Raw genomic sequence first — 72,089 nt, forward strand, 5'->3', positions numbered from 1 at the left:
AGCATAAGATCATGATTTTTGGAAAGCTTTTGATACAGTACCAAGGGCCAGATTGATGCGCAAGATGCAAGAGTTAAGGGTTCCCAAAGAGATTATTTGGGGGATCATGGCCTTATACGGGTCAGTAACTGGTTATGTACGTACCCCATAAGGGGATTCTGACATTGTTCATTCCACCGTTGGAGTAAAGCAGGGATGCCCACTGTCCCCTACTTTATTTGGTATGTACATAGATGAGGTATCAGATTACATTGATAGAGAAGGGGACAGAGGCAGCTAGATACATTACATAAATTCGCGGAGGACAGTGGACTGTCGGTAAACTTGGGTAAAACCAAAGTTATGGTGTTTAACACCACACCGCAGTGGGTTAGGAGATCGGCACCTACATTTGCATATGGCCAGGATACAGTAGAGTACACAGATGCATACACATACCTTGGTGTGGTATTTGCAGGACTGAAGTTTACTCTTAAGAAAGCAGCGGATGCTAGATTGTCCAGAGCCAGCTTGCGGCCTTGGGAGGGTTGGAGAGGATGTGTTCACAAGTGCAGTTTCAGTAATCACGAACAAAACTTTGGCTCTTTGATACTGTGGTGGCTTCGGCTATGCTTTATGGGGTCCAGATTTGGGGACCATCTGTGGATCAGGATAATTGGAAGTCAATGGAGAGACCTTTGGTATCTATGATTTCCGGAATGATTAGAGCCAAGGCCTAGCTCCGTATCACACGCGATTACCCGAGCGGAACTAGCTACCCCTCCGATAGAAATTGAAGCTCTTACCAGATCAGTGTCCTTTATACATGGTTTGTGGGATACAAATAATTGCCGATATACTAGATTGGCCCTCGAATCCTCTCGACAATTAGCAATGAAAGGGGATACATCATGATGGTATGCGCAACTGTCCTCGTGGTTTCAGAGACACGGGTTCAGTATGGAAAGATTACCCCCCTTCCAATACTCAAGAGGTAGACCCTACACAAGAATTGGGCACGAAGATGGCCGACTACAAAGAAAACTTCCTACAGCTATCTGAAGATGGATTTGTGATTCGCCCGAGCTACATGGATACCCACCTGTCTCATGGTTTGAGATGTGGTATTGGTCAGATTCGTACATCCTCACACCAGCTGAAAATTGAATTTGGCAGATTTAGGGGAATCCCACCTGAGAGCAGAATTTGCAAGTTATGCGGAATGGAGCCAGAGACAGAATTACACTACATATGCCATTGCACCGTATTCTATGAGATACGTGGGCATTTCCATTGCCTATTTAAAGAAGGCTTTGGACCTCTAGAAAGAGTCATGCAATACCAAGATCAAAGATGCTTAGGCTTGTACCTACTGGAACTACATCGGCACAGGGATAATCTAATGAGAAGCCAAAGAGCACTATAGCCTCAGAGGCAGATCACAGATTTCTTCGGATCAAGAGAAGCAGGAGTGGAAGGAGAAGCAAGAGGCCAACAACCAGCACAAAGGAGTACCCACATTCATACCAAAGGCACCCTCATTGACAGGGCAATTGAGCTTAGGAAATCGAGACGACCACGACCGAGATGCAGAAGCACACTTCGCCGGAGGAGACTACAACAAAGGATTAGAAGCATTCTAGCCAGACACCCAGAATGCTCCTAAGAAGTTTATTTAATACTTTGTTTGGTTTTTCACATTTATTTTCACACTTAGTACTTTAGTACTAAGGTACCCAGACATTGTAACAGATCCACCACTTTTGTATCAGTTTGGTCTCATACGTCATTCTGGCCTTTTGAAGACGTTAATATAACATTTCATTTCTCTCTCTCTCTCTCTCTCTCTCTCTCTCTCTCCATCCAAGATTCTCTTCAACGCCTGGTGTAGCCGTGAGGACTGCAGTGCCGTGGCCGTGGCCGTCATGACCTGGCCGGGACGCTCGCCAAGGACGTCAGTGCCTGGCCGTGGCCGTGAGAGAGTTGCGGGAGGACTGCAGCGCCTCGCAGTGGCCGTGGCCATCATGACCTGGCCGGGACTCTAGCCAAGGACGTCAGCGTGGCGCTGGCAAGCAAATGCAGGCAAGTAAACCCATGCAAGCAAATGCAAGCAAGGCGGGGGGCCGGGGAGAGAGAGAGAGAGAGCTGGACTCCGATGCAGCATGAGCATGACAAAGCAAGCATGAGCAAACTCTTCTGGTTTTGCTGCTGCAGGTGGTCGGCTGTAGTAGAGCGACGGCAAAGAAGCAGGAAAAAAGGATGACGCAAAGAGAAATTAGCGCAGCGGCTCCCTTCAGTCCAGAAAGTGAGAGAGAGAGAGAGAGAGAGAGGGCTTTGGCCTAGCTGCGGGCGCCACCCCCTTCTCGTTCACTCCACGGCCTATCCTGCGTAGTCCTTGGCTTGCGGTATCGTTCTCACGCCAAGGTCTTATTAGTCGGGCTTGTTAGTACACTCAGTCCCCTCCTCTCTCTTTCATGCATGTCCCTTGACGCGTCCTCGAATCTGTGCCGGGGAGAGAGAGAGAGAGAGAGAGCTGGACTCCCACGCAGCATGAGCATGACGAAGCAAGCATGAGCATGACAAAGCAAACGTACCAAGCTGGCTTCGACCTCCTCCTACGTCTTCTTCTTCGTCTTCTCTCTCTCTCTCTCTCTTCACGAAGAGCAAGGAACGACTGAGCTAATGAGGTGCTAATGACGTTGTAGACTTGTAGTATGTACTTCACTAAGCAGAGAATATGGGTTCCTTGCAATCCGATAGCTGTCGTACTTGAAAGCTACGCAGAGCCGCCACCAGCGCTATGATGAAAAGCGAGTTAATTCGTAATTTTGCAACCAGTAACAGTTTTTTTATCCTACGCCTTCAGGTCGCAAAAGTTGACATAGAACCCTTCCGCCATTTTATACAATTTTCTTTACCACTTAAGGGTCCCCACTCCCCACCAAAGGGAGGAAATGGATGCCTCTCTGTAGTTTATGTGATAGTCTTATGAAGTTATTCTAAATGAGTAAAGAAGGAGCCTTCCGAGTGGGTGTTGACCAACAAGCTAGGTAGGGGTATTGGACCGAGTATCGGCAAGTGGGGGACATCACATACAATATCATAAAATCTATTATCTACATATCTCAAATGATTTTCTCATATTGAAATGATCATTTAACGTGGGAAGAATAATGGGAACAAGAGTTAGGATATGGATATGTGTTGCTAAACTCATTCTTCAGCAGGGGACCAAGAGGAGAGATAAGCTTATCTATACTATAATAAAAGAGGGAGGGATTTCGACTCCCCCCCTTGCCACATGGCAGCTTCTGCTTCATCCGGCAACTCTAAGAGTGTTCCGATTTGTGCGCCCTACAGTCCCCGGCCACACAACGACATAGCCTGCCGACTGCGAACGCACAGAGAGAGAGAGAGAGAGAGAGAGAGAGAGAGAGAGAGAGCTTCCAACGTTGATCTGCCACGACTATAGCGTTGAGGGGATCAGGCCTCTGCCAGCATTTAGGGAATCAATACCGTTGAGTTCCTAGAACTCTAGCGTTTGGGGGTACAACACCTACCAATAGCGATTACAGCACCTGGGCACCATGACCCAGCATCGTAGAACCTTCTGCACCCTTTCCAGTACCCACATTACCTACCTCCGCTGCCAACGCAAAATATCCCTCTGATTTGTGGAAATTCCTACCCCGAACACGTGGCGACTTTTGTTTCACCCGAGCAGGCGACACAAGAGACTGCACAATGCACGCGCAAGCTCGCAAGCTCTGTGTGTGTGAGAGAGTAGCTACCTCAAGCTCTTGCATTGGTGAGGGGGACATGGCCTCTGTGTGTGAGAAATTTAGGCGCGAGGCGCATTGAGGAATGGCTATCTCTTATTTTATTTTCTTTTTGTTGCAGTTGTCCTCGCGCTATTCGTATTTAATCCGTCGGGTGCAGTACGGGATGACCGTCCAGCTGACCTCGCACTGGCATGCCGACACAGACATGTTGTATGTCCACACACACACACCTATCGGTGCTCCAAGCTGAAGGCTACACACACACACACACTTTTGCTGCTGCGCACACACATTAAACCGCATGTACGAAGAAAGCAAGGGAAGGTTGTGCTACAGCCGACGCAAGAGACTTCTCTCTCTCTCTCTCTCTCTCTCTCTCTCTCTCTCTCTCTATATATATATATATATATATATATATATATATATATATATATATATATATATATATATACATATTAAACCGCATGTACGGAGAAAGCAAGGGAAGGTTGTGCTACAGCCGACGCAAGAGACTTCTCTCTCTCTCTCTCTCTCTCTCTCTCATATATGCTATCGTGTGTAGTGATAGTAGGACCTGGAGGGTCTGCGGGAGCACGACGGCAAAAATAGAGAGAGGGAGACGTTCTGCGCCAAGGCGATGGCGAAGACGGAGAGAGGGAGATGCTATGCATGTAGGAGAGGTGATAAAGTGGGGTATGATGGTGGCAATGGCAAAGGAGCCGAAATTAGGACTGCGCATGTGGTGGAGCCGTTTGGGGTGTTGGCATTTTTTTTGCACAAGAAAAGCTTAGGTTTAGTACGATCTCACCCACATATTTTGAAATTTACCTCTGGATTTTAAATTTAACGGTGAAAAGATCTACAAAATTCAGAAGATTTTAGTGTACAGCTCTTCAAGTATAGTCAATTTACCTCTCTATGCCTAGGTAATCCAAGATCTTCGGAAAAAAGTTTATTTGAGCATTCAATCGGAGAGGCGATGGAAACTAGAGATGTGTAGGGATGTATGGACCAATTTAGGTGGTGGCTACACTAGGCGTGGTTAGTAATTATCCCCAATTGCCATGTCACAATCATGGTTGCACACAAGGAACCTGGATTGATTGGAAATGTTTCTTTTTCACCTTGCAGACCCTCGTCCATAAAAGACACGGGGTCAAGTCGAGGGATCGACGGTTCAGCTTTAATCCACCGTTGATTAAAGATCAACGAGCATAAAATATTAGGGTTCCCAGCCGAGCGTTGGGCCTTGAACCCCGGACCTCCCTGGCCGCACTCCTCATCTCTATCCAACCCGCCTATCGCACGCCACTTCAAGTAAAGCGATTCTGGCAGTACATAAATCCTACCCCCTGCTGCGGAGATCCGACGGCCTAAAAGCCATGCCCCGCCGATCGTGCACCCCTACCGTAGATCCCATGAGCTCGACCCCGTGTCACTTGTAAACGAGGCTGGCAGACCTCCCATGTCATGGGAACCCTATCCTCTAGATTGAAGAGAACCAGTGTTCGGAAAAAATCATTTTTCCAAACCTACAAAATTCATTTCCTTGAATTTGCCAGAAGAATTTTAGAAAATTAGGCTACGTTTTCAGGTTTTTACACTATTTTTCTCTATTTTGGGGTGGAATTTCTCCTTTTCCCCTTGCCCTCAACCGGCTTTTTGGAAATTGAAAACAACACGATATTAAACTGAGACACATTTTTTCAAGAACGCTGAAGAGATCTTACATGAGAGAGAGAGAGAGAGAGAGAGAGAGAGAGAGAGAGAGAGAGAGAGACGCCCAGCAAGTGTTTTCTATTCGGACCCCACTATTCGAGATTAGACGAGCTCGATCACAACACCATCTTGGCAAGTGCGGGACATGTGCAGGTCAATGAGGTCCTTGGTTAAGAAGTGAATGAAGCCATTCCCCAAGGGTAGATAATGCGGGGGCAAGAGGAGGTGACCTTGGACCGGGAGGTAGCCTTGCGTGTTGCTCAGCGCTTGGTATAGCCTATGGAGAGAGAGAGATATATGTGGCAGTAGAATGAACTTCCCTTGCGCCTTAGTCAACCGAAGCCGTGGTCATCGGCCACGCCTTGATCACCTCTCCCCAGGAGCTCGGCCTCAAGCTACGGCCACGGACCATCCAGTTGTTGTTTGCTTCAAGATGCGACAAACGCAACTACAAATCATCAATAACTTTCATCGCATGGTTGCGCCCTTATTGGCCCAAGCTGTGTTCGCCATATAAGGGCAAAGAAATTTTGCGGCTGCCAACTGTCACCACAATAGGCGCCCCCGGTTGCTCATTGTGTGAAACCATGCTTTCACAGGTATGAAGCACCCAGGGAGAGGGCATGTTGGTGCAGCGCATGGGGGAGGAGGCACTGTGTGTGTGTGTGTGTGTGTGAGAGAGAGAGAGAGAGAGAGAGAGAGAGAGAGAGAGAGAGAGAGAGAGAGAGAGAGAGAGCGTGCATGACTCCCTCTATCCCCCTCTCATGAAGGAAGAGTCTACGTCGATGAGGTTGTTATTGAGAGAGTTGACGATTGCAGACAAGGGTTGCGATGTGTGTGTGTGTGTGTGTGTGTGTGTGAGAGAGAGAGAGAGAGAGAGAGAGAGAGAGAGAGAGAGAGCGTGCATGACTCCCTCTATCCCCCTCTCATGAAGGAAGAATCTACATCGATGAGGTTGTTATTGAGAGAGTTGACGACTGCAAACAAGGGTTGCGATGAGAGAGAGAGAGAGAGTAACACCATCGGGAGTGGATGGTCGAGCTCAGAGTACTCCTCTTTCAACACAAGCTTGGTGGGCTCCCTACCAAGCTTAGCATGAACTTCCCTTGCGCCTTGGTCGACCCAAGCCGTGGTCATCGCCCACTCCTTGGTCACATAGGTTTTTAGAGAGAGAGAGAGAAAGAGAGAGAGAGAGAGAAGTGGCCAACCACCTTGCATGGTTCCTCTCTCACATGCTTTGATGTGGGTAGAGATCTTGGAAGGCGGGGAGGGAGGTGGGGTGGGGGCAAGTGAGGGAAAGAGGGTCCATGCCGCCGCCGGAGGCGGCGTCGCTTTACTAGTCTCAATAAGGGTCCAAATGGAGAGAGGTCTACCAAAGAGAAATGTACACCTAATGGAGCTTTAAAAGACCTTAGGTTAAGCTTTATTAAAGCCTCCAAAGGTTAGTGTTGAAAGTCCTTAGGCATGGAACCTTTAGGTAAAACTTTGGCCAACTTGAGGTGCTTGAACCAAAAAGTCAACACAAGTCCTACAAAGGAAGGGGCGAGCCCTACATCTAGGAGCATGAGAGAGAACACACACACACACCCCAAGAGTCACCCTTCCACATGAGGCATAAAGGACACATGTCAGGCCCCTAGTCAAGTTGCCCCCAATTAAGCTGGAATGCTATTGGATGGCTTATGGAAAGGACCAATGAGAATTAAGCAAACCATGTGCAAGTTTAATTCGTATTGGCCAGTTGACCTCGAGAGCCAATAAGAATTTAGCTTCAATTAATTAATAAATCAAGCTCTCGCTCAAAGGGGAAAAGAAGGACACTTGTCTAAATGCTACACTCCTTGCTTGATTTGACCTAGGCCTTTCATTGGTTAGCCCCAAGCTCGGGCCAATGGGCTTTTAGCTAGAGTAAGGAAGGAAGGTCAATTTCTCTCTCTCTCTCTCTCTCTCTCTCTCTCTCTCTCTCTCTCTCTCTCTCTCTCTCTCTCTCGTAGCCCACGAGCCCTCACACACACACGCACTCTCATTGTGTGTTAAGCAAAAAGTCATCTCCTTCTCCAAGCTTGAGAAGTAGAGGGTCTACACCAACATCTCTTGGCTATGGAATGAAAATCCAAACAAGGTCAAGCTTCAAAGCATGCTTCATTATCTTCTCAATCTTCATTACTATGCTCGAAGAGTGATGATATGTAAGGAAAATACTTCTTTTTCGTATACATCTTCTTCCTCTTCACTTTCCTCACTCCATGCCAGCTCTCTTCACCTTTGAAGGTGTTTGAGGTCTTGGGATTGAGGCCAGGGACAATTGAGAATCCACATTGTCTTTGGGAGAGGAATATGTGCAAGGAACATGGCTAAAACTATGGGGAAAGCAAGTTCTAATGTGATCAAAAGTTCAGCACTCAAGTAGGGTGTGATACTCAAACTCATGTGATCAAAAGCTGAGCACTAAAGGAGGGTGTGAGACTCGCAAACTATTGGGGGGTATAAAGTGCAGAGAGAGAGAGAGAGAGAGAGAGAGAGAGAGAGAGAGAGAGAGAGAGAGTTGCAGTGGACCTTTCCCCTCACCCCACCCTTGGCCCCCCTTATAGCTTGTCATGCTTGCAATGCTTTTTCTTGACTTTTTTCCCCCTCTTTTTTATGCAAGTTTTCATTTTGGCAGTTTGTTTGTTTGGTGCATGCTTGTCTGTTTATGATTTTTTGCATTTGTCTGTGGTGTATGGTGCTTGCCTGCTTTGTGCATTTCTTGTGTCTGGTTTTTGATTGTATCATTGCTTATATTGGGTGTGTAGTTGTTGTGTCTAAATGTTTGCTTGCTTGTGCATGTTTCCTGTATTCCCTTATTTGTGGAGCTGCTAGTAGGTGGTGGATTGATGGTTTAAGTAATCTCATTTGCAAAATGTTCTACAATTGGCCTTTCATTTGGAAGCTGTGGAAGATGATAGCCCTGATAATGGCTGCTAAAGATGGTTTTGATGTTTCTCTCCTTCTTTTCAAATTATTAGGTCTTTGATGCAGAGTTCCTATGTGGTGGAGACAAAGTCCCTTGATGAAGTGCACCTTTAATTTGGAGATCCGAAGTTTGATTTTGGAGATTCTATGGTAGAGTTTTTGACTACTTGTTTGCAGTTGTGTGGCGTGTTTTTGTTGGAGCTCTCTTCTAAAATTGTCCATTACTCCCTTGCCTCGAGCTCTTGGTGTATCTCCATTATTATTCTTCACTAGCATTGGCGGTTTTTCCCCTATGACTTTGTAAACCTATCATATCTTAGGGTTTTTTTCACTGTCAGCTTGCTATACATATTGTTTATTTGTACTAGTTTTTTCACTGTCAGCTTGCTATACAAACTGTTTATGAGCTATTTGTACTAGTTGAACATGTAATACAAAGTGTGCAAGCCCACTTTGTGTGTGTTGTGTGTGTGTGTGTGAGTGAGTGAGAGAGAGAGAGAGAGAGAGAGAGAGAGAGAGAGTTTGAACTTGATCTTAATTCCTTTGTGACGAGTGATGACCATTGGAGTTTGTTGTGCTACAACAAATAGTGAATGCAACTAATTTTCTCATTTGGGACAAAGTAAGGGCTTTGTTGCACTTAGAGGTAGTGCGTAGGGGAAAGAGATTGTTTGCAAAAGTTTAGCTATGTACGATTAGAGAAAAGGGTGTCGAAAAGCAAGAAATCCAATCAAAATGAAGGCAAGGACTAAAAAATTAATATTGCAATTTTGCAAAACAATTTCAACTAGAGTGCTTCGTTAGTTGCATATGAAATGAGTTAATGAGATAACGTGGAGGAGTAAAAGTAGAGGGAGAGAATCAAAGATAATGGAAGTAAGAGCAATTAGAGCTAGCAGCAAGAGAGAGGAAGGAAAACAATATCATAAACCTTAATCATACAATATAAATTGCATAATGAAGGAAATATTTCATTGTTAGTTGATTTGTAATTGAGTTATGTAGATGAATAAGTGTCTAGGAGCAAAAGTAGACAGAGCAGAAGTAAGTGATAGAAATTGACACCTATCTAATTTAGATAACATCGAGATATTATTGAAAACTAGAAATTAATTTGGAAGAAAAAAGTGTCTCTTCTAGTCTTCATGTGTACACAAAACTCTCGGGGAAAATAGCTTGAGCTTTTTGAGCAACAATAAGGCTTGTAAATAGAAATTCTACTTATAAGCATGTCAAAGAATTATTTACCTTGTGTTTTGTCGCATTGTTCTTGTGACAATGTGATTGTTGCTTGATGGGAGCCGCATGGTCAACATTCATTTTGTGAGATCGTTGCTTGACGGGAGCTGCACGGTCAACATCCCATTTTTTGTACCTTGCAAAGGTTCATTGATCCCCTCACCCCCCCCTCTTAAATGATCCGTGTCATTTAGTCCTGAGGAAGACCCGGAGCAAATGGTTAGAGCTATATCTAGGTTAGGACTGCATGATTCTTTTAATAAAATATTATTGTTGTGTGTGATTCCATTCTTATGTTAAAAAAAAAGAGGAAAACGTGCAGGGTTCCTCGCAAGGAAATGTTTGCAATGTTCTTCCCAATTTGCTGCAAATTTTGGCACGTTCATTCACTGTGTTTAATGGAAAAGTGAGGTAGTGGTTACTTATCATACATTCAAATGTGTAATGTCACTAACGAACATAACGTATCAAACAAAAAAAAGAAAAGTTGAGTGGCGGGCGTTTTTAATACATCATGCATGATTTTGCGAACGCGCACATTTGTTGGTGAATTTGTTTGATGTCAGGAGAACACTCCACAAGGCTAGGGTTAGGGTTGGCATGCACAAAGTGCTTCACTCCTACAGGTTGATTACATCAAGGGCATCTCACAACAAGAGAAGCACTTCTATGAAGTGATCACCACTCTTGCAGCAGACATTAATGACATCATCTAGGCTACGACTTCTACAGCCTGCCAGTTTATGGACAATGGTTCCTTAGACTAGATACTCTTTGTAAAGGGCAATAATATTGCCCACATTGATGGGCATGCTTGGGGCACAAGGCTACAAATTTTTTTAGTTGTTGCGTGAGCAATACATTAGTTGCATGAGAATGTTCATACTGTATATTTCATTGTGCTAGCAAGCCTCAAAACATACCTCCGGTTGGCAGCTTTGCTGCTAAAGTAGCATATATTAGGTCTTGCAAAATCGTACAACCGTGACCCACACTCGAAAGATGATTGCCATCAAAGGCTCTAACAGAGACATGGCCCACAAATCCAAGAGACCTGAGTGACTACATGCACTGAGCACACTAAGAAAAGTGATTGCAGTTGGTGAGTTGCCCTTGCATTGCATCCAACAAAACAAATCAGAGCTTCCTCAACTGCCCCTTGTTGGACATATCCTCCTATAACAGCACACCCAAGAGACTTCATTTGGCATGAAATTCACTTAGCATCTGGTTATAAATAGCCCAAAGCTTCCTTGCAACAACCATGTTGGGCATATCTTGCAAACAACTCCCTCCAAGGGAAGACATTTTGCATTGAAAATCATCAAGAACTTTTTGAGTTTTTGTTAGGGCACCACTTTCGACGTACATATCGATTAAAGCATAGCCAAGCACAACATATTTCTCTAACAACCCGTTGTGACCATGTGAAGATCTTGCATAAGGCCATAGGCTTTTGCGGCGCAAGCATAGGCCTTCCCTTCGTATTTGGTTAAAATATCCCAGAGCTTCCTTGCCACTGTCATGTTAAGCAAATCCTCCAAACAATGCTTTCCAAGAGACCAGAGTTGAAAGGTCATCGCTAATTTATAAACAGGTCGGTCGATAAAAAAAAAGCCGACGAAAAAGAGGTGCGCCATGTGGGAGAAGGAGGGGCCAAATTTTTGAAGGGAGAAGGATAGCTAAGTAAGTAATCATGCTTTACGCGTGACCTGGCTCCAATGCACTCCATGGGGCAGTGACTAGCAGAATCAAACTAGAAATCTGACATTCAAAGGAAAAAATCATGGCGGGAGAAGAAGTGATGGCGAGCGAGGGAGCTGTCGTGACTTATGGTCGGCGAAAGAGAAGGTGAGACTGCGAGTGGCCCCTTCGCCTTTCAATCGCTTGTACCTCATTCTCTGCTTTCACTCGCAGAGCTCCCGAAAGCGACTGGGACGACAATGAGAATGAGCAAGCTTCACCTCCGCTCCCTCCTCCTTCAGCCCCCACCCAAACAGGAGTTCCCAAGTGCAGGCAAGTTTTCCTTGACTTTGGCCAAACGGACTTTACTTGCTCCACCTGCAAGATCTGTGGCCTTCTTTATGCGCGTGGCCACAGTGAGGATGAGAGATTGCATGCCTGCTTTCACAAATGCTATCTCCGTGGAAGATCTTTCAAGGTAAGAGCTCCAGTGCTCTTTCAAAGGAACCACAATGCACCATATAGTGCTTATCTTCGTGGCCCCTCTTCTGAGGGGGTTTAGAGCCCACTAGTTCTACTGGTGTTTTTGCTACTTACGTGTCCTGCCCCACATCGTATACAGGGCTGGCAAAAAGAAAGAATTGTTGCAAAAGATGGCGGGGATGACGGGCGTGTCATCCTTGTTTTGGATTCGGATCCATTGCAGCATCAACTCAAGGTACTTAATCTGATATCCTTTTGAGTCTTTTGAAAGGGCACCCTGCTTGCTTGATCATAAAGGTGTTTTGAAAGGGCACCCTGCTTGCTTGATCATAAAGGTGTTAGTTTGGTGCGTGGTTGTGGACATGGAGATTGCATTTGTTGAGTGCTACAACTCTAGAAACTGACCAATTCAGATAGAGGAAACCAAAACAGTGCCCAAAAACCTGCTATAGTTTTCACCATCAAGCCCTTGCATGTGCGAGTCCGAGAGAGAGAGAGAGAGAGAGAGAGAGAGAGAGAGAGAGAGAGAGAGAGAGAGAGAGAGAGAGAGAGAGAGAGAGAGAGAGAGAGAGAAATGTGCCAAAAGTCCTGTTGGATTTTTTGTCGCAAAAGGTCCCTTAATTTACACCGTAAATTGTGGTTGATGACATGGTAGTTGGGCTGCGGGTGTGTTTAAAGTCGGTTATTGAAAGCGTTGACTATCATAGGACGCTATAGCTCTTGGGCGTCAGTTTTTCATAGAGTTTGCTTTTGGGGCCATGTGCCTTTATAAGGATGCTGCCATATCACCGTATGGCTGCTTAGTTGCAGACTTGACCTTCTTGTGGTTGTATATGTGAATATCAATATACACAGAAGTACTTGTGTGGGGTGCATCTGTATCTGGATATCGGACTTTTTGTAGCATACGGCGTATGCCATGGATTTTGACAGAGAATTTGATAGAGAACACGAGTTGGAAACCAAATTTGTAGAAAGATAATTTGAATGAGAATCTTTCTTGCAAGCCACATATATGTGATGTTGGAGCAATGCGTTTTCAAGATTTTGATGAAATGTGGGAGTGATATGCTATAGACCCGAATTTTGGTGAGATCTTCAACGGGTACAAAGTGGGGAGACAATTTCTAGATATTCTCTCATGATGCTGAAGATGAAAAACGCTGGAGATGAAGGGCTGAAAATGCTGGTTGAATAAGGCTCAAAAACGCTGGTGCTTAGGGTTGGAAACGATGGAGGAAGGGGCCACAAATGCCGAGTCCTGTGGGTACTTGGTACTTGGTGCTGAGGTCTTGGCTTCTTCCTGCCTCCCAAGGGCTCCTTATATATCACTTTTATGCTGGGTCGAGCAGTCTTTCTTTACAACCCACTTTCTTAAATTGCCTAAAAGTCACTCATTAATAATTGGCTTAAGAGACGGCTCACACGCGGTAAAATGCCTATATGCTGAAATGTTGTACTGTGCAAGAGAGGGTATGCATCTATGACAATGACTTGTCTGGGCATGCGTGTCCTGCTAGAGGCTCACAAAGTGCCATGCTAGATCCTAAGCTAAACTATGAGTGACGCTAGACTACAACAGAAGCTTGTCCATGTGGCTCAAGTGCAGTGCGCACGTGACTCGATGCAAGCAAGGGAATGGCCGAGGGGAGGCTCAATGGGCTGCTGAAGGACCGGACCGCATTTGCAAAGGCTAGCGTTAGCAGATCCGCACCACCCGGCGACGGAAAGGCTGAAAATTGAAAACGCTAGGCTGATTTGCTGGGTGTAGGTAGTGCAGGGGCTGAAAACTCTAAAACATTGGTTGAAATCTGCAATAGTAGGCAGCGCTAGGGCTGATTTGGCCTTGCCTTGCAAAACGTTGGCTTCTCCTGCTGTGCTGGCTGAAAACGCTAGGGCTGAAGCTTGCAAACGCTGGCTGGTTTTACAACCTTCTTGCGCTAGGGTGATTTGCTACCACAACTTGCTCCAATTGATGATCTACTGCTCCCTTGATACGACTGAAATTGCACTTACGAATTAATTTAGGCTTAGGTAGGGCAATCCATCCACCACACCAAACAAATAAATCAAAAAATTGATTTATTAATAAGTTAGGTTAGGGGGTATCAGTTTGGGTGAAATTGTCACACATCTGTCCACTCGGGAATTCGATTGTCATGGGGAATGACTCGTTGGATTCCTCTAACCTAGAACTACATGGCAACATGCACGTAATGCCAGATGCCCACCGTACTGTAATAATATACGTCAAAACGCGTGTACAAACCATTCGAATATACAAGAGGGTTCCAAAATTGGAAAACCTAATCTAATGGACTTGTCTGGACATGCGTGTCCTGCGAATAAGCTCACAAAATTGCTGGTACTAATCCTCCTAGGATTCTAGACACTCCTATATAGGAAAATGGCTCTGGAAGTCGATGAAACATGTCCATGTGGCACACAGAGCCATGTGCACGTGACATCCCCTCCTGCTTAAGGTGAGGTACGGGTACCGATTTGCATGGTCTCCTTGTATGAGGCTAGCAAATCTGGGTAGTCGGTGAAAAACTCCTCGGCCACCCAAGCCGCTTCATGCGTTCCTCGATCCTTGAATTTGAGGAAATGTTGCTTTGCTTCCTCTTATTGCCAAACTAAAATTGAAGCATTGGAAAATGCTTGGACTTGATGACTTTGATTGGAAGTCTGGAACAATGATCTCTGGTGGTTCTTATAGATTGCTCCTTGAAAGTCCACCCTTGTGGCGACAACTCTACAGGTCCACTTTGGAAACTCAGTGTGCCTCTTGTAGACGCTCCAAAGGAACGGCCATGTGAGGTTTCGGCTTCCGAAATTTAACCATCCTTGTCTTGAGTGTCCCAAAATCCACACAAAACTGGAATGAGTTTGGTTTCTTACGAACAAAGAAAACTGGTAACCCAAAAAATCGTACCTTGGGAGGACGAAGTCTCTGACACAAGAAGTCACCTGGTTTTGGCTTCTCTGTATTCATTTGAGAGAAATTTACCTACGTGTTTCTGGTCATGCAATTAGTTGGAGACAATGTCCATAGGTTGATGGGGATGGTGTGTAGGGGATTGTGATAAACCCTTCACTATACTTGTCAGGAATACCTAAGTTCCTTGATGTGGGGTTGACATAGATGATTGCCTCTCAAGCTCCTCTATGTAGCTCTCTGTCTTCATGGACGTGAGGGATGCTCAATGATGGCCCCGAGTGTCAGAATATGATCAAGAGTGGAGAAACCCCTCTTAAAACCGGAATGACCCTTTGCTCGTACACCCTCACCCTCTGCCCAATTACTCAACTGTTGCTCAAGAATGGATGCATACAATCGTGCCAATGTGTGCCAATGTCCTCGTCCTCAGTCCGACCACAAGCGGTCCTCGTCTTGGGCTCTCGTTAGACAGTCCAGGAGAGAGAGAGAGAGAGAGAGAGAGAGAGAGAGAGAGAGAGAGAGAGAGAGAGAGAGAGAGAGAGAGAGAGAGAGAGAGAGAGAGAGAGAGAGAGAGAGAGAGAGAGAGAGAAACCTGCTCGCTGTCCGCCACAAACCTTCAATTTTGCGTTAGAGAGAGAGAGAGAGCCAAACCTGCATGTTACTGCTGAGCCTCGCGCTAGAGAGAGAGAGGGCCTGCTCGCTGTCCTGCTGAGTGTGGCGTGAGCCCTCTGCCTGCCTGCGTGTTTCTGCACTTGCGCGAGCCTTCTGCCTGCACGTGCTCAGCCTCGCGCTAGAGAGAGAGAGAGGGCCTGCTCGCTGTCCTGCTCAGTGTGGCGTGAGCCCTCTGTGCTGTGAGCCCTCTGCCTGCCTGCGTGAGCCTCGCGTTAGAGAGAGAGAGAGAGAGAGAGAGAGAGAGAGAGAGAGAGAGAGAGAGAGAGAGATTCAAATTTCAAACTGGTTTTAAAGCTATTTTTTATGAGGAAGAAGAGAAATTTCTTATCCACACCTCTGTAGGTGAAGGAAATAGTGAAGATAATGGGAAAGGAGCTTGGTATTGAGCCTGGCTGGCTACTTCATGATAGGTGCAAGGTATGTGTAAACTTCCTCAAGGCTTGAAATTTCTTATTTACCACCATAATTAGCCTACTTAACATCATAAGGGTTCAAAATGTTTGTTAAGTATGTGTTGTTTGTTGTGCCTGATCTGCTTGAGGGTGTGTGTCCTGCATGGTTGTGTGAGTGATGTGTGCTGCTTATTTTTTGGCTGTTGTTTTTGTTTTTCTCTATTGTTTGAGTGGCGATGCAGGTATTGGTGTGGGTGATTAGGTGGGTTAGAGGTTGGTGGCTGTGCATGCTTGTTCCCTACTTTGGGGCCTGTGTATGTGTCACAAGGCGGGCACCACGTGCCAATAGAAAAGAATAGACTGAACAAACCTTTAGCACTTCAATAACAACTGAATCGAGAGAGAGAGAGAGAGAGAGAGAGAGAGAGAGAGAGAGAGAGAGAGAGAGAGAGAGAGAGAGAGAGAGAGAGAGAGAGAGAGAGACGACACGCAACACGGAGTGGCGGAATTCCACCCTAGAGAGTATTGGCCCCAAACCTTGGTGCCCCTTTCGGTATTTCTTTATATTACTGCTAATTCACAAAGTACAACAGCCGGGGAGCACCTCCTCTGCAATCTGCACGCTGAAGAGTGCCAGAGAGGGTCCCCAAGGCTCATATTTAAGGGCCAAAGCCTAAAAGCATCAAATATGAAAAGCTGACCCCAAAAAATCACTTTCCTAAAATTTCGGGATTTCCCTAAAAATCCGCCGCGAATTTCGGGACGTCCGTACAAGTGCCACATCATAATATTTTGATGTGTAAAGTCTTTAGAGTGTGTTCTGCTTTATTTTTAATGCCTTTATGTCACTTGGGGCCCCATCGGACGGGGTCCCCATAAGTTGGTAGGACTTCTTCTTCTGTTACTTGTTCTTCTTAGGATTTCTAGAATTAGGGTTTGCAGGTTTTAGGGTTAGGGTTTTCAGAATTAGGGTTTGCAGGTTTTAGGGTTAGGGTTTCCAAAATTAGGGTTTCAGTAGTTAGGGTTTCTGGCAAAAATTAGGGTTAGGGTTTTTGCTCTTAAGCAGCCACGTCATCTGTAAGTTGGCTCCATTCTTTAGGCTTTGACACGTCAGTAGTTTGTTACATCTCCCCTTCTTGAAAGAGAGTAATCGTCCGCGATTACAGCATATCTGCAAAACAACTCAAGTTAGCTCAAAGATTTCCGAGGGTCATTCAGAGGGACAATCAGTTTGCTCTTTTTATTAAGGAGTTAGCTTCTCCTTTCTGCTCTTTTGATCAAGGAGTTAGCTTCTCCTTTCGGTTGTTTTGATCAAGGAGTTAGCTTCTCCTTTCTACTCTTTTGATCAAGGAGTTAGCTTCTCCTTTCGTCCAGATCGGAACTCTTGATATTCCGGCGTAGTAAAATTAGCCATCACACCCAGATCGTACTATCTTCCACGGGTGTCTTGATGCACTAAAATTACATACCCAGGCAATCTCATCCAATTAGGAATATTCAGTGGTTGGCACATCACAATGCAACACAAATGCTCACATATGCATGTTACAAGACATAGAAACATAAAGCCGCCGATGAACACTCCCCCCGCAAATAACCATCCAAGTCCGGGCCATGAGCTGTTCAACGACTCCCTCATCACTCCTCCCGCAAATAACCTAAAAAGGTCCGGGCCATGAGTATAGAGGCCTTTTACAACCAAATGCCCCCCAGACCGCAGCCTGCGTCGTTTGGAGGTGCTGAGAGTAACCACTGCTCAGACTTCTTAATACTCCTCCCGCATAACCATCCAGGTCCGGGCCATGAGTAACAACAACAATACTCCCCCCGTAAATAACCACAAGGGTCCGGGCCATGAGTAAAAAAAAAAGCACTTTCCAATCATTCAATACTCCCCCCGCAAATAACCACAAGGGTCCGGGCCATGCGTATGAACAAGCATTCTCAAACATCATTTCTCACTTCTCCACCCGGGAGTAAAATCACTTATCATTGAAACCAGTATCAAGCCAGAGTCAAACAATTCAATTCGGCACCAAAACAGGTTCAAAACAGATACCATCCATTTCAAACAAATTCCAAACAAGATCACCAAACAAGATCAAACAAAACTCAAACTTAAAAAGAAATCTCGACATTAGTCGAGCTCGAAAAGTCGACTGACTTTCCATCTTGAAACCTGCACCAAAAATTAGGGTTAGGTTCGTTCCATGAGGTCGTAGCCGAGCACAACATGGTTCATCAGCTCTTGGACAGACAGTGTTTCTTTGGCGGCGATGGTAGTCCCAAGAGATAGCAATCACACCGTACCTCCAAGGTCATCTGCTCGTGAAGAGACATCTATTGAGAGATGTCGAGAAATTTCAAGTTATAATCTGCTAGGGTTTCCATGGCAAGCATTTCAGGATACCCCACTGTGCCAGAAGTTGCACTCCGAAGGAAGATGTCAGAAACCATATAACTTCTGACAAATTTTTTTCTTGAAAGCTTGCCAAGTCCTTGAAAGTGTGTTGCCTGGTAGTTGTAGACATCAACATCTACATGGCACTGCTTTTGAGAAAAAACAGTGACTCGAAACAAATATCGGATCCTTCTTTGCAAGTGATCTTAATGGCTTATGCCCTGTAAGACATGAGCGGTGAAGACGGGAGCGCCCGATGCGCGATGAAGTAAGGGTGGGAGTGGCTAATAAGCCCGAGGTCGGAGGCCGAAGATACCTCAAATAAAATTCCAATAGCTTTGTCTGCTCTTTTGTAGGACTGGTATGCTTTCAGAAAAGCACATGCCTGATGCTTTGATACCACTGTCACAAGGCGGGCACCACATGCCAATAGAAAAGAATAGACTGAACAGACCTTTAGCACTTCAATAACAACTGAATCGAGAGAGAGAGAGAGAGACGACACGCGACACGCAGTGGCGGAATTCCACCCCAGAGAGTATTGGCCCCAAACCTTGGCGCCCCTTTCGGTATTTCTTTATATTACTATTGATTCACAAAGTACAACAGCCGGGGAGCACCTCCTCTGCAATTTGCACGCTGAAGAGTGCCAGAGAGGGCCCCCAAGGCTCATATTTAAAGGCCCAAAGCTTAAAAGCATCAAATATGAAAAGCTGACCCCAAAAAATAATTTTCCTAAAATTTCGGGATTTCCCTAAAAATCCGCCGCGAATTTCGGGACGTCCGTACAAGTGCCACATCATAATATTTTGATGTGTAAAGTCTTTAGAGTGTGTTCTGCTTTATTTTTAATGCCTTTATGTCACTTGGGGCCCCATCGGACGGGGTCCCCATAAGTTGGTAGGACTTCTTCTTCTATTACTTGTTCTTCTTAGGGTTTCTAGAATTAGGGTTTGCAGGTTTTAGGGTTAGGGTTTCCAAAATTAGGGTTTCAGCAGTTAGGGTTTCTGGCAAAAATTAGGGTTAGGGTTTTTGCTCTTAGGCAGCCACGTCATCTGTAAGTTGGCTCCATTCTTTAGGCTTTGACATGTAAGCAGTTTGTTACAGTATGTGTGAGTGGAGCTTAGATTTGTGTGCATTGTTTTCTTTTGGTACTCTCAAGGCCAGCTTTTGGGTGTGCGTGTGCAGTTAGTCTTTTGACTGTTTGCTTCCCAGTTCGTTTTCTATTTGCTGTTTGTTTTTGTTTCTTTTGCTGGTGTTATTGTTTTTGGTCTTTTGTTTTTGTTTTAGTTTTTCTTCTTTTTGTTGTGATTGTGCTTTCTTGGTCGTTGTTTTGGGATGTTGGGATGCTTGGGTTGGTGCTGTGCTTTCACTACCCGGTTTTCTACAGTAGGATCTCATATGGTGGCCCCTATAGTTTCTTCACTGTTGTGATTCTTCTTGGATTACCCTCCCGATTTCAGAAGCCACCTTCAGCAAGTGGGCGGCCCTCTATACTCGCTGACATCTCCTCGTTTGCTCCAGTTGTAGTGCTTTGTTGCTCCTCTTATGACCTCCTTCGATATATCTCTTGGTGATGTCAAGTTGCTTCTTCTCTATCATCTTCGTCATTGATTGTTTCCTCCCTTTTGCTTTTCCATAACCCTTGCTTTCAGATGGTACTAGTTGGCGGGTGTTGCCCAACATTGAGCTACTACCATTGCAGATGTTCCTCACTCACATCACCATTGGTGGCTTTTTGGTAGTTTTGGTCTTTGGTATGCAGTTGCAGAGTGAGCTTTTGGTGAGGTTGCTGTCATCCACTCTCCACTTAGCTTGCTGGGGCACTTTTTATTCTCTTTAGCAGAGGTTTTTTCCCTTGGCTTTTAAGTTTATTTAGTTTTGCCCATGTGGCTAGCTTCTTAGATGTTGCCTTTGGGCCTGCTTTTTGTAAACAGTTTTGTACTTGTCCTCAGAATCTGCACCATTTGGGCGTTTTGAGGGGCTTCTCAAGTTATAACCTTTTCTGAGAGAGAGAGAGAGAGAGAGAGAGAGAGAGAGAGAGAGAGAGAGAGAGAGAGAGAGAGAGAGAGAGAGAGAGAGAGAGAGAGAGAGAGAGAGAAAGAAAGAAAGAAAGATTTTTAACGTCTATGTCAGGCCGAAATCGGCCTATGAGACAAATCAAATGTACATTGTGTGTATGTCATCCGTCTATCGGAAAGACAAATGAAACAAAATTGATACAAAACTGAACTGAATGTAGGTAGTGGAGTATCTGAGGAGGGATGGAGCTCTATCTCTAGGGGTATATGCATGTCTGTATGCTCAAGGTAGTACAATCATGAGAATGCATCAAGCTATCTAGCTCCATCCTGTACTAATGGGGGGATGTAAGATGTGGTACATGGGTGGGTCTGGTGTCAAGGCTACCCGGATGAAAGCTGTCGGGTCAGCCCTCATCTGAGCCACTCGCTCCTCAGTGGCACGGCGCTCCCGGGCTCGGATCTCTTCGATCTGTCGGTGGTGGGAGCTCGTGCCCCTGTAGCCTGTGACTCGTGGTCGTCGTCTAGCTCGGTTCACCTCCGCCTGTGGGAGTGTCACTCCCCTCTGAGTGTCTGGTGAGGGGGGGGCGGAAATCCTCTGAAAGAAGTCTGTGAGCTGCGACTGTCTCCCCTCTGTCTGTGTAGCTGTGTGTGGCTGTAGTAGTGTGTCCCGATGGCTCTGTATCTCGAGATTCCATGATCTCTCGGAGAGTGGGCTGTCCTCTAAATAGGGCCTCATACCTGCCTCTGATCTCAGTGTATGCTCTGCATCTACATACAAAGTGCTCCTCACTCTCCACCTCCTCTGTGCAGGCTCTGTAGATACGCTCCCCCCTGGGAACACCAGTATGTCTCCCGATCTCAATCTCTAACCTGTGTGAAGCCACTCTCAGCTGACCAATCGCCACCCGTGAGCTATGTGGCATATATATGTCCATGTAGCGTGGTCTCTGTATGAACCCCCCAGACAATATGGTGAGAAACTGGTCTCTGTAATCTAACATCCTCGTCCCCAAGCTAGGTGCCTCCCAGACTCTCCTAGTGTATAGCTGCCACAGATCCTCTCTCAATACCAAGTTCCTCTCACTGCGAGAGAGGTGAACATATGGTGAGTGGGGGTCGTACTGGAATGGTGGTAGGCTCTCCATGTCAAGACCGTGTCCCTCAAACCATGCTCTGACCTGTGAGTACCATGCTCTCTCATGCCCACTCTCTGATAGCTGTATAGCTGCCTCAAATGCTCTACGGGTAAGTCTGTCAGGAGGTAGCTCTCTCATCCTCTGGATGAAGCAAACTGTCTGGAATAGTGCCTCTACAACCATAGGTGGTGTGGCGAGCTCGGCTCTAATAATGTCGTGTGGCACTGTCTTCTTGCTGCGGAGCAAGCGTGAGATCATATATACCTGTGGTCTCTCAAGTTGTGTCCACTGGTCAGCTGTCAATCCTGGTGCCCATACTGCCGCCGAGTACATCAAGGCCGGGGTGACTAAGGTGTCGAAAAGCCACCCCTTCGTGCGGGGCTCCTGAAAGTGTGCCTGGTGGCACCTCCGCTCTAGCATGGCTAGAGCTGCATATCCTCGGGTGAGCCTGTCAACAGCAGCCTGCCTCATAGTCAAGGGTCCTGGTAGGCTGGTGAATGTGATGCCAAGGTAGACATAAGAGGTGATCACATCAACCTGTCCTCATGCTGTTGTGAAGGTGGCGGCGCTCCTCACTGCACTGGATGTGTGAAAGATCATAACCTTGGTTTTGCCAAGGTTCACAGTCAACCCCCTGTGTGTGCTGAATTCGTCCAAGGCCTCAAGATGGCGTTGCAAGCCCTCGGGTGACTCTGAAATCAACACAATATCATCAGCATATAACATGATGTGGACCGGAGTACCTGCCAAGTCGCTCCCCTCTCCCCTTGCTCGCAGTATGTAGTCGGAGATCTCGTCGATGTATAGCCCAAAGAGTGTCGGGGAGAGTGGGCATCCTTGCTTAACACCAATGGTGCTAGCAATGGTCTCTGAAAAACCGCCTGGGCAACGAACCCGACCCGTCACCCTCTCATAGAGAGCATATATGGCCCAAATCATCTCTGTTGGTACCCCAATGCTGTGAAGGCGCTGGAAGAGTCTCTCGCGTGGGACTGTGTCAAAGGCCTTGCGGAAGTCCACAAAGCAGCAGTAAAGCCTCTTCTTCCGCGCCTTTGCCCCATCAATGAGGCAGCGCAGAACGAAGATGTGGTCAATGGTGGAGAAAGCTCGTCTGAAACCTGCCTGGCCTGGAGCTCGTAAACCCTCGATCTCTGCGTAGCAGCTGAGCTGTGCCTCAAGTACTGCTCCATATAGCTTGGCCATCGTGTTGCCAATCATGATAGTCCTGTAGTTCCCTGGGTCCAGGGTGTCGCCAGATTTGTGGATAGGCACTATGGTGTGCTGTGTCCACTCCTCTGGGAAGCCCTCCCCTATAGCCCGGTTGAAGACATGTGCAATCAACGGGGCTATAGTGGAGGCCGCATAAATGATGTGCTCACTCTGTAATCCAGTATGGTCAGCTGATCGTCTGTGCTGCATGCGGCGTATGGCCCTCTCTACCATCTCTGTTGTAAAGAAGGAGGAGCACGTGGGGCGAGGCTCGTGTGGTTGTGGAATAGGAGGCTGCCCTGGCACTTCATAAAGTCGCTCTGCATAATCATGCCATATCTGTGGATCCTCAATAGCTGTAGTCGGACGTGGCTCGCGCAGGGTGCGCCATGCCGTCGCGCTATCCATGCTCATGAATAGGCGGTATAGCTCAAGCTCATGTGCCTCTTCGAGCTTTTGGCGTGTCAGCGTCTTCATATGCCGTCTGGCCTCTCTCTCTGTGATCTCTCCTAAGGCTCGCCGTGCATGGAGGCGTCGGTATAGCTCTCTGCACTCATCATCATACCAGCGGTTCTGAGGCATAGCCCCGGGGGGGGGGAGTGCGTCCTGTGTGAGTGGTGTGTGGAAAAGAGCTAATAGCTGAAGTGTGGAGAACGGAAGAGATATGTGATGTGAGAACTGGGAGTGGTGTGGATGGGTGGAGGAGACATAGGCCATGTTCGACCTTGGCCGAGTAAATAGAGGCTAGCTCATGTGTGAAATGGATGGTGGTGTGTGGAGTGTGTGTTGTGGAGCTGTGTGTGATGGTATCTCCGGTGATGGAGAAAGAGAGGTATGTGTGGTCGGCTCCGATGGGTATGGGTGGAATGGTGAAGGATGTGATAAGGTGTGTAGCCTCCCTGGGTCCCAGAATATAGTCGACTGTACTCCCCCCTCCTTCTGCAACTCCATGTGGCATACAAGTCAGGCCCCCTGAGGTGGGCCACTGGACCATCCCGTTATAAATAACGAGACGGTGTTGGGAGCCAAGTCGAAGTAGATGTCGTCCGTAAGCTGTGACTGGAGCTCTGTCTGCTGTGTCTCTCATAGTAGCCTCCTCATCTAGAGTGTGTAGTGTCTCTGGGTCCTCATGGTCATATGTCTCACATTGCTCACTGCGTGTACGAGCATTGAAGTCTCCCATAAGGAAGACTTCACCCAGTGTGGAGTACTCCATAATCTCCTCCGTGAGGCATGCGTACGGTGACTCCTGCTCAATAGGGGCGAATCTGGAGCCTGTGGGAGCAAAGTAGCAAAGGGCAATGTAGACGATCCTGTCTCGTGAGAGCTCGAGGCGAATCCACATGTAGCGGGCCTGTGGGTCCCGGGCAACAATCTGTAGTCTGCTGTGAAGCCCTGTCTAAAGAGTATGGCCACTCCTCTTGAGCCGCGAGTGGTGTGCTGGCGCATACATCCTCGATGTAGAGACTCCCACTGGAATCCATGTATCCGTGGTAACCCTCTCTCCGGGCTCTCGTGTGTCTCTGTAAGTAGAATGATGTCTCGACCTCTCATCACCTCCTCAAGTCTCTCTGGGTGTGTCCATAGGTCTCCATTGCAATTCCAAACCGTGACATGAATCTCCTCGTGTGTCCCACAGGCCGCAAGTCCCTATGCGATGGTCTTGCCATCAATGATAACCCTACCATCCCGATATATTGCCTTCTTCCCTTCTTTGCGGGCTTGGTGGACTCGAGGCATGCACGCGCGACGGTGATCTTGTTGCATCTTTGTGAGGTCATCATCAAGATAAATCGGGGGGCCGTCTATCCCTCTCAAGATGACCCTCTTTCGGAGGAAGGAAGTTCGAGACTCCTCGGAGGCGAATTGGAGGATGAGAGCTCTTTTCTTTGGATCTTTGCCGGCTCTCCAAACTTTGGAGAAAGGGATCTCTTCTTCCTTCTATCCCACTTTCTTGCATAAAGCTTTCCCATCGCTTTCGGGTGTAGACCCTTCTTCTTCTTTGATGCCGGTCACTCGCACATTGAGACGGCGAGCTTGTCGCATCTTCTCCTCTTCGATGGTTGTGTGTACGATGAGTACCTCATCTTTTTGGGCTTCCTCTCTTGCTACCTTCTTGATGTTCTTTTTGACCACTTCGACCCATCCTTCTTTGGTGGCCTCTAATTTGTCCTCAATGCTTCGGTGAGGGCTTTGGTGATCTCCTCCTTGAGGGCTTCCTTAGCCTCCCCTTTAATCTCTCCTTCCTCGGGGGTGAGGGATGTGAGGGAAGCATGAAGGAGATTGATTTGTGTCTTCATCTCTTCTTGCTCTTTCCTCCATCTCTCCCTCTCCTTCTCGTTCTCCCGTTCCCTTCTCTCCTTCTCCTCTTTGAGATTTTGGATTTCCGCTCTCATGTCCTCCTTCTCTTCGTTCCATAGCTTGATGAAGTTGGCTTTCTCCTCCTTCCATATTTCTCTCTCCATCCGCCATTCCTTCATGTCCTTCTCCAATTGTGCAAGCCTCTTATTCGTGAGCATGAAGGACGTTGTCTTCGTTGTCGGTGTCGGCGTCTTGATGATGGGGGAAGACATGGTTGGCTTCGTAGCTACCCTCTCTTCATATTGTGAAGAAGAGGGGAGAAGGGGAAGAGAACACTCAGCTTGTGTGTATGCAGGGGGCAGCGGGCAGGGGATGGGGTGTGTGTGTTCAGTGGATGGGCTGGTCGTCTTGGCGTGCAGGGAGCAGCGCAAGGGGGGGGGGGGGGGGGGGGGGGGGGCAGCGCGCAGGAGGGAGCAGCACACAGGGGTGGGGCAGCGCGCAGGGGAGGCAGCGCGCAGGAGGGAGCCACGCGCAGGGGAGGCACCGAGCGAGAGAGAGAAGCAAGCAGCGCGCAGGGGAGGCTAAGGAGAGAGAGAGAGAGAGAGAGAGAGAGAGAGAGAGAGAGAGAGAGAGAGAGAGAGAGAGAGAGAGAGAGAGAGAGAGAGAGAGATGAAATGTTATATTAAATGTCTTCAAAAGGCCAAAAATGACCTATGAGATCAAACTGTATAATCTTGGTGGATCTAATACAATGTTTGGGTACAAAAATAAAATGAAGTAAAGTGACAAACTGAAATCTTAACTGCTAGATGTGAACTAAGCAGCTAGTTGGAACTGTGTAGGATATGAGTAGGGGGGGTGAAAGTAGTGTCTGTGGGCTAATACAACACAATGTGGGTGTGCATGTGGGAATATACTGGGTGAGAGCTGATACAAGATGAGCAGGATGTACAATCCTCAAAAGAGCTAAATCATAGGAGATCCATCATCGGTCGTTGGCGGATCTCATCAATCTCCTCCATGGTCAATAGTCTGATCGAGCATCGTGCATGTTGGGCCAAAGTGATCCGAATCCTTTGATGCAGCCTCTGTCGATGCTGTGTAATCCTCTGTAGTCGTGGGCGTCTAGATCTCTCTAGCTCGGTCGCTTGATTGATCAACGTGCCTTTGGTGTGAGGAGAATGTGAGCTCTACTGTGGTAGCTGCACCTCTGGCTGCCCAGTGTCCACTCTAAAGAAGTCTGTGATCCGTCTGTGAGATTGGCTAGCCTCTCCTCTCATCAAGCTCTCTTTGTGTTTGCATAGCTCGAGCAAAAACAGACCCAAACATCTCTGGTCCTCATACCTCATGACTCTAGAGAGTGGTCCAAAGCCTTCTCTGAACAGGCAGTGAAAGCGGTCGTATCTCATAGTAAACTGAGCAATGGCATGTATAGTGCAACTCTGTCGTAGGCTCCATGTGACATAGGGGATTGGTCCTCGCCTCTGTTGGTACTCCGTTGTATCTACTGGTCTCGATCTGAAGCTGGTGTGAAGATGTGCGTATCTTTTCAATAGCACATCGTATCCCATGAGATAAGTGGGTGTCCATGTATCTGGGCCTCGTCACAAAATCATCCTTAGTAAGTTGGAGAAGATGCTCTCTATAGAAAGCCATCTCCGTGCCCAACTCCTGAGCCGGCTGTATCCAAGTCCTCCTAGTATCTAGTTGAATCAGGTCTTGGTGGATGAGCCTGGTGATCTCGGACTGTGTAAGAGTCAAAGAGGGTGCATCCATGGAAGGGGGGCAATCTGTCCATGTTGAACCCATGTACCTGAAACCATGATGTCATCTCCCCATACTAGCATGTTGTGTCTCCTTGCAAAGCTAACTGTTGAGAGGACTCAAGTGCTAGGCGGGCATATCTGTCTCTGGGGAGGTCCCACAAGCGATGTAAAAAGGAGACTGGGTTGGTAAGCGCCTCAACCACTAGTGGGGGGGCAACTAGCTTTGCTCGAATAATGTCATGTGGTACTGAAGCCTTGGCTCTAATAAGCCGTGAGATGATAGAGACTAGAGGCTTCTCCATGTCTCCCCATCCATCAATGCGACCCGACCTCTCGTGATGGTCCAATGAAGGCCCCCATATCTAAACTCCATAGAGCAATGTAGAAGCCACCAAAGGTTCTAAAAGTGTCCGGCGGTACTTTCGGTTGTTGCAAAATTTCTTGAGTGTAGCCATTTAAATATATCTACGAAGAGAGTAACTTACAAGGGAATAATTAAGTGATCAATCGTGGAAGGTGTATAGTCAACTGGGGGATCTTCTTATAAGAAAATATTGTAATAATGGTTGTCAATCGTCAAATGCTAAACAAATTCTTAAAAATGAAGGTCAATCGGGAAATCATCATTTGGTTAATGTCATTTAAAATAGACAATTGAATAATCTTAAAAAGTTTTGTACACTAAACAAAAGTACGGATGTTAATCATTTGGTTAATGTCATTTAAAATAGACAATTGAATAATCTTAAAAAGTTTTGTACACTAAACAAAAGTACGGTTGTTAAACCACTTTTAATGTAATCAACAACGAGAAAAATGTAAGAATGAGTCATTTAAGTATGGTATTGTAAATCTATGCTTGCAACCATCATTTGGGTAAAGAGCGCTTCGATTACCATCGTTGCTAGGAGGTCCACCTGCACCTGCACGGTATGCTCTATCTCGCTCTCTACCTCTCTCAAATCGTATATGATGCTTGATTGTGTGTATGTGCGATTTGCTAGGTATGCAAATCTGTTGTTTTATTGCTTGTTAGCATGTTGTTTTGTGTATATTTTGCAGATCCTTTGCGCTCCCAGTTGTTGTAACCTAGGGTTTTTACAATCCCTTCGCTTCTATGAACTACTATAGGAAGTAGGCCTTCCACAGCCGGAGAGCTTCATCGCCACACCCTAATCAGAGTATCTTATCCCTTGATGTATCCTGTGGTTTGTATGGGATTTTCCCCCATGATTTTATTGGATATCTTTTAGGTTTTTTCCCAGATTTCTTGCATATGGACCTATTGTCAGTGATGATGTGGCGTACCCAATTGTAAAGAAATGGTCGAGAGGACGAGAGAAATCGAATTCAAAGAAGCAAAGGAAGTTTTGAGCTCAGAAGGAATGGCTGAGGGGCCTAAATTAAAAGAAGAATTGATTTTTAAACTTAGTTTCAACCCGACTTATGGAGCACCGGTTGAGGGGCCTACAACCCTAAAAAACAGAATCTTGAACTCTTAGGCTGATTTTCATAAATCGTGATGACATGTTGACGTGGCAAATCGCACGGACGTTGACGTGGCGGGGTTGTACGGATTTTCACAATTTTTGTTGGCTATTTTTGGCAGTTTTTTATTGCTAGCTTTCGGTGAGGAGATGATTTTGGGTGAAGTGCTTTTGGGGCTCTACTTTTGGGCATCCCTTGTATTGTTTATAAGGACCCCAGGGCCTCACTCTGCGGGGGATCTAGACACAGAGTTTGAGAGTTGAGAACCCTCGAGAATTCTGCCATTCTTTGGGGCTAGTACATCTTGGCGCGGAACTCCGCCGTGCCGTGTGGACTCTCTCTCTCTCTCTCTCTCTCTCTCTCTCTCTCTCTCTCTCTCTCTCAAAGTTCAGTGATTTTGCAGTTTCTATTGGTCTCTCGCTTGGAGTGTCCAAGCGTGTAAGTGGTATCAGAGCTCAAAAAGATGATTTTTCTACGGAGGATCCGATGCCTTCTGCAACACATGGGTTCTAGGGAGAATCTGACATAGACAACACCTCTCTGCAAGGAGGTGAAGAAGAGTTGAAACCTAGCACGAAAACTGAAGAAACCAACAAAGAATTAGTCAAATTTTCGGTAGGTAACTTTGCCATAGCGGAGTACAAACGTCAATTGTAGGTTGACAAAGTGTGTAAAAGATTGATGAAGTAATCCCAGAACCCGAAATATGTGAAGCATCTGAAGACTTACACTATGGATGAGATTCACTCAATATGGTGAGAGGCCATTGATTCTCCTCTCAAGTCGAGAAGGAAGGTGAGAGACAAGGCGAGTGCAGAAAAGTGAAAACTGTACTCGCAGAAAGAGCAGGACAAAGCTCTTGAAAAGAAGATGAACCAGATAATGGAAGGCTTGAAGCACTCTCGGAAGAAGAGGAAATCGATGGAGTTCTCGGATTATTTGGACCGGAAGTTGACTTTCGAGGTGGCAAGTTGATCCAAGAAGCGTGCTCGTTTCGAGGATGACCCATATTTTTCTTCGTCTTCAGAGAGTTCCGATAGTTTGTCATCCTCTAGTCCCAACAAGGATGAGAAAAGGCGAAAGAAGCGGAGAAAAAGCAAGAAAAAGAAGAATAACAAATTTTTGAACAAGTCTAGAAGGCATGGGAGGCCATCTAGCAGTGCGGAGGCGGAGAGCTCGTCCTCTTCTAACAACAAACAAATGAGCAAGAAGACCAAGGAGTTCAAGGAAGGGGGTCAAGCTGTCAGGTTTGACACGTTTTCAGGCTACCAAGACGCCCATGGAGCCCTTGAGTTTATACACCAGTTTGATGTCGCCTTCTCGGGCGATCGGTTCTCGGACCGCTCCAAGGTGCGAAGGGTGGCATATTACTTGAAAGCAAATGCACAGACGTGGGTGGTCTACTGTGTTCTCACGTAGAGAAGCACCTGCGACGTGGGTGAACTTCAAGAAAATTTTTCACATCAACTTGGATATCAAAAGAATATGAAGAAGATGTCATCACAGCTTGGCATCATTTGAGAAAGACACATTAGATGACTACTGCCAGAGGTTTTGGGATACCGTTTTGCTAGTGTCCTCGATTCGGAGGATCACTTTGAGGGACCATATTGAGCGGTTTTGATGTGGTTTCCCAAAAAAAGTTTTGATAGTATTGTTTGCAACAGAAGTCTGATTCTATTCAAAGACTTATGGGACATGCTAAGCAAGGTTTTGGAATGCATGCGGGCTCATTGACTTATCCTACGGACAGGCTAGTGTCCACCTCGACAGGGCAAGCATCTTCCAGTGACGATGAAGGTTCATCAAAGAATTCTAGAGCAGAAAGAGAATCAGTTGATGGTACATCCGAGGGTTATGACGAACCTAGGGAACCAAATGCAAGTTCATTAGAGGATCCCAAAGATGAAAGGGAAAGTGCATGTGAGGATTCCGACGAAGCAGGAGGATCAATTTACGGCTCCTGAGAGAATTCAAACAATTGAGATCGAGGAGGTCAGTGAGGCTACCAACAGGTCCCCGAGCATAAGAAAAGTACATAAAGGGAATCAACTAGTAAATCAGAGAATTCCAAAGATTCAGATTGAGGTGTCAAGGACAGGGGAAACCACACTGCTACCAAACAGGTCAAAGGACACGAGAACGGAACAAAACGGTAAACTAGGTCCATCGGATTATTTGGTCAAGGGTACTTTTTGACCCTCGATGCAAAGTGGATGAAAGAGGAGAACATCGCAATTTCTCATCAGAGAGAGCCGTACCTTGAAGCTTTTGGGTCATTAGCAATGTCTATGCCAAAAGTTACCGATGAATCAACAGGTTGAATCTGGTGTGGTGCGGACTCCACGAGAGGCGAGCCACTTCACTCCTTTGTCACAAATTGCCTAGATTGAATAAAGTCACTAAGTTCTCTTTGAGATTTTAGAATACTAACGGGATGATAATTTTTTGCGGAATGATTTATGAATTGTGTGCATTGAATAAAAAATTTCCTTGATTGAATTGAAAACATGTGCTCTTTTTTATGTGCGTATTGTTAGAGGCATGTAGAGAAAGACGAAATATTCGCATCATTTTGTTTGATGAATGAGTTGAACTTAGTGCATCTAGACATCTGTTAAAGATCGGTGAGATCTGGATGTGATGGCTAAGTGAATGAGAATTGAATGTGAACTGAATGAGATTCTAATGCATCAAGATGTCGAACTGGTTGAGATGATTGAATACTGTTGCGAGTGCATGAAAAGTTATAGAAGGATGAGATGGTTGCACAGCAATCTAGGTGCATCAAGAGTGCTGGACGGGATAAGATGGCTAGATTAAGTGATTGAAACACGGTGTCCGATGTGAACTAAGTGCGTGATTTTGTGAACTGCATGCTATGAGAATGTACTGTCGTCGGGATGGTCATGGGCATGGTTTGCTTGATTGAAATGTGAAATGAAATGATATGAATCTTATAGTAACAAGATTTAGTAGATCAAGACATCCGTGAAAAGATCAGTGTTGTCTGGATGTGATTGCTAAATGGTCACAATGATCATGATTTGTATCTAAGACCCTTGACAAAAATGTGTTTGACCAGTGTTTTGTAGAAGTATTGGATTGGTGGAGCGTGGTACATGGGTACATAGAGTTAGTGTCTACTGAAGGAAGTTTCTGTCCTATGGCTGTTCTGTAGGTGTAATCGAGGGCGATTACAATTCTTTCAAGAGGGGGAAAATGTCATAAAATGATAATGTGGGGCACCCAACTGTAAAGAAATGGCCAAGAGGACAAGAGAAACTGAACCCAAAGAACAAGAGGAAGTTTTGAACTTAGAAGGAATGGCCGAGTGGCCCAAAACTAAAAATGAATGGATTTTTAAGTCTAGTTCCCACTCAACTTATGGAGCACAGGCCGAGGGGTGTAAAACCCTAAAAGCCAGAAGCTTGTACTCTGAAGCTGATTTTCACAAATCGCGTTGACATGCTAACGTGGCAAATTGTACGGATGTTGACGTGGCAAGGCTATACGGATTTTCTGTGTTTTTTAGTGTCCTATGGCTGTTTTTAGCAGTTTTCTACGCTAGCTTTGGTGAGCAGACGCTTTTGGGGTTAGTGCCTTTGGGTGAAGTGCTTTTGGGGCTTTGCTTTTGGGCATCCCTTGTACTGTTTAGAAGTACCCCACGGCCTCACTCTGTGGAGGATCTGGATTCTAGACGTATAGTCTAAGAACAAAGGACCCTCGGGAATTGTACTGGTGCAACGAGCAATAATGAAGAAATACCAGAAGGGGCGCCTGTCTTTGGGCGTGGAACTCCGTATTGCCATGTCGTCTCTCTCTCTCTCTCTCTCTCTCAAATTTGAGTGATTTTGCAGTTTCTGTTCGTGTGTTGCTATTGCTTTCTAACTTGGAGTGTCCAAGCTATATCAATTTTTATGTAATGCGAAGGCTCTCAACCCTCACTTTTTGCTGAGAGAGAGAGAGAGAGAGAGAGAGAGAGAGAGAGAGAGTTAGAGAGTTTTCCAATTAAGCAGGTGTATATGTACATACATTTGAAGAAGATCGTTGGTTGTGCTATCACAGAAAGCATCAGTCAGGCTTTTCAAAGTTTATCAAAGACATCAATAGATGTCACAAGATTGCCTAGCAGATCCATTGCTTTGCAGATGGATATCAGACAATGTTGGCGGCCAAATATGGCAGGCGATTGCGTGCCTTCTGAAATGGTTATTTCTGAGACCAAATCTGAAGAGGTACTAGAGACATGCACTATTGGAGGTGAGAGAGCATCACAAGGTTGTGAAAGGGCCGTTGTTCGTGGTCAAAGAACGTTGGTCTTGGGAGATGTCAAATTTGTGAGAGAGAGAACTGAAAAGCAAAGATGTGAAAGAGCTTTGACAACTGCTGAAACCCCCACAGTTTGTATGAAAGCTGCCGTTGCTGCAGTTTGTGGCATCAGAGGCTTGTGGGTAAGCAAATCAGAGAGGAGAAGAGGCATAGCCACGAGACTCCTGGATGCTGTTAGGTGAGCCAATCCCGACTTCTTACACAAGCAGCAGTTTAAGGGCACAATTTTCTGACTGTGCCAGTTTTTGCCCGCAGGTCTTCGTTTGTGTACGGTTTAGTTCTCAATGTGTCTCAATGTGCATTCTATCAGCCTACTTCTGATGGTAGGGCCTTTGCTGCAAAGTATTGCCAGACAGACAGCTACTTGGTTTACTTGTGATTATGGATGCATTAACATTCAACTGTCTGCATCAAGGAGCTGTCCTTTTGCAGTTGAATGCTGCAGCAGTGGAAAGAGCATGATGGTAGCTACGCTTATACTGAAGGTAATGAACGGGCACATGAATAATGCCTCTATTACTTCACTATGTTTCAAGGATTTGAAAGGTTGAGTGCCAGAGAAATTGACAGACAATGGGAATGGGCTTTCTCCATGTATTACTACCCTAAAAAAGTGCAATTAGCAGTGCAAGAATTCATTGAGGTGCATGTTGTTATAGACATTTGTATTGTATCAGGCTATCTTAAAAGAGATTTCAACAGCCAAGCAAAGATTTGAGTGAGTGGGCACCCAAGTACCCTACTCCTCGAAAGTGTTGGATTTTACACAAGTCTCTGAATAAGGAGAGAGTTTCTTCAGAAGTAATGCCGCTTCTCAATCCTTCTTCTGCGTTTTTAATTTCTAACACACTTTTAGCTACCTTAAAGACAAGAATTGATGGCATTTGTGCTCTGGTTGTTTATGTGCTCTCAATGTCGTGGAAATTTCCACTCATGATTGGCATCTATGCTTAGTACCTTGAGTATTTGGACCTCATTTGAATGCATTTGGAAACCGCCATCATTCTCAAGGGATCAATCGATTGCCAAGCTTCTAATTTAAGGTATTTTGAGAGCGGTAAATTTGAGTAGTTGAATCTCCCACATCAAATATTCCTTAACCGTCTGAGTCTCTTCTTCCTCAATCCATTTCTGCAACTCCCACACGGGTGGGTCTTCTTCCTCGTGTGAGCCCAACGAAAAAGACAGAATATGCTACTCTTCTTAGCTTTCAACATACCTGGGGTCTGAAGAGGCAGAAACAATGTTAGCCAATCGTGAATGTTTGTTCTTCTACCGCTTAACTCTGTAGCTCGCCATGCGGTTGCTTCTTCCCCAAATTTGAACCGGCCATTTTTTACTTTGAACAAGCTTTGGATAAAGCGAACCTACCTTTTCCCATTGTGACACGATATGTATATATATATATATATATATATATATATATATATATATATATATATATATATATATAGAGAGAGAGAGAGAGAGAGAGAGAGAGAGAGAGAGAGAGAAATGAAATGAAATGTTATATTAACGTCTTCAAAAGGCCAGAGTGACCTATGAGACCAAACCGAAACAAAAGTGGTGAATCTATTACAATGTCTGAAAAGTGTGAAAATAAATGCGAAAAACTAAATACAAAGTATTAGATAAACTTCTTAGGAGCATTCTGGGTGTCTGGCTAGAATGCTTCTAATTCTTTGTTGTAGTCTCCTCCAGTGAAGTGTGCTTTTGCATCTTGGTCGTGGTTGTCTCGATTTCCTAAGCTCAATCGCCCTGTCAATGAGGGTGCCTTTGGTATGAATGTGGGTACTCCTTTGTGCTCGTTGTTGGCCTCTTGCTTCTCCTTCCATTCCTGCTTCTCTCGATCCGAAGAATTCTGTGATTTGTCTCTGAGGCTGTAGTGCTCTTTGTCTTCTCATTAGATTATCCCTGTGCCGATGTAGTTCCAGTAGGTACAGGCCTAAGCACCTTTGATCTTGGTATTGCATGACTCTATCTAGAGGTCCAAAGCCTTCTTTAAATAGGCAATGGAAACGCCCACGTATCTCATAGTATACGGTGCAATGACATATGTAGTGTAATTCTGTCTTCGGCTCCATTCTGCATAACTTGCAAATTTTGCTCTCAGGTGGGATTCCCCTAAATCTGCCAAATTCAATTTCCAGATGATGTGAGAATGTACGAATCTGACCGATAGCACATCTCAAACCATGAGACAGGTGGGTATCCATGTAGCTCGGGCGAATAACAAAACCATCTTCATATAGCTGTAGGAAGTTTTCTTTGTAGTCGGCCATCTTCGTGCCCAATTCTTATCTACCCATGTCCTCTTAGTGTCCAACTCTATAAGATCTTGGCGGATGATTTTATTAATCTCCGTTCGTGTGATTGCTAGTGATGGAGCCTCAAGAGAGTATTGGAGGGGGGTTAATCTTTCCATACTGAACCCGTGTCTCAGAAACCACGAGGACAGTTGCGCATACCAGCATGATGTATCTCCTTTCATTGCTAATTGTCGACAGGTTTCGAGGGCCAATCTAGTATATCGGCAATTATTTGTATTTCATAAACCATGTATAAAGGACACTGATCTGGTAAGAGCTTCAATTTCTATCGGAGGGGCAGCTAGTTCCGCTCGGGTAATCGCGTGTGGTACGGAGGCCTTGGCTCTAATCATTCGGAAAATCATAGATACCAAAGGTCTCTCCATTGAATTCCAATTATCCTGATCCACAGATGGTCCCCAAATATGGACCCCATAAAGCATAGCCGAAGCCACCACAGTATCAAAGAGCCAAAGTTTTGTTCGTGGTTCCGGAAACTGCACTTGTGAACACATCCTCTCCAACCCTCCCAAGGCCCCAGAGGCTCTGGACAGTCTAGCATCCGCTGCTTTCTTAAGAGTAAACTTCGGTCCTGTAAATACCACACCAAGGTATGTGTATGCATCTGTGTACTCTACTGTATCCTGGCCATATGCAAATGTAGGTGCCGAACTCTATTTATGAAATGAAAGTGCCATTTTAACCACATGTCACCTCTTCTGTGTCATGGAAAATCCGTCAAGAATCTTGATAGATTATGTTGAATTTCTCATTATGGAAAAACATATGGGGCTCCCTATTTGGTTGCCTTGACTATCTCATTGTGTTCTCTTTGATGGGATAACTACTTCCTCGCTTTTCTCAACAATAGGGATCCAAGCTTTGAGGTTCGCAAATTTGCACACCAAGTCTCAAGAGAAGCTTACTAGAGTTTTCTCACCTATTGGAAAGGGTATGTGTAAGACACGCTGGTGTACATGCTTCGATACATACACATCTCACATGCTCACTAAGTGCGTATCTTGATGAAAGATGAATATTGGCCAACATCATAGCATCCAAGCTTGCAAAACCCAAAGACCTATGTACACATGTCGGAGCAAGTAGAGCAACTAGCAAATATTTTTTTGTGGACCTTCGATTCTAACATTCATGCGATTTTGGAGGAAAGGTTCACGCATGATGCACTTGCGGACCCTGATCCTATTCTTGTAAATAGCTTCATGGCATCGTTTGGTGTGATACCTATCTACGTTTATATGGAGCTCCATATTGTTGTTTGACTGAATGTAAGGTCCCCCATCGAGAGATTGGGATGACTTGATAGCTAGCCTTCCTTTATTCTCAAACACCATTGACAACACTTTACTTCAATTAAAAAAGCAAGGATACGAGCAATAGAAGTGAGGAAGGCCTCTATCCTTCCTGTCATGGATATACGAGGGTTCTACACAATAAGCTAGGTCAATAACCCAAAGGTTATGATGAGAGTCCTATTTTCATTGGACTAACATCCACATATACTTAGGATCTATAAACAATACCTCCCCCCCCCCCTAAAATGGCCTCCATCCATAAAATTCTATATATGGTATCAGACTTATCTTCAAGTAACAACTAATCTTGTGAAATGTACCCAACTAATTGGTCCACCGGTTTGTAAACATAGTTTCTTTTGGATACTAGTTTCTCACTTTCTACACTGCACTCACCCGTTCCTCTTGTTTTTTAATTACTAACATGATTTTTTCCATATAGACCTTCAAACATCCCCAAACAATTCTTTCTCAAACAACTTTTTTCAAATAAAGTCTAATGAAGACAATCTTATATTCTAACAAAAAGAATTATTCGATATCTTGAGGTTGTGATTACCCATGTGGACTTTCTCTATCCAACCATCAAAGCCTTTGCAAATGCTTCTTATTCACTAACCGCAAAGCTGGCAATATAAACTTTCCCTATTGCTACTTTCTAGGGATACTAGCTCACCGCAAGATGGAATTGCTACTAACCACATATTACCTCCCAGAACTGCGATATTTCTTCGCTAATCCAAAGTTCCATCTGGAAAGAACATACCCTATCGACAACTTTCTTTTTGAGGGTAACTTTCAATAATCATCAAACATGTTTACTGTAACATTTAATGGCCTAATAACTTATGTGTAGCGGAAATTAGCATGAACATAGTGGGCATTTCGTTAGAATAGATTCCTAATGAGAATTACAAAAGTGCTTGGGTGGAGAGAGCAACAAAAAGCATAACACCTAGTTAGATAGCATCGACAATACTTTCCAAAGAGAGAGAAATTAAGCTATTGACAACAGTTGAGGACCGGATTTTCATGGAGCCGGTCTCCCCTCCAAAAGGCTTTGTATTATGGTTTCTCCCATCAAGAGAGACATTGTACAATACAATTCTTTGTGTTCCTTCAAGACTAGCTAGTGCAATGAAGATGAAAACTTCATGCACTAAGCAAAACACTTAACAAACACAACTTGAATTATCCCCGTTCTCAGACCCAAGACCTCACACACTTCGAAGATGGTGAGAGCTAGCAGGGTATGAGAGTAGATTGAGAGGAAGAAGGAGTATCTTACGAGAAAGATGTACATCTCCTCACATAATCACTCATATGTAGCATAGCTTAGCTTTGTAATTAGCTTGGTAGAGGAGATGAGCATGCATTGAAGCTTGGCTCTTGGTTGGATTTGCATCCACATGCCAAGAGAGTGTTGATGTAGGCTTCTATCTCACAAGCTTGGAGTAGGTGATGAGTTCTCCATTAAAGCTTGGGAAGAGATAGTCTTCTCTTTCTTCACACATGAGCTTGTGTGAGTGTGTGTGTGATAATGCCTTGCAAAAATCAGCCCCCTCTCTCTCTTGGGCGAGCCCTCTTGCTAATTGCTCTTGCTGAAGCCTCATTGGCCCTCCCCAAGTCAAGCCAATTACAATTAAGCAGCATAAGTGATAGCCTTCTGACATGTGTCCCCCTTTCCGCTTTTGTGAGAGCTTTAGGTAATTAAATAATTTAAACTAAACTCTCATTGGACCCCTTTGCCTCCTGGCCAATAGGAATCAGGCAAGCCATGGGGCTCCTGAATGCTCATTGGACCCCTTGGGAGACTGCCCAATAGTCTTCTAGGAGACTTAATTCTCATTGGTTTCTTTTATTAAATGTTTTTAAATTAATTAAACTAGATTTACTCTAGCTTAATTCTCATTGGTCCACTTCAAGGGCCATCCAATAGAAATTGGGCACACCTTGTGGGCATCTGGCCTAGGGAGCTGACATGTGTCCCTCATTCCCTTTGTGTAAAGGGAGCCTGTGTGTGTGTGTGTGGCTTTCTCTCTCATCCCCTACCTTTAGGGCTCGCCCCCTCCCATGTAGGGATGTGCAAAGACTTTTAGGGCACACACAAAGCATCCAATTTTCCCTAGGGTTGACCTTTGGACACAACCTTTGAATTTTGGAACCTTAGCATTTTGGAAGTCTTAATGGGCTGAACCTTAGGGTCTTTTTAGCCCATTGTTGCACATGGCTCTTTTGCAGATGGCCGCCCCTTTAGATCCCTATTTTCCCTCCTTTGGATCCCTACTGTGGCCGGTCTGCTATCTTAACCAATATTCTAGCTTTTTCTCCCCTGGCCTTCCCCACATTAAATGATCAGTTTAATATGAGAAAATCATTTAGGAGAATTAGATATTGATTATTATGACATTACCTCTCTCTTGAAATCATAGTCGTCCTCGACTATGGTGTAGAGAAGATAAAGCATGTTCATGAGTCCTTTTCTTAGCAGGTAGAGGATCCCTATGTTACCCTACGACATCATTCCACAATGGATGACTAGTGCATTTGGCGCTTGAGAGCCTGAGGCTGCCGCAAGCATGTCTGCACATTAGTCCTATCAGTCTTCCATAGTAGAGTGACAAGCTCTACTTGGTGTTTGGGAGACGTTGTTTCCGCAAACTTGATCTAAGCATGCATACTATATTTTTGTGCACAAATAAAGAAAAAGAGAGTCTTATAAGACAAAAATTTTGTTCATTTTTAACATTTTGTACATTTGCTTACTCTTGGGAAGCATTGTAAGCATTGACAAGGTTTAGGCTATCCTTTAATTGTATGCCTTGCATCCATCTAGCATCTTCAAAAGGATAATTCTTAAACTTAATAAGATATTGTCGGATAGTCTTACCGCCTCTTAGTACCTTGTCTTCATGTCGTAGAATGGACTCGGGCTGCAGCACCTCTTCTTGGTCCTCGATCTCCGGTGGGTCTTCAATAGTTGGTTCTTGAGGTGGCTCTCCTTTGTAAGGCTTTAATAGGCTCACATGAAAAGAATTGTGTATGAGCCAATGATTGGGCAACTTGAGTTGATAGGCCATCTCATTGATTGGCCTAAGAATCTGAAAGGGACCATAGTACCTTTTTGCTAGTTTAGCATAGTACTTTTGGTGACCCGTAGGATTCTTGCCCGTTGTGTGCCTTAATCGAGCCTTGGGAAACTTTAACAAGACCCAATCGTTTTCTTTAAAGGCTTGGGCTCTTCTGTGCTTGTCAGTAGGAGCCTTTTGCCTTTGCTGTGAGATAGAGATAGCATCCTTAATCTTTTGGAAAGATTCTTGTAGGTCTCGGCTATACTCATCTGCAGCGAAGATCTTCCCATGTACCTTAAGTAGCAAGGGACTTTTTGATCTTCCTTCAATTACCTCGAAAGGTGCTTTTCCCGTGGAAGTATGTACAGTGTTATTGTAAGCATACTTCACTAAGGGTAAGTACTTCTCCCATTGGGATCTTTGATCTATTTCCGTTACATAGGCTTTTAGTAGATCGAGAATGGTTAGGTTAGCTATTTCACTTTGGCCATCAGTTTGTGGATGATAGGCCAAAGAGAAGTTTAGCCTTGTTCCTAAATTCTCAAAGAGACCCTTCCAGAAATTACTGGTCATTCTAGGATCTCTATCTGACACTATGGACATGGGCAAGCCATGGTACTTGAAAATTTGTGAAATAAAGAGGGTTGCCATTTGATGGGCTTTGATAGTCTTTTTGACAGGTATAAAATGAGCTTGTTTACTAAACCTGTCTACTATCGTCCATATTCCTGTATTCCCATGGATAGACTTAGCCAATCCAAAGATAAAATCCATGGATATGCTCTCCCATGGTAAATTAGGGATTGGCAAGGGTTGAAGCAATCCAAGTTGCTTCCCTGTATCAGATTTTGTCTTTTGTCATACCACACATTTGGAAACATACTCTTGTATGTTCACTTTCATGGTAGGCCAATAGAAATATGTTTCAATTCCCTTTAAGGTAGACTGAATCCCTCTATGCCCCGCATAAGGTGGAGCATGGGATTCATACATTACTTTCTCACGTAGTGAGTTAGTAACGCATAGTCTATTGCCATAGAGAAGATAACCATCTTGTAAAGTAAATGGTTCTTCTTTCTTCCCTAATGCAAGGGCTGAAATCACATCTCTAAAATCGGGATCAATAGCATACTCATCTATCATTGAAGATAGATCATTGTGAGTTGCTATGGAAACCGCAGTCACTCTCGGCCGTCTTGAGAGTGCATCAGCTACTTGATTATGCTTGCCAGCAATGTGAGCAATATGAAAATGAAATTGCAAAAGGAAATTTGCCCACCTCATTTTTTTGTCGGAGAGCTTGGTCTGCGTCATGAAGTACTTAATGAAAGGAGTCCCCAATAAATAGTTCTTCCATGAGTCTAAGGCATGTAGAACTGCAAGGAGTTCCTTTTCGTATATGCCTAGAGCTTGCTCAACAGGGTCGAGCCTTCGACTCTCATAGCCTATGGCGTGCCCTTCTTGGAGCAAAACAACTCCAAGGCAATCACCACAAGCATCGTATTGGACCTCAAATGGTTTTGAGAGATCCGGTAGTGTAAGCACAGGTTGAGAGATAAGCTTTTCGAAAGCATTGTTCTCCTTAGCAGACCATGTATACCTAACGCTTTTCTTTGTTAGGTCATGTAATGGTCCCGCAATTTGTGAGAACTTTTCTATGAACCGTCTATAGTATGCACACATACCTATGAAGCTTCTTAGTTCATGAAGATTTCTTGGTTTAGGCCATCCTTTTATTACCTCTAACTTGGATGGATCCATTTGGATGCCATCTTGAGAGATAATGTGACCTAAATACTGAATCTCTTGCAAGAAAAATTCACTTTTCTTTCGATTAACATAAAGTTTATTCTCTCTTAAAACTTGAAATATTACCTGGAGGTGTTGCTTGTGTTCCTCCAATGAATTAGAGTAGATGATAATATCATCAAAGAACACTCCAGTGAAGGTTCGATGAGGCCTGAACAGCTTCTCCATCAAGCGATTGAATGTGGCTGGTGCATTGGTCAAGCCAAAAGGCATGACAATGTATTCGTAAAGACCAAATGTAGTACAAAATGAGGTCTTTACAATGTCTTGATCAACTATCCTTATTTGATGATAGCCACTTTTTAGGTCAACCCTACTGAAGTAGGTCGATCCTTTTAGCTTATCAAATAGGTCTTCTACCCGTGGAACGGGAAACCTATTCTTGATAGTGATCCTATTTAGTGCTCTATAGTCGACACACATACGATATGTGCCATCTTTCTTTTGCACTAATAGCACAGGTTAGCAAAATGGAGATGAGCTTGGCCTAACCATACCCTTCTCAACTAACTCATGCACTTGCCGCATAATCTCCTCTTGTTGAGCTTGAGAAACTCTATAAGGAGGTTTATTAGGTGGTGAACTTCCTGGAAGAAGTTCAATTGCATGGTCATCATTACCTCGTTTAGGAGGTAGCTCACAAGGGATGTCGTCAATAAAAACATCTTGAAACCCCTTGAGAAAATTGGATAACTCTAATTCCTTTTGGCTGCTTTTATTTTCTTTTGCTAAAGCATTAGGTTCATTTTGAGAGTCTTTAACAAAAATCATGTACACGGAAATAGATCTCTTTATTGACTTGTTGAAAGCTGGTGTATGTACAATGGGGATGGTGTTACCCATTTCCTTAGCATCTATATACATGTCTTTTTCCCTGAACTTAAAGGAGATTCTCCTTTCAGGAAATTTAACATCGGCAGCCAGGCGGTCAAACCATGGTGCCCCTAGGATTACATCCTCATGCTTGAGAGGAGAGATAAAGAAGTCCTCTTTGTCCACATAGCCTTGGACATGAAGCCTCAATTTCCCAATTAAGGGAGTGACTGAAGCTTCTTGCCACTTGAAGGCACTGTCTGCGGGTAGGACATCTCCCATATCGTAGGATTGTATTCCTAGCTTGGTGGCCAACTCTATAGATATAAAATTGTGAGTAGAACCAGGGTCAAAGAGAATAAAAGCATCATGTTCTCTTACCTTTCCCCAAGCATGGCATAGAGGAGATCCTTTGTGGTGAGTTTGGTGAGTCTCCTCCTCTTGGATTTCAACCAAGGAAGCTCTAGGAGGATCTTGGCGGTTGTTCTTTTGGGGACAAGCGCGGTACGCATGCCCTTGTTCGCCGCACTTGAAACACCGGTTATCCTTACGATAACGCTCAAGCTCTTCAGGAGAGAGTTTATTCTTACCTTTGTAAATTCCCTTCTCTTTAGCTTTGTTGGAGTTGCCCTTAGGAGACTTTTGGACATTGTCCTTCCCTTTAGGCTCATTGGAACCCTTGTTTTGCGGGGGCTTATTATTCCTTTTTGCCCCCGTTTGGAAATTGATTTGAGAGGCAACCATAGTGTGGTGTATTACCGCCGATATGGTACGTGGTCTTTGGGAGTTGACATACTCCGCCATTTCTTCGGTTAAGCCCGCACAAAATTGTTGCTTTTGCTCTCCAAAATCCAACTTTTTGAAGACAGTGGCTTTGAGTTGTAGGTCCCAAAACTTGTCTACATATTTGTGGATAGATTCATTGGGAGAGAGCTTTAAGCTTCGCCATTCGGTGAGTACTTTGTATTTGGCATCGGTGGCCAAAAACTGCTTCATAATGGAAGCTCTTAAAGCTTTCCATGTTCGTGGAGCTTCATCGGTGGCTCGTAGGCTAGACCACCATTGTCTGGCGGACTTTTGAAAGTGCATAGCTACATGGCGTAGCTTAGAGGACTCCGTGAAGCCCTCATCTCCAAACGCCGCATCGAATTGTTGGATAAAGGCTAAGACTTTGTCCGTAGCACCAAAGGTACCATCATAGGTAAGGAAAGAGATGCTCTTCCCTCCCTCTTTGAATTTCTTCAACTTGGACGACCTCTTCCATGCGGCATAGGATTTCCTATGGCCTCTTCTTTTTGATGGTTCAAAGGTTGCACCATCACTTTCTTCAGAAGGTGAAGAATTTGAAGAAGGTGGAGAAGAGGGTGACCTCTTTCTCGCCTTTTTTTTGTCTTGATCTTTGTCGTCTTCACCATAGCTTTCATAAGAGGAAGAGGATGAAGAAGATGGAGAAGAGGGTGTCCTCTTTCTCGCCTTTTTCCTCTCTTGCTTTTTATCATCCCTCTTTGAATTATGGCATGGAGAAGAGTGTGATGGTCTTCTCCGCTTTGGTGGTGATGGAGAGCGTTTAGCCCGCCGTCTTCGTGGAGCCATCTCCGTCGAGGTGGTGGGAGACTCGCTTCTTTCTCGTTCCTTCGGTGGAGGCTCTTGAGTTCTCCTTTGGGAAGGAGATGCATCATCAAGAAGTAAATTCTTGAGCCCTTCATATGGATTCTCTTCTTCTTCCCGAATCGGAGAGAGACCTCTTTTGGTAGTCTCACAAGGTGGCTTCCTAGGTGTTCTCTCGTCATGGTGATGAGCTTGGAGAATCCCGTGAGCACGGAGCTGCCGTTGCACTTCACTTTGGAGAGATGGATTGCCCATGGCTTGTTGAAGCCTAGAAACAAGATAGTTAACAAGCATTGAAGCATCATTAGTAGCTTGCTAATGAGCAAAATCAAAGTTATCAACATTAATTTCACTCTCTTTACTATTGTCAGCCATTCTAACAACTTTTAGGTGTTAACTTTTTAGGTGTACTTTGGCACTTCAAGCCCTAGTTGCTACTCCTCTTTACCCCTTTGGAAAAAACACTCGAGCTACTGTACCCGCGGCTCGAATACCATTAATTGCAAGGAATAGAAGAGAGGGTCTTTCGACACCAAAACAGCACTGGCTCCTGTCAAGCTTCTAATAGCTCAATAGTGGTTAAGCCGTAGGCAAGCCCCGTAGGACTCCACTATTAAGACCATAGCTCTCGACGGTGATGCCTCGTTAACTGCACGAAGGCAGGCACACTGCAAGGCTGAAAAATCCCTATTCTACTTACTCACAGGCAATTAATAATACCAACCATTTGTAGCTAGCTTGAGGACCTCCCTTCTTGAGCAAGAAAAGAGAAACCTTGAGCTCTGATACCAATGTAACATTTAATGGCCTAATAACTTATGTGTAGCGGAAATTAGCATGAACATAGTGGGCATTTCATTAGAATAGATTCCTAATGAGAATTACAAAAGTGCTTGGGTGGAGAGAGCAACAAAAAGCATAACACCTAGTTAGATAGCATCGACAATACTTTCAAAAGAGAGAGAAATTAAGCTATTGACAACAGTTGAGGACCGGATTTTCATGGAGCCGGTCCCCCCTCCAAAAGGCTTTGTATTATGGTTTCTCCCATCAAGAGAGACATTGTACAATACAATTCTTTGTGTTCCTTCAAGACTAGCTAGTGCAATGAAGATGAAAACTTCATGCACTAAGCAAAACACTTAACAAACACAACTTGAATTATCCCCGTTCTCAGACCCAAGACCTCACACACCTTCGAAGATGGTGAGAGCTAGCAGGGTATGAGAGTAGATTGAGAGGAAGAAGGAGTATCTTACGAGAAAGATGTACATCTCCTCACATAATCACTCATATGTAGCATAGCTTAGCTTAGTAATTAGCTTGGTAGAGGAGATGAGCATGCATTGAAGCTTGGCTCTTGGTTGGATTTGCATCCACATGCCAAGAGAGTGTTGATGTAGGCTTCTATCTCACAAGCTTGGAGTAGGTGATGAGTTCTCCATTAAAGCTTGGGAAGAGATAGTCTTCTCTTTCTTCACACATGAGCTTGTGTGAGTGTGTGTGTGATAATGCCTTGCAAAAATCAGCCCCCTCTCTCTCTTGGGCGAGCCCTCTTGCTAATTGCTCTTGCTGAAGCCTCATTGGCCCTCCCCAAGTCAAGCCAATTACAATTAAGCAGCATAAGTGATAGCCTTCTGACATGTGTCCCCCTTTCCGCTTTTGTGAGAGCTTTAGGTAATTAAATAATTTAAACTAAACTCTCATTGGACCCCTTTGCCTCCTGGCCAATAGGAATCGGGCAAGCCATGGGGCTCCTGAATGCTCATTGGACCCCTTGGGAGACTGCCCAATAGTCTTCTAGGAGACTTAATTCTCATTGGTTTCTTTTATTAAATGTTTTTAAATTAATTAAACTAGATTTACTCTAGCTTAATTCTCATTGGTCCACTTCAAGGGTCATCCAATAGAAATTGGGCACACCTTGTGGGCATCTGGCCTAGGGAGCTGACATGTGTCCCTCATTCCCTTTGTGTAAAGGGAGCCTCTGTGTGTGTGTGTGTGTGTGTGTGTGTGTGTGTGTGTGTGTGTGTGGCTTTCTCTCTCATCCCCTACCTTTAGGGCTCGCCCCCTCCCATGTAGGGATGTGCAAAGACTTTTAGGGCACACACAAAGCATCCAATTTTCCCTAGGGTTGACCTTTGGACACAACCTTTGATTTTTGGAACCTTAGCATTTTGGAAGTCTTAATGGGCTGAACCTTAGGGTCTTTTTAGCCCATTGTTGCACATGGCTCTTTTGCAGATGGCCCCCCCTTTGGATCCCTATTTTCCCTCCTTTGGATCCCTACTGTGGCCGGTCTGCTAGCTTAACCAATATTCTAGCTTTTTCTCCCCTGGCCTTCCCCACATTAAATGATCAGTTTAATATGAGAAAATCATTTAGGAGAATTAGATATTGATTATTATGACATTTACCTTAAAGTAACCGATTCTTTGCCAAACAATTCTTTCAATTTAGTTTAGAAAAACACATGTCTATTTCTTTTGATGATAATCACATTTTTGGTTAATTTGAAACATCTTAAACTTTCGATCTTAAGGTCAACTTTTGTATGAATAATGCAAAAATTGACAATTGAGTTACCATTAGAGCTTTGCGTTTTCTAACTTGGTGCGGTCAGCTCTCACACATATACAAAAAAGATAAAAGGGTGTAATACTCGAATCAATTGGAACCATGTAGATGTTAGTAGCAACAAGGAGATATAATTATAAACCATTCACAAAATACATAAGAATATGACTTTAGTACGAGGTTTATACATCTATGAACCTACAAACACATCCTACCACATACACAACCACATGTAGGAAGGAAACTATACTCCATATTCCAGTTTTAAGTGATTGAAAAAAGGGGATTTAGGGAGTATTAATAACAACATGGAGAGTGATTAAAGTAAACAAAATCACAAAAAAGAGATTCTACTCCTCCCTAATTACTAGTGCATGCACACACAATAGGCCCACATACATGCATACTTAACCAAGTCTAGATATTCCTTCATATGCTTATTTTTCACATGGTTTAGCTTAGGTAAATAAAAAACATAAACTAAAATTCCTATTCTTTTTAGGATATAAAAGAAAAGTAGCTTAAACTTAATGATTACTTATCTTGCAGTTAAGCGCTCTCCATTGAAACAATATTGGGATGGGTAAACTCCTTGGAAGGTTTGAGCTCTAATAACAATTGTCCCTCAAGCGAAGCCAATAGAGCCAACAAAGTCTTCGTAGCCTCATTCCTCATTGTCAAGTATGATTTGGTCGTCGCCTTAGCTCCTTTGTATAATCCTTTGAGGTGCGTTATTTTGGGGCCATGCTTTTTAACTCCCTCCCTCACATATTGGTATTTTTGGTTATACATCTCCCGTGTCCTTGCTTTTTGCATAGTCAACTATGGTTGTCCTCTACTTTTAGTTAAGATTTTACATAGGCCTCTCTTTTTGGAGTCCTTTCTCTCAGTTATCTGAGGATCATAAAATACTCAACACTTGCTTTCCTAAAAATAGGGGCTTTTAGGACATCCCTTTTTCCCTAAGAAACGACTGTTTTGGACATATCCTCGTTATTAGTACACTTGATAATGCTCCTAAACTTAAAATAACATAGTAACAAAATAATCTACACATACAATGTCCAATTTCAGAACCGGTTTTTTTGGACATATCTTAAATTATCAGTACACTTGATAATTCCCTTAAACTTAAAATAAGAGTCTTTGTGGAAGCAATGTTAATTGATAAAAACTCAAGTAGATTACATTGGAAAACATTGTGTGATTCATATGTTTTTTTGTTCTATTTAATTTTGTAGAATTTGTGGCCCAAAAAGTTTCCATACCACTGACAAATATCAATATTGCACTAGGAAAAGATGTTCGTCAAGAGGGTTTGGTTCCATGTTTGTAAAGAAGGATGTCAAGAACATTTCATTGAGTTGATAGAAAGAACATCATTATAGTGTGTCAAACAACAACACCACTAGATTCAAGATATTGGGCTGCTCAAGAGCACAAGGCAAAGATAGAGTAGGAGCGGATGAGAAAGCTCCCTGGTAGATTGGAGAACATGTATGCATCCATTGCCATGTTTCTCTCTAGGTAGCAGGTAAACTTGCACGTAGTTTTGTTGGTGTTACTAGTGTGTAAAATTAGGACCATGACTTGCAGTTCATTTCATTCTTCCATATCCTTTATGTAGTGCATCGGTTCTCTAGACATAGTAATGACGATCTTGTGCCATTTCAATAATTGCAATGTTTTGGCACCAACAATACTCTCTCTCTCTCTCTCTCTCTCTCTCTCTCTCTCTCTCTCTCTCCCCGCCCCCAACCCCCCCCTAAATTTGTGATAGCAATAGTTTGGGAACACTTTTTAAGTTACTTGTGTTAGTCTATATAATATGATCTTCCTAGCACTATTCATCCAACAAGCTCTCAAGATCTCTCTCTCTCTCTCTCTCTCTCTCTCTCTCTCTCTCTCTCTATATATATATATATATATATATCTGTGTGTGTGTGTGTGTTGTTGGATTAGGGTTGCAGAGAAACGCACACAGCTTGGAGAAGACGAAGGAAGCTCAAGGCACACAATAGAGAGTGTGTTTCTTAGTATGCAATGGAAAGATAGATAGCCCTAGAGTGATGGGCGTATATACAATGCACGGGGGAAAAAACCTCCTAAAGAGGGAAAAAATGCCCCTGGGGGTCCTAATGTGTTCACACACATCACTACCACATGTATATGGTAACAAATCCCCCCTGGAGTGATGCGGTGAACGAGAGCTGGCACATGAGGAAAGGGAAGTGCCATGCCCTGAGGACATGATCAGTCCACAAAGGGGAGTAAGCCCAAATCTTTGCGGAAAGCTTCAAGCTTCTCACGAGACAATGCCTTTGTGAAAAGATCTGCAAGGTTGTCCTGTGTTGGCACATAAGCCAAGCTGATCTCTCTTGCTGAGAGCCTCTCCCTGACATAGTGGTAATGCACCTCAATGTGCTTTGTGCGAGCATGAAAAACTGGGTTCCTCGCAACTGCCAGTGTGCTTTGACTGTCAGTGTAGATAGTGTTGGCAATATCCTGTCCAACACCCAAATCAGCCATAAGGCGTCTGAGCCATACACACTCAATCGTAGCTGTGAAGACTGCCCTGTACTCAACCTCACAACTCGAAGTGGCCATAGTAGGTTGCTTCTTGATCAACCATGATATACATAAACTGCCAAGCATGAAACAAAAACCACTTGTGGACACTCGCGTGTCAAAACAACCAGCCCAATCTGAGTCCGAAAAAGCATGTAAGTCTGGCGGCAATGATCCCCCCTTGGGATAAAACAAGCCAAGATGTAAAGTGCCACTAAGGTAGCGAAAAATCCTCTTGACAGCCTACCAATGCTTAGACCCTGGGCTATGCATAAATCTGCTGACCTGTGAGACTGCAAACTGGATATCTGGCCTCGTGTTGCATACATAAATAGGCAACCAACAACAGTTTGGTAAAGAGTGACATCAGCAGAATCTCCAACATCATATAGACTCAACTTCAAACCTGTTTCCATGGGAGTGGCAATAGGTTTGCAATCCTCAAGTCCAAACTTACATAACGATGTTTCTATGTAACTTTTCTGACACAAAGCAATACCACCATCACATTGCTTAAACTGTATACCCAAGTAATGATGCAACATCCCCAAATATTTCATCTTGAAAGTAGCATTCAAATCAGCCTTAAATTCAGCAATATGTCTCTCATTTGGTCCAGTGATCAGCAAATCATTGACATAATGAACCACAATGAGAAGTACATCATCCTCACGCTTTACATACAATGTGCTTTCTGTTGGACTGTTACGAAAGCCTCGTTTCACCAAATGAGTGTCAGATTTCTCATACCAAGCACGAGGAGATTGCTTCAACCCATACAAAGCCTTCTTACATCTGCACACTTTGTCCTCTCGTCCTTTTATGACAAAGCCGCGAGGCTGCGTTACATAAACTGCCTCAAATATGTCACCATTCAAGAAAGCAGTAACAATGTCTGATTGATGTACATCCCAACCAAAATGAGCTGCCAATGCACATAGAAAACACACAGTAGTCATACGACAAGTGGGAGCAAAAGTCTCTTAATAATCAATGCCTTTTTGCTGTGCATAACCCTCTGCAACAAGTCGAGCCTTATGGCGATCGATCTCACCATCTGGCTTGCGTTTTAACCTGTAAACCCACTTTGTACCAATGGCCTTTTTTCCAGGAGGCAAATCACATAAAGTCCATGTGTCATTTTCTATAAGTGCTTCATATTCTGATTGCATGGCAGCCATCCAATTTTTTGAATTCTGTGCTTCATCAAAAGACAGAGGCTCCTCAACATCGTGTAAGCTAGACACAGTCAAAGCATAACAATCTGATGCATAAGATGCATGGTGAGAGCTTGAACGAGTACGACTAGACAAAGGTGCATCCAATTTACTGTCACACAAAGTGTGTACCAGCCATTTTGGCATACCTCTAGCCTGCTCATTTTCAGCCCTTTCCTCATCAAGTACATCATGTACATCTGCATCAATAATAGGCTTATCTAAAACATTTTCAAAAACCCCCATAGGCTGTACATTTGCCTCATTGGAACTTACATTCGTATTTCCACCACTGAAAAGAGGAAATAAAGTGTCATTAATGTCCTGTGAGCTTACATTACTGTCTCTAGTACATGACAACAAGGGCTGAACAGAATCTTCCACAAACACTACATCCCGAGAAACCAGAATACGTTTTGTTTGCGGATGATACAACCTGTAACCTTTGCTTTCAGCACTATAACCAACAAAAATACATTTGACAGCCTTATCATCCAATTTTCTACGCTGTACTTGTGGCACCAAAGCATATGTCAAAAAACAGCCAAAAACACGCATGTGCTCAATAGAAGGCTTTCTATCATGCCATGCTGCATATGGAGTAATAGACTACAAAGCTTTCGTAGGACACCTGTTAAGTACATAAGTGGCACACATGATGGCCTCAAGCCAAAAAGAATGTGGCAAAGCTTGAATTTTGACCATACATCGTGCCATTTCCATTAGTGACCTGTTTTTCCTCTCAGCAACACCATTTTGCTGAGGTGTATAAGGCACTATACATTGGTGTTTTATCCCACGACTAGCCATAAATGCATTAAATTCATGAGACATATACTCCCCCCCTCGATCGGAACGGAGGGTGCCCATAGTACATTTCGAGACATTTTCAGCCATAGCTAGAAATTGTTTGAAGCACATAAAAACTGCGGACTTCGCTTTAAGCAGAAATACCCATGCATGCCTGGAGTAATCATCAATGAAAGTCACGAAGTAGAGGTAATTGCCCAAGGATGGAGTTTGCATGGGCCCACAAACATCACTATGCACAAGCTGCAACCTGCATGTGGCCCGAACTGAACCATCCTTTGAAAATTTAGAATGCTGCATCTTACCCAAAATACAGCCTTCACAAACATGTTTGACAGGTGCTTCAAGAGGCGGCAAAGAAGCAACCATATCAGATTTTTGCAAACGCAACAAACTGGCAAAATTCAGATGACCAAAACGTGCATGCCAAAGTTTTGCATCTGAAATAGCCCTTGAATCTGCAACAACATTTGCAAAATTTTGTCCACACTTGTCATACAAAGGGAGCTTATACAGCCCACGGGACAAAAGCCCAGATGCAACAATTTCATCACCAAAAATGAGATCATGAACTGTAAATTTTTCATCCACAAATTTGACTACAAGTCCAAGTCTAGCAAGTGCGGATACAGACAAGAGATTCTTCTTGATCCCATGTACATAAAGTGCATCAACAAATGTGAAGGAACCGCCATTAGCAACAGTGAGCACAATCTTTCCAACTCCCTGAACTGGATAAGAGGCATTGTTGGCACAAGTGACTGAATTCCCATGAGGGACAAACTCGAGAGAGGTAAACAATTCACGATGTGAGGTAATGTGCTTTGTAGCACCACTGTCAAAATACCACACATGTGAATCTGCAGCAAACAAGCATGCATCATGGACAGCAGGATTGTAAGTGCACTTTGCGCTAAAAGCCCATTCTGCATCAACATCAACAACACAGTCTCCTTTCATAGAAGACTCAACAATGGCTGCATTTGTAGTGGAACCAGTATTTGCAGTGGAACCACCCTCTTTCTTCTTAGCCTCTTTGGCCTTCAACTTAGGACTCGACTTGATCAAGTGATCATTGGCTTTACAATAATGGCAACACATCTTCTTTTTGCCCTTATCACTAGAATTTCTAGACGAATTGCTGCCAGGAGAAGTGTTAGGAACATAATTTTTGCCACTCGTAGCAGAACCATAAGAAGTGACTGCATTGCTGTTACCACCCTTTCTTTCAGAAGCAATAAAAGCCTGTTCAACTGCATGCTGTCTAGTCCTGTTTTTTTTGGAAAGTGACTCTTGCAATAACAATGTGCATAATGCATCAAACTTGACAACTTCTGGATTTCCTTGGGTCATAAGTCTCCAAGTACTAGCAAAAGTCTGGTATGAATCTGGTAAGGCATCAAGAACAGTCTGCACAAGGAAATTGTCTGAAATAACTTCACCTGCAAAAATATGTTGCTCATTGATATCCTTGACACTAGCAAGGAAAGTGTCCATATCATCTTCCTCATGCATAATCTTCGACTCCAGGTCTTTACGCAACAAAGCAATTTTAGCCTCATTGCGGCTTGCATAAAGACCTGCTGGAATATCCCAAGCCCGTTTTGCAGATTTTGTTGAACGGATGTGAGGAACAATGGTGCGCTTCACAGATAACGCAATCAACGCATGATCCTTCTCATCCTTAACATCCTAACGAGCTTGTTCTGCAGTAGGCAAAACAACTCTAATAGCAGCAATCCTTGCAGCAAGACCTCAACATCCTCAACATGGCCTACATACTTAGCGTAAAAAACATTAACATTAAAATGGCATCCTCAACATCGCCTTAGCGTAAAAAACATCCTCAACCTATACATACTTAGCGTAAAAAACATTAGCATTAAAATGGCAAAGGCTGATGGTCTTAGTTCCTTATTTCTTGACTCCTTGGAGCTCATAAGTGACAATAGGAAGCAAGTCTCCTCTTGGCGCTTGAAAACCTTGCAAAAGAGTTGCAAGGCAATAGCCAATAGATGGTTTCATCAAACAACTATCACACTATTTCTAGGCATCTCTTACTGTCGCTTTATACGTTGCACTAACTAATAAGCTATGTACTAGTGAAACTTGGCCAATCTAAAAAATGGGGAATCGAGCTCTTTACATATTGGTAAAAATTGTCTTCGGTTTTAGTCCTTGTTGGAATCCACCTCAATAGAAACTCCAAGTAGCAATGGGGCTTCGAACGACACCCCAAAACTGCACAAATATAGCGTTTGCATTTTCCAACTATGTCTTACGTCACCCAAAGACATTTTTAACAAAAAATATGCTAGTGAGTAAAGCCCAATGGCCAAACATCCTTAGACAATTGATAGCATGGACTTGGTTGATTCAAATCTATTATCTCACCAATCAACTTGATAATTAAGATACCCTTTATAAGAACCCTTGTGTAAAATCATGGTACAACCAAACATCCACTGCTATTAGTAAAATAGGGGTTCTCTCTCTCTCTCTCTCTCTCTCTCTCTCACTCACACACACACACACACACACACACACACACACACACACACACACACACACACACACACACACACTTGGTTACTGCATTTGACCAGGATAGCTATTTCTAGTTACACTAGCTCTACCTATTGGTATTAATACCCTAACTATGTATGTTGCTAATACTGTACCCAACACACTTCTGGCAGTTTGACGAAGCCTTTGCTGCTTGATTACAAGTAGCCTACTCTTAGCATAAGGTTCTCCACCTTGAGTATGAAATCTCTGAATTGATAGTTGAATTCCTTGTTGCTGGCCTACTATGCTATCTTGATTAGCATGGCTGAATGAGTACCACTAAAAGCCTAAATGAGTGAGAGCAATCCCTTGTGGATTTAGCCTTACTTACATTGCTATCTTGGTTTGCATGGTTTAGTGTGTTGAACATAGGCTCAGTGGGAGCAAGCCCTTAAATTTTTTTTAAACCCATAAAGGCTAGGTTTCTTTCTCGGTTACACTCTGCAATACTTGGTTAGTATACTCTGTTGGGACAAGACTCTTCCCCTTTCACTCATAGTGCTTCACGATGAAACACATCTCGATCTGATGATGGGTGGCTTGGCACAACTTTGGGCCATCCACTACTTGGTATGATTCTAAGCAGTAAAAGCATCCTACCCTCCTATAGAGAAGGACCTGTGCTAGGATGAAACACATCTCCATCTGATGATGGGTGGCTTGGCATGACTTTGGGCCATCCATTGCTTGGTATGATTGTAAGCAGTAAAAGAATCCTACCCTCCTATAGGGAAGGACCTGTGCTAGGCGGCTGCGGCACCTCCATAACTGAAGACTTTTGGGGTTTTCCCTTGTCTCGCGTTTCAGACTGTAGCCAACATACTTTGAGCTGCTTCTTACCAAACGACTACCCCTATATAAAGGTGAGGGATTTCTTTTCCTCCCTCACTTAGACTTGGTGTAGAGAAGAATGTGCAAGTAAGGTTGATGCTTGGCTCTGCAGTAATCCATATCCGCTGCTGCTGTGATGATTATTAGGATGGATTCCACTTCAAAGGTTTTTAAAAATTCACGATATTTAGTGTGTAATGTGCATTTTTACCACATTGGCTTTTTACCACTAATCTAGGTTTGACAGGACCTTGTGCTTATGATGTATAAATGATGGTTGATATTGAATGGTTAATGTTTTGATGTAGGAGGATAAGGGAGTAACTCACTCAAATGATAAATTTGCAAGTTCTATATGATCATAATACATACAAATAATACCAGAATTGTTATCTGGCTTAATATTTCTATTGAGGTGGGTTAAATGTTGAACACTGGTTTGTATTCTGGAATGTTATGTGATGGTTCATATTCCTTCAAAGAGTTACATGGGGACTTTTTTGAGAAATGACTTTGGCTTACAAGTTTTGTTGTACAAAACCATAGGGAAAGTGATTTACTACTGAAATTTGAGTTTGGAAATTGCAGGTTCTAATCTGATTATGATACATACATTTTGCAGATAATACCATGATTATCTATTGATATTTGGCTTAATCTCTCTATTGAGGTGGAGATGGTTGTTAGCTTTGATTTACCTACAACCTGTTGCTGATTACTTGTTGCCTTTTTGAGTCTTGGATATCTGGCTTAGTTCTTTTTTTACTACAACCAGCTCTTAGGGGTATACATAAAGTATATGTAAACTTATAGATACATACATATTCTAAGTTTGATGCTCTATCGAAAATTGGCATAAAATCTGGCCCTATTTTGTGTTAGAGGCCTTTTAAAGGAAATTTGTTAACTAATCTAATCTTGGACACAAAACAAGAAGCACATTTTTTCTAAAATTCTGCTGGTCTTTTGACTAGAAAATGCGAATAACTGGTTTTGCTGGTCTCCAATTATGCTCACTTTACTTGAGAAATTATTCTATGCAATCTCTGTAGTAGTTACCTATCATGAAAACTTATGGAAAATTGGTTTTTTGCATAACATGCTACTTGAGATGGGTATGGTTTTGTAAGATGGGGAAGCCTGGTGGCCTTGACTTACTAACTATGATTGGATATCTGTGCTTCAATAGCAGATGTCTAGTTAGGAGATATGGTCTACAACACATTTTTGTGGTTTTTAGAAAAGCCTAGTCTCTGGATATGGCTAGTCATTTCTCTCGACTTGATCCTACTCTCATACAATGGCTATATCTAGGAATGGTATGAGGTGGCCTGATTAATGGTTAGCTATGGCTCTAGCTGTGGCTAAATACTTCTCTGACCCTGGCTATTACTTCTCTGGGCTGATAGTTCAACTATTATTCAAAAAGAGATCCTTTATGGTATCTGGTGTAATGATGATGAGTGTGCATACCTGTTGCTAAGTATTTGAATCTTGGTCTCTGGATGTGACTAATCATTTTTTTGGAATAGACTCTACTCTCATAGACTGGCTATTTCTGGGAATGGTTTGAGGTGGCCTGCTTTCTGGCTGGCTCTGGCTGATACTTCTCTAGCTCTGGCTGGTACTTCTTTGGGTTGATAATTCAACTAATTTCAAAGGGAATTCTTTATGGAATACGGTGTAGTGTTGATGAATGTGCATAACCTGTTGCAGACTATTGTAAGATTCAGTGACTTCTAGTTCTTGATATCTGGCCTAAATTTTGGTCGAGTGATAATTCTAGTTGATTCTGGCTTTGAAGGGCTCGACCTCGGAGCATATTTTAAGATGAAGTTACATAACTTAGCATTGCATGCAAGTTTTTTCCATACTATTTTAAGATAAAGAAGTACATAGAATGATATGGATTAGTCGACATTTTCTTTTACAGTAAATGGTTATGATAAAAAAGAAGTTAAAACATATAGAGTGACTCTAGTAGGAATATGATGTTAAAAAATCCTTGAGATTTTAATAAATAGGACAATAGCTAGTCTAATAATTTTTAAGTTTGACATGGATAAGAACTGATAAATTCTTTGAAGCCTGCCATACGTAGCCAAATCTAACATATCTTTTGTCTTGACTATATGAATGTAGGTGAGAATTCTATCTTGCTTAAAAAGGTTTAGCTTGCTGCAGTCCGACTTTGGTAACACTTGATGATTCAATTGGGATAGTTCTGATACCTTTGTATAAACTCATTTGGAATGATACCTTGTACAATTATGAATTTAAGACTGAGTTGTTTCTATCCAAATCTTTGCCTAAACATCTTTAGCCAGTCATCTTTTGAACGTCTTGTTCCTTGGTGTGTATTTATTAAATTTAAAACAGCTACACACACACACACACACACACACACTATGTCACTAACATTAATCACACATACAACTCACATTGATGCATACATGCACATTGTTGAAAGTATTTTCTCGAAAATACTCACGCAAAAACTCTCGATGAGGATTAAAGGATATAACAATAACAGTAGCAATGCGGCTCTCAATATATTCTCAAACAACCTTTGGTGTTTTCCAATAAAAGCCACACATTGGCTCTACCCAAATTGATTCATCTTCTCATAGTTTAGTAAAATTTTCTAGAAATTGACAACGCGTAGGAGTTAGAACATCTTGCTTTGTTGCAGATACACTCTTTGGAGAAGAGGCACTACTAGTCGCATTGTTTTTATTGTCCGTCACCTCTTTGTAGGCCTTGGAATTGTCAACTAGATATAAAGCTAATGTTGTGCATGCTTTCAATTGCAAGTCCTTCTTGAGAGTCTCATTCCTCAAGCCCTTTATAAAGAGAACTGATAGCCTTATGTCTGGCAAGGTTTTTTAACCTACATCTGGCAGAGTTCTTGTCTAGAAGGTTTTTTAATCTATGCCCGGTAAGGCTTTTAACCTATATTTGGCAAAGTTTTCAACCATATAGAAAAGATTCTTTTATGAAAAAAGCATATTCTTCATTAACGTACTTGGAAGTAGGCATTATAAACGAAGTTAAGTAACAAATTTATCTCTCTCTATATTGATTATTGCACAAACTAAAAATAATGTGAATTTAAAGGAGAGTCGCATAGATGGAGTTTGCAATACAAGAGTTGTATGCAACTAAATTGATTGATGGAATAAAGTGCATCTAAAAATAAACCATATGTAGATAAGACATCGTGCCTAAACTTAATGCTATGCACATGAGTGGACTAGCTCAATTGAGTGTTGAAACTCGTTATATACACAGTGTTGGCACAAGCACTCTCACACACACTCAAGAGCCATGACATGTTTGTAATCCTGTATGCGCACAAACGTAATGAGCAACACAACATCACATGACGGGGCCCTTCAACAGACCATAGCAAATGCATAAGCCAACAAGAACTTGGGGGAAAGCTCCACAAGCGGACACAAGGCTACTGTAATCAAGTAGCACTGGATTTTGTTCAATCTTGTGCGTGCATGCACACACATGCACACACACACACACACACACACACACACACACACACACACACACACACACACACACATGCTCAAAACACTATTGAAGGTCAAAATTGATAGACTTTCTCTCTCTATTAATCCCAGATCATAAGCCCTGAAAGACACTCGGAAGATGCATACATAAGAACACACAAACATTTATGGATGGATGTCTCCTCATACACACAAGCTTGCGTGTGGGCATGCACACACGCACGCACACGCACACATGCACGCGCACGCACACGCGTGCACGCACACGCGTGCACGCACACACACACACACACACACACACACACACACACACACACACACACACACACACACACACACACACACACACACACACACACACACACACACAGAGTTGTTTATTTTGCTTATGGCTGATGACTCATGAGAGGTTGACAACCTTTTGTGTGCTGGGAGTTCAATGACCTATCGGTTGCATGAACGTACCATAATGGTAGTAGATGGACTAGGACATAATTTTGGAATCAACAATCTGGTGCCTTTTACTTCACACAACCCATATTAATAGATATACCGATTGCAATCTCGGGATTTCTCCTCTGGCCGATATTGCACATCATGTGTAGCATTCAATATTTACTCTAAACTGGTGTAACTTTGTCCTATGTGGGCACATGAATGTACATAGGAGTAGTAGATGGGAGTATATGCTCATGGTATGATTACCTAACTAGCAGTGACTGTCAAGTTATTATTGGATCACTTGAATAAAGCTTAGCATAATGAGTAGGCCCATACTTGAATAAAGTAAAGCCATTGATACCAAACCCTTATAGGCTATTTTTGATCTTTGAGTCTTGGATCCTACAGTCTTTGGCTCGCACACTGTGTAGTTCACCTTGGGTCTTTGTCTATTGATTCAACTCTTTCCTTGCTCTTGCTTTTTCTCAAGGCCGAAACTTCCTTTATAGATGCAACCCTTTGAAGTATCTTCTTGCTCCCAGCCCCTCTAAGCCACCCCTTTTTTTTGATTGCCATGGCTCTATGCTCACGCTATTGCCGAGTACTCTCCTTGCTCTCTCAAACATCTAACACACACACACACACACACACACACACACACACACACACACACACACACACACACACACACACACACACACACACACACACACACACACACACACACACACACACACACACACACACACACACACACACACACACACACACACTCACACTCACACACACTTACACTGCAAGGGAGGCCCCTCTCGGATTGTGGATTAGCTGCTTGGCTTGGTGATGCACTAGCAGTATGAGATCTGCTCCCCTTGTAGTTTTCAACCACCACATATGCAGGTATTTAATTGTATGTAAACTGTTTTCCTATACTTGGTCGATGCACCACTACTATATCTTGGTCGATGGCCTGTGCTACATAGTTTACTGAAATTGTTCATGAATGCTAGGAAGCCCTCTATGCTGGCACTAGTTTGCTTGCAAATGTGGCTATGGGCAAACCCTTTCGAGTACTTCACTGCAAGCCTTGATGATGGTTGTCCATAATTGGCAGTCCTTCTGGTTCATGTTCTTCTCACCACCTCTATGCATCTCTCACGATTTGGTAGGCAACACCCACACACACTCTCTCTCTCTCTCTCACACACACACACACACACACACACACACACACACACACACACACACACACACACACACACACACACACACACACACACACACACACACACACACACACACACACAACTGCCAGAGCTCGTTGTGAGCTTGCGCAAGTAGATCCACTCAACACACACACACACACACACACACACACACACACACACACACACACACACACACACACACACACACACACACACACACACACACACACACACACACACAACTGCCAGAGCTCGTTGTGAGCTTGTGCAAGTAGATCCACTCAACACACACACACACACACACACACACACACACACACACAATTACATGAGTCATCATTCATGCTTCACCACTTTAATTAGATGGAAAAAACACGGGTTTTTATTCAAAAAAAACCCCTCCCGGTCTTCACCTTTACATCTCTAGTAAACCATCCATTACATGATCGTACAAACAACTACAACTGTCACAGTAATAAGAGGTGTTTGGACGCTCTGCCAAAGGTAAGATACAATTAGCTAAGATTACACCATACTCCATGTTGCGTGGCGTGCTGTTAAAATATCCTCTGAGTGGCTGCCCATAGCTACGATACAAAAAAATCTTTTGTGGTGGAAGAAACTGCGCTAGCAGATATAATAGTTCTGAAAAACCTCGCTTCATTGAATGTTCTATATAATAGTATTGTGGCCCTATGCCCATTGCTTCAGTTACCATCGCCAGACGAATATTATTCCTAAAATGCTCTCGACCCCAAAGAGTCACCCGCGTCACTCTGTCCTGATATGTCCACTACTTCGTCTGAGTAACAGATGTTCCTAATTGCAGAAATAAATGACGTTCGTAACGGAGTAGTGTGGTTCGCTTAGTAGACTCACTTGACTGCCGAAGATGTGCAATAGATATAGCTAAAACCCGATCTCCATTATGAGTCATTGCAAATAAATATGTAGGACACACCTGATGACAAAGTTAGATGTTTGCTGTAAACTCTCTGATGGCTACTCAAGACAGTTACTGTGCACTGGTTTGATAAAAATATGCCCGTCTTTTATAGACCTATATTGATAACTAAACCCAATGGTTATGTGGTAAAAAAGCCGAAACTAATTTACTTTGTTTACCTCACCTAGTAGGGATTGGCATATGTCTACTCTCGAAATTTGTCCCGATGGATTGTTTTTTGACCATAGGCTCATGTGAGATATCAGTTTTATGGTTTACTGACTGTTTGTATCCACCCAGTGTTGGGAGCAATTGTTCGTATGTGGACCAAGTATCGATCTTTCGAAAGAAGGCAAAATAACCTGGCTGTCTACTGCCCCTTTTAATTAAGCACATGTGGCTCATAATATGTGTTTTTTAATTTCTTTGATATTTTTTAATATCTTCTTTTTACATAAGCAAAAAAAGATCTTTTATTCACCCTAATACTTCTATTAGGTTGCGTATGTGTACTCCTCTGCATTGCTCTCTCTGTTAGTGCCTGTCGGACACTTTCTTTCTGCTGCTAAGTAGGAGAGCTTTAGCATGCTAGTGCTAGAGCATTTTGATATTTGCCCTGGCTTTTAGCTTCCAGATCTCTTGCTGAGTATAATCCCGGGAAAGGGGGTCTTGAAGGCCGGCCTCGATGGCGGGGGTACCTTGCAGATTTCGGGGCCCTTCTGCTAAGGAATGACAACATCATCACCTATAAATACCTCATAAGGTGAGTACCTATGCTCACTTAGCATTGTGTTCTGTGACTTTTATTGTGCGTTCAATTCTGCTTTGCTGTGGTGACTTCATCTTGCCGAAAAAAACTGAGAAAGCTGTGATGGAATCATTTCATCAAGTCTATAGGTTATCTAGATCTGGTGTTTTCTTAATGAAAAAAAAAAGAAATTGTGGTATGGACTTCCTTTTGCTAAATTGAAGATGGTGCTTCAAATAGATGATTGGCAGTATTTTTAAACACTGGTTAACTTGACTGCTTTTTCAATTAAATCTATAGCATGAGAAGTGGATTCGACTGGTATACTTGATGAAATTGGGGTACCGTGTGACTGGGGCTAATTGTTGCCAGAACTCGAGACTAAAGTGTCGTGTCTTTGGTTGATGATTACGGTACAACCATGTTGGATAAAAATTTGATGAGGTTGTTGAAGCTGTTCGTATGCGTATAAAGTAGCGTTTCTGATAAGATGCTTAAAAACTTGAAAGCTTTTGCAGACATGTTTTTTGCCGGGTTTGTTACTTACAGGATGTAACTTAGGATGCTAAATGCATTTTGCCTCAAAGAGTTGGGTCACCAACTGTAGGAAGTCCTAAACATGGCTATTTCGAATTTGACTTGTACCTACTCTCTTAGATCTGTACTTGGGAGTATGGGTGCATACCTGCATGATGGTATATAAAAAATTTAAAATGATTTCTCCAGCTTACTATGTAGACTTTGACTGAAATATTAAAGGTAAATTTTCTACTCAATTTTATGCGTAAAGGACATTTTTACTAAGCCAAGGTATGTCTCGGTGTATGTCTATGGTTGGGTTACTGTTCGCGGAAATTAGACCTTCCTTGTAGGTCTTACTGAGATTGGCTCAGATCTTACTTAATGAACTACTCATACAAAAGAGTTGGCATGGTTTTGTTCTTTCTGGCGCGTACGAGCTTGGATATTGTGAAGCCTGATATTATGACCTGGCCTACTGGTTTGCTTGATCTCCTAGTCTACTAGGTAACTATTGTTTCAGCTATCTTGAAGCTTTAAAACAGGATATGCTGGAAGATTTGGCTAAAAAGAATATGCTTAAATTTGATAATTTTTTAATTGGACAAAATTTTTAAAAAACTCTATAGTTCTGGGGATGTGATCCCAGCTGGTTTACTTGAAGAAATTAAGGGACTTTTTTATGATGTTGAGAGATGCCAAAATATCAAAACTACTGCACCATTTGGTTGATGTGTAATAGCCAGATAAGGAAAACTTAGATGAAATTTTTATGAGTATCTGAATGGGATGTCGATTGAAAGAAAACAATAGAATGCTATTTTGCCTGCTGATATTTATGGCCAGATGGATCACCTCTCAAAGTGTGTAACATGTTAATTCTGATGCATCTTGCCTTTAAATGAGTCGGGTCACCATCCCTAAAAAAATCCTAAACATGGTTTTAAAACTTACCTTCACTTACTTTATCAGTGCATAGGGGAGTGACTCCATACTTGCATGATGGTGTGTGGAATATTATAGAAATTATGTCTCCAACATAATGTGTAGACTATAATGACTTACCGACGATATATTTCGTGCTCTCTAATATGTGCTGGTCCTTTTTACTTAGCTTATGATGGTCTCTGTCACCTGGTTTTGTCTGATTGTATATCCCGTGCTTGTAGACCTTCCCAATTGGTATGACGGAGATTGGACCATACTTGGTGATTAAAGCATTGGTTGGGGGGCACTCCGGGAAAGAGTGGGTGCTGGTCTTTGATTGTTCTATCTGTATTGGCTGGGCTAGTTGTAGCCTTTTAAAAGACCTTCCCTGGTTAGCATGACTTCGGAGAATGGAAAGGCGAGATTGCAACAAAAAAAATATATATTTATATGTCCGTTTTCTGATTTTTTCATTATAAAACGAACAAACTTGCTATGGTTGGTTATTTGTTGGTGGTAATCAACTAAAATGAGTAAATTTTGTGACTATGTGTTGTACTGTCTTTTGGGAAGAATATGTTGACTTTAACATTGGAAGGGATTCATATGATAATAAGGCTTAAAGGATTTTTAAATCTGATATTAATATAATCTGTTAAAACCAAAAATTGTTCCTCTGGTTGTTCTACTAATCTTATTCATTACTATGCTGATCTAAAATGTATTTGTTTTGCATTCGATAATATACTATAGAGGTCCTTTTTAGGAGGTGTAAGTGGGATAAATTTTAAGCCCGAACTTTTTACAAACAAAAACCGGATGCTACTTTATCTCCGCAAGAAGGTTTTTTCCGTTTAAATCTAATGGCGAGTATAGAATTAGTTGACTAATGCTTACTCAGATTTGCACCTAATGTTATACACTTCCCAACATACGAAATGGATAAGTTGAATGTCAGTTAAAAAAACAAAAAACCATATATAGTTTTGTTTTTTTGAAACTATGGGTAGGTTTTGTAGAACTAATCAACGTATATTAGCTCTAAGGGGAAGCTCACTCTCCTGGATTGATTTTCCAAAGGGGATTGTTATTGTGACTTTGTTTTAAAGTTAAAAAAAACAAACAAATTACATATAGAAGAACTGTGTGTTTTTTCATTGTGACATGGATAACAACTGGGATGCTAACGAATTGTTTTCTTGTGGCTATGGATGTAGGTGAGGCTACCTTCTTTGATAAAAGCATTCAATTCTATGTTGTAGATGACTGGTGGCTGTTCGCTTACCTTGAAGCAACATCACTCTAGAATCTGGGATGACTGCTTCCCATGTTTTACTTTGTTATCTTCATTGCCTTGTTTAAAATTTATTTTCAACTGCAAATAAATTATTGTACAAATCCATTGTATTTTCCTAGAATTATTGGTCTGTGAACTGTAGTGTTCGTTTGCGTATTTAGGTATATATAATTAGAACTGCTACACACACAATAAACGCATAAGAGGGATTGACATATATGTTTTTCTCTCTCAGACCTTAGTTCTAGTTCTAAACGCCTATTACTATGTATTTTATTATATGCTAATAGGTAGGGGTACTATCACACAGTCTCTGTGGTTCCCTTTGTCTTGATTGGTGAAAGGTTGCTAGCACGACCATTCCACTCTATATTCTCACTTTCTAGAAAATTCCCCTCTTTTTTTACTTATCATTTCACTAGTTTATTACGTCTGTCTACCAGGTTACTAGAAAGCTCACTGCAAGAATAAAGGTCTGTTCTGACCCCGAGAAAAGAGCTCTGATTTTGGAAAAATTACGACTTGCTAAAGAAATAGAAAGCATCTTTCCTTATATCTCTCTTAGGATTCGGCCTTATTTGCACAGGGCTGTAAAATTCAAAAAGAAGTTACAATCTGTATAAGATTTTCAGGTCTACTCAACTCTTCCGAAACGATGTAATCTAACTAATGTTCCTGAAATCTATGCAGATTGTTTCCCTATCCCAAGGGCTCACTCTTCCTATGGAACCCCTTTCCTTTGCTTTGTTACTTGTGTTGAAGTGTATACAAGATAGTGAGGCTTCAACCCTAATTTGTGATGCCTCGAAGGATTCTAGTCTACCTCTTGTCCAACTTATTTCTTTTGACCAATGGATGAAGGTTCTTGCTCTCCTTGTTAAGAATAAATATGATGGTATCAACCTATTGCTGGAATTTACCTCTAATCTGGCTGGTATTTCCAAAGCCCATATGCAGGACTTAGCTTCCTTCTTGTCTAAAGGCTTTGAACTATCCGATCTCCTCAAAAAATTTTGCAGGCTTAGTCCCATCTTTATTACGGCTCCCTCTACTCCTATAATCCCTCCACCTAACAGCCTATTTTGTAGAGATGCTGCTGCTTTGGAAGCACTAAAACAGTTTCAGAAGGACCTTTGTTCACTTAGTGAAGCTTCCCGCTAAGGAGCTGGTCCTAGCTCATATCGCCTTTATTCAATACAGATCAATTATGTGTGACACCCTCCATGAGCTTGGGTCAGATGAGTGTGGCACACTGCTAATCACGTATGGGAGTTATAAAGGAATCAAAAGTATGGTGGGGCAAATCAAGCCTAATATTGATGATGATGAAACTCAAGTCTCCAAACGCCCTAACACTCTTGTCTCTCCGTCTGCTTCTTACACCTCGTTCTTGACTCCCTCCTCGAGTGATTCTATTTTTGGGAGAGGGAGGGGTAGAAGTTATGTTAGATTCCGGGGAAGAAACCTACCAATCAGAAATCTTTTGGATATGTAATGTGTAGGTACAGAGGAACGCCTGTGGTGGCAGACTTTACCTACCTCCGAAGGAAGAAGCTCGTAATAGAGTATTTTCACATTGCTTGCAAGATTTTGGATTTCTTTACTCCCCAAGCTATCTTTCAGAATGTTTTAGACATGTTTTTGGATCAACTCTCTTACTAAATGATGTGATGTTTGGATGGAAATACTTGTCACCTATCAAGAATCTATTTTATTTGAATGATTTCCTCCGTAATGAAAAGGTTCCTATCTGCTCTTGTCACCTATTGCCAAAGTTTTATAAGACTTTCGCTAACTTTGGCTCACATGTTTGTACTACTAATGTTGAAATCATATCTGATACTCCTGTAAGGAACCTCTTGAGTAAAGGCTTGAATCATAATCCTCCTTTTCCACCAAATCCTCAGCTTGCCTTATGGGCTCTACTTGAATGTCTGGCCGACTTGGCCTTAAAACTCCAACTGGAGGCGGAAGCTCACATTCTACTTACCTCAACACTCAAAGATTTTCTCTGGAAAAAGATCAGTCTTATGGGCAAGTATGGCTTTGTATTGATACTGTTAGGAAATAAGACGTAGCTAAATAGATTTTTGAGTAGATTACTTAATGGAGAGAGATAGATTTCACACACAAGAGATTATAGAGTAGAGAGAGAGAGAGAGTACACACGATATACGTGGTTCACCCAATGTGGGCTACGTCCACGGGAAAGCAGCCACTCAATGGCTTTAGTACTTCAAAAGAAGAAGTAGTTTACAAAGGGATTAAACCCTTAATAGAGCTCCCGCCCGGTATTCACCTTTACATCTCTAGTAAACCATCCATTACATGATCGCACAAACAGCTGTCATAGTAATAACAGGTGTTTGGACGCTCAACCAAAGGTAAGATATGGGTAGATAAGATTACACCATACTCCATGGTGCGTGGCGTGCTGTTAAAATATTCTCTAATGAGTGGCTGTCCATAGCTGCGATACAAAAAAATCTTTTGTGGTGGAAGAAACTGCGCTAGCAGATATAATCATTCTGAAAAACCTCGCTTCATTGAATGTTCTACATAATAGTATTGTGTCCCTATTCCCATTGATTCAGTTACCATCGCCAGACGAATATTATTCCTAAAATGATCTCGACCTCAAAGAGTCACCCGCGTCACTCTGTCCTGATATGTCCACCACTTCGTCTGAGTAACAGATGTTCCTAATTGCGGAAATAAATGACGTTCGTAATGGAGTAATGTGGTTTGCTTAGTAGACTCACTTGACTGCTCAAGATGTGCAATAGGTATAGCTAAAACCCGATCTCCATTATGAGTCATTGCAAATAAATATGTAGGACACACCTGAGGACAAAGTTAGATGTTTGCTGTAAACTCTCCGATAGCTACTCAAGACAATTACTGTGCACTGGTTTGATAAAAATATGCCCGTCTTTTATAGACCTATATTGATAACTGAACCCAATGGTTATGTGGTAAAAAAGCCGAAACTAATTTACTTTGTTTACCTCACCTAGTAGGGATTGGCATATGTCTACTCTCAAAATTTGTCCTAATGGATTGTTTTTGGACCATAGGCTCATGTGAGATATCAGTTTTATGGTTTACTGACTGTTTGTATCCACCCAGTGTTGGGAGCAATTTTTCGTATGTGGACCGAGTATCGATCTTTCAAAAGAAGGCAAAATAACCTGGCTCTCTACTGCCACTTTTAATTAAGCACATGTGGCTCATAATATGTGTTTTTTAATTTCTTTGATATTTTTTAATATCTTCTTTTTACATAAGCAAAAAAAGATCTTTTATTCACCCTAATACTTCTATTAGGTTGCGTATGTGTACTCCTCTGCATTGCTCTCTCTGTTAGTGCCTGTCGCACGCTTTCTCTCTTCTGCTAAGTAGGAGAGCTTTAGCATGCTAGTATTGGAGCATTTTGATCTCTTTGCTGGCTTCTAGCTTCCGGATCTCTTGCTGAGTATAATCCCGGGAAAGGGGGTCTTGAAGTCCGGCCTCGATGGCGCGTGTACCTTGCAGATTTCGTGGCCCTTCTGCTAAGGAATGACAGCATCATCACCTATAAATACCTCATAAGGTGAGTACCTATGCTCACTTAGCATTGTGTTGTGTGATTTCTGCTGTGTGTTCAATTTTGCTTTGTTGTGGTGACTTCATCTTGCCGAAAAAAATGAGAAAGCTGTGATGGAATCATCTTCATCAAGTCTACAGATTATCTAGATCTGCCGTTTTCTTAAATTAAAAAAAAAAGAAATTGTGATCTGGACTGCCTTTTGCTAAATTGAAGATGGTGCTTCAAATAGATGATTGGCAGTATTTTTAAACACTGGTTAACTTGCCACTATTTTTTCAATTAAATCTATAGCATGAGAAGTGGATTCGACTCGTATACTTGATGAAATTGGGGTACTGTTGACTGGGGCTAATTGCTGCCAGAACTTGAGAGTAAAGTGTGGTGTCTCTGGTTGATGATTACAGTACAACCATGTTGGATAAAAATTTGATGAGGTTGTTGAAGCTTTTCGTATCCGTATAAAGTAGCGTTTCTGATAAGATGCTTAAAAACTTGAAAGCTTTTGCAGACATGTTTTTTGCCGGGTTTGTTACTTATAGGACATTTTGCCTTAAAGAGTTGGGTCACCAACTGTATAAAGTCCTAAAATGGCTATTCGAATTTGACCTGTACACCTACTCTCTTAGATCTGTACTTGGGAGTATGGGTGGATACTTGCATGATGATATATAAAAAATTTAAAATGATTTCTCCAGCTTACTATGTAGACTTTGACTGAAATATTAAAGGTAAATTTTCTACTCAATTTTATGCGTAAAGGACATTTTTACTAAGCCAAGGTATGTCTCAGTGTATGTCTTTGGCTAGGTTACTGTTCGCGGGAATTATACCTTCCTTGTAGGTCTTATTGAGATTGGCTCAGATCCTACTTAATGAACTACTCATACAAAAGAGTTGGATCTGAGCCAATCTTAGTAAGACCTACAAGGATCTGAGATTGGCTCAGATCCTACTTAATGAACTACTCATACAAAAGAGTTGGCATGGTTCTGTTCTTTCTGGCGTGTACGAGCTTGGATATTGTGAAGCCTGATATTATGACCTGGCCTACTGGTTTGCTTCATCTCCTAGTCTACTGGGTAAGTATTGTTTCAGCTATCTTGAAGCTTTAAAACAGGATATGCTGGAAGATTTGGCTAAAAATAATATGCTTAAATTTGATAATTTGTTAATTGGACAAAAATTTTAAAAACTCTATATTCTGGGGATGTGATCCCAGCTGGTTTACTTGAAGAAATTAAGGGACTTTTTTATGATGTTGAGAGATGCCAAAATGTTGAAACTATTTCACCATTTGGTCGATGTGTAGCAGCCAGATAAGGAAAAATTAGATGAAATTTTTATGAGCATCTGAATGGGATGTCAATTGAAAGAAAAAAATAGAATGCTATTTTGCTTGTTGATATTTATGGCCAGATGGATCACCTCTCAAAGTGTGTAACGTCTTAATTCTGATGCATCTTTCCTTTAAATGAGTTGGGTCACCATCCCTAAAAAAATCCTAAACATGGTTTTAAAACTTACCTTCACTTACTTTATCAGTGCATAGGGGAGTGACTCCATACTTGCATGATGGTGTGTGGAATATTATAGAAATTATGTCTCCAACATAATGTGTAGACTATAATGACTTACCGACGATATATTTCGTACTCTCTAATATGTGCTTGTCCTTTTTTACTAGCTTATGATGGTCTCTGTCACCTGGTTTTGGCTGATTTCCTATCCCGTGCTTGTAGACCTTCCCAATTGGTATGACGGAGATTGGACCATACTTGGTGATTAAAGCATTGGTTGGGGGGCACTCCGAAAAAGAGTGGGAGCTGGTCTCTGATTGTTCTATCTGTACTGGCTGGGCTAGTTGTAGCCTTTTAAAATACCTTCCCTGGTTAGCATGACTTCGGAGAATGGCAAGGTGAGATTGCAACCAAAAAAACAATTATTTAGCTGTCCGTTTTTTGGTTTTTTCATTATAAAATGAACAAACCTGCTATGGTTGGTTATTTGTTGGTGGTAATCGGCTGATATGAGTAAATTTTGCGACTATGTAGAGTAGTGTCTTTTGGGAAGAATATGTCGACTTTGACATTGGAAGAGATTCATATGATAATAGGGCTTAAAGGATTTTTAAATCAGATATTAATATAATTTGTTAAAACCAAAAATTGTTCCTTTGGTTGTTCTACTAATCTTATTCATTACTATGTTGATCTAAAATGTATTTGTTTTGCATTCGCTAATATACTACAGAGGTCCTTTTTAGGAGGTGTAAGTGGGATAAATTTCAAGCCCGAACTTTTTACAAACATAAACCGGATGCTACTTTATCTCCGCAAGAAGGTTTTTTCTGTTTAAATCTAATGGCGAGTATAGAATTGGTTGACTAATGCTTACTCAGATTTGCACCTAATGTTATACACTTCCCAACATACGAAATGGATAAGTTGAAGGTCAGTTAAAAAAAAAAACCATATATAGTTTTGCTTTGTTGAAACTATGGGTAGGTTTTTTAGAACTAACTCAGCATATATTAGCTCTAAGGGGAAGATCACTCTCCTGGATTGATTTGCCAAAGGGGATTCTTATTATGACTTTGTTTTAAAGTTTAAAAAAACAAACAAATTACATATAGAAGAACTGTGTGTTTTTTCATTGTGACATGGATAACAACTGGGATGCCCAACATCACCCGTGTACAGTCACGTGCTAACGAATTGTTTTCTTGTGGCTATGGATGTAGGTGAGGCTACCTTCTTTGATAAAAGCATTCAGTTCTATGTTGTAGATGACTGGTGGCTGTTCGCTTACCTTGAAGCCACATCACTCCAGAATCTGGGATGACTGCTTCCCATGTTTTACTTTGTTATCTTCACTGCCTTGTACAAAATCTATTTCAACTGCAAATAAATTATTATACAAATCCATTGTATTTTCCTACAATTATTGGTATGTGAACTGTAGTGTTCGTTTGTGTATATATTTAGGTATATATAATTAAAACTGCTACACACACACACACACACACACACACACACACACACACACACACACACAATTGCCAGGCCTCGTTGTGAACTTGTGCAAGTTGATCCACTCAACACACACACACACACACACACACACACAAAGATTGTAGAGTGCTTTTAGAACACACTTACACATTCATGATTATCAGTAAAGAGAATACAACCTATGGGGATTGCTCATATTTCTCGACGTAAACATACACCTCTTGACTTAGACAAAGCCATATATGAAATGATTATGCAAGTAGAAGTCTCCTCGGCTCAGTAACAAAGTAGGAACGTATCTGGAAGCAGATGGAAGCACAGAGTGCACCTGATCTCATCAAAACTTGGTTTTGAAGATATCTACTATAACAAAATTTGATTTTCAAAACAAAAAATCTATCAGGTAGATGCTCTTGTACCTACTTAGAACAGCTTGTGTTGGTCCTTCTAAGTTCAAAACTATATGTTCAATTGTTGTTTATTTGGTTAAACTATATATGCATGGCTGAATATTGGAATTAATACTGGTAATGAAGAACATGATCTTAATTCATAACATTTGCAGTTGTGTATAGGGTATCATCTGGTTGGGAAGCCTTAAACCTCCCGCTGAGGGTCTTGTGAGAGATGCCATATTTTGATAAGAACTCATGGGTTTAATTTTGAGCAAGGGAACATAAATTTTGAGCTTTAAGATTTTTAAAGCATTTTGGTAAGGTGATTTTGAACATGGAATGTACACGTTGAGTCAGATGATATATAGTTTGACCTTAATCCTCCTGTGAGGGTCTCTGAGTGAGATGGCATAAACTTTTGGAGTTTTTTTTTGAAACTTTATTCAAAATACATGGGAGGTGCTATCAAAATTTTGCTAATCCAAGTAAAAAATAAACTTTATATATTTAGATACTAGGACATATGCCTAGCTATCATATGAGTAGATGATTATCGGCAAAATATATTTTAGGAGACTTCTCATTTTGATATACCTGACATGCTGATACCTTTTAAAATTCATTTGTCATATTATTATTTTTGACATATTTCTACTTCATCAGTAACTTAGAAGATGATCTATGTATCAAAGAAAGACTTGAGAATGCTCTTATCTTTACATCTTAAAGGATAAGTTACTATCCAAGGTAAGGGATAGTAATTGCTTCTACGATACATACGTTTCATTCATATTCTTGCATGGTGATTGACATTACATAAGCTGAAATTATTGGTACTGGTGGGTTCGAGAGGACTATTGATTCTCATTCATGATTGAACATATATGATATGATGGAATGTCAAAAAAGAATTGCTTGCAAAGTATATTAGTCTCTAATCTGTTTTGAGGATGCTACCAAATTTTTGAGATAGAAACATGTGATATACCGCTAGTTTGGATACATGAGATATATTTTAGTTACTGAAGCCGTAAACCTCCTGTGGAGGATCTCACTGGGAGATGGCATAAATTGAGTTTTTGAAATACTACTCAAATTACAAAGGAGATGCTGTTCGATTTTTGCCAGGTGGTCTACATTGATCTTTAACCCAGAAATACATAGGTATTTGCATCATGCATGGTAATAGACACTATTAGTTTTTTTGAGGGAATTCAATGAATATTGGGATACACATGACTCTACATGTAGAGGTTATCTTACTTAGAATAGTAACTTAATAGTCAATCCTAAGGGTAAGCTATAAACTAGGTCTATAGGTGCAACATGGATGACAATTGGATCTAGTGTTGACACCTGCAAAACGCACAAACATAGCCATTTCTAAATGAATGTTTTGTATGGATGCAGGTAACAGCTGGATCCTTCTCCGTGTAGATGTAGTGGAGGCTCATCCCAAAGGATGGACACACAGAGATACAACAT

The 72,089-nt window shown here is 42.7% G+C and overlaps 1 protein-coding gene across 2 annotated transcripts; it reads left to right on the forward strand.

Annotated features, from left to right (window-relative positions):
* Positions 1-11,383: 11,383 nt before the first annotated feature.
* Positions 11,384-33,606, forward strand: LOC147432028 (protein CHROMOSOME TRANSMISSION FIDELITY 7-like). Of its 2 annotated transcripts, XM_086491836.1 has the most exons (6): positions 11,384-11,522; positions 11,589-11,832; positions 11,977-12,072; positions 15,793-15,867; positions 32,187-32,677; positions 32,755-33,606. In XM_086491836.1, the coding sequence occupies exons 1-6, from the start codon at positions 11,458-11,460 to the stop codon at positions 32,876-32,878; spliced, it is 1,095 nt and encodes a 364-aa protein (XP_086347962.1). In that variant the 5' UTR covers positions 11,384-11,457; the 3' UTR covers positions 32,879-33,606. The 2 variants fall into 2 exon arrangements, with proteins under 2 accessions (XP_086347962.1, XP_086347963.1); XM_086491837.1 differs by lacking the exon at positions 15,793-15,867.
* The last annotated feature ends 38,483 nt before the right edge of the window (positions 33,607-72,089 follow it).

Source organism: Adiantum capillus-veneris, chromosome 20 (assembly GCF_014529385.1).
Source record: "Adiantum capillus-veneris isolate H3 chromosome 20, ASM1452938v2, whole genome shotgun sequence".
Taxonomy (NCBI): Eukaryota; Viridiplantae; Streptophyta; class Polypodiopsida; order Polypodiales; family Pteridaceae; genus Adiantum; species Adiantum capillus-veneris.

What these genes read in the sequence shown, in the direction of transcription:
- LOC147432028 (XM_086491836.1), top strand. Translation starts at nt 11,458, where the DNA reads ATGGCGGGAGAAGAAGTGATGGCGAGCGAGGGAGCTGTCGTGACTTAT. An exon ending in TATGGTCGGCGAAAGAGAAG is followed by an intron (nt 11,523 to 11,588) that starts GTGAGACTGCGA and finishes TTTCACTCGCAG; the next exon opens with AGCTCCCGAAAGCGACTGGG. An exon ending in CATTGCAGCATCAACTCAAG is followed by an intron (nt 12,073 to 15,792) that starts GTACTTAATCTG and finishes ACACCTCTGTAG; the next exon opens with GTGAAGGAAATAGTGAAGAT.